This window comes from Tachypleus tridentatus, chromosome 2 (assembly GCF_004210375.1).
Source record: "Tachypleus tridentatus isolate NWPU-2018 chromosome 2, ASM421037v1, whole genome shotgun sequence".
In the NCBI taxonomy this organism is placed as follows: Eukaryota; Metazoa; Arthropoda; class Merostomata; order Xiphosura; family Limulidae; genus Tachypleus; species Tachypleus tridentatus.
In genome coordinates, this window is record NC_134826.1 from 13,246,283 (window position 1) to 13,300,647 (window position 54,365).

Below are 54,365 nucleotides of genomic sequence, written 5' to 3' on the forward strand. Positions count from 1 at the left end.
AATAACACTAGACACACCAAGAATGATTAAAACAGTACGGTTTCTTCCACTATTTCTTAAAAGCTTTCCCCTACAAATATATATATAGATTTAAACTGCAAAACAAGAGTTGCATATTGTGTTCTTTGTAATTTATGTTCTAAAGGCAGACTGAAACACTAAAAAAATCCATAACATAATAAAATTCGTTCAGACAAATGATGTTACAAAGTTAGGTAGCTTATTCTAACACTAATGTTGTTTAGCAGAAGAACGTAATTCAGTTTATTAATAATCTAGGACAAAACAGAAACGTTCTGTAAGATAACAAAGTTCGACTTATTCTCTCTTCTGTACAGCACCACGAGTTATTTATTACCTCAGAATGATATTTAAAACTGTCTCCATTCTTTTTTCCAGTCTTGTCCACAAATGTGGACACAAATATGGATTCTGTTAATTAACACTATTGTCATTCAAGATAAATAGAACCAACCAGTAATCACTTTATCCATAAAATGGATCTCTCTGCTGTCAGTAGTAAGTTACATGTTTTCCACAATATCGTTCATATCAGTGGACTTCATATGGGATCTCTGCTGTCAGTAGTAAGTTACATGTTTTCAACAATATCACTTATATCAGTGGACTCCACATGGAATCTCTCTGCTGTCAGTAGTAAGTTACATGTTTTCAACAATATCGCTTATATCAGTGGACTCCACATGGAATTTCTCTGCTGTCAGTAGTAAGTTAGATGTTTTCAACAATATCGTTTATGTCAGTGGACTTCATATGGAATCTCTGCTATCAGTAGTAAGTTACATGTTTTCAACAATATCGTTTATATCAGTGGACTTCATATGGAATCTCTCTGCTGTCAGTAGTAAGTTACATGTTTTCAACAATATCGTTTATATCAGTGGACTTCATATGGAATATCTCTGCTGTCAGTAGTAAGTTACATGTTTTCAACAATATCGCTTATATCAGTGGACTCCATTAAATCAAAATTTTCGTGTGCGACTCTCTCGCTTGGACAGCGGTAAGTTTTCTGATTTACAGCCCAAAATCAGGTGCTCGATTCCCTTTAGTGGACACTGCAGATAGTGCGATGTGGCTTTGCTGTAAGAAACACAAGTGTGCTGTTTAATTAATTATATCTGTCATGAGCTTCGTGTACAGAACCAGGTTTTTCATGTTTGATATTCGTCTGTTATCACACGTATTAAAATATATTCTCTGCCATCTGCCATCAAGAGCAAATATAATTCATGGTTGCTGTTACACAGATGACCTGATAACCTGCAGGTGAATTAAAACCATTTTCTCGAAACGACGCAGAGGAAAAAAAAAAAAAAAAAATATTTGCAGGAGGCGTCAGAACAGAACATAATCACGTATCTAAAGAAACTGGTTGATTATCTTCGAACTTTTGGGAAGAGAACATATTTTTTGTTCAAGGTTTAGCAGTTTGTTCTATGCATAGAGTGTTCGTTTTGACCTAGAAAATGTCGAACTTTAAGTTCACATATGATTTAGAAATCATTGTGTTTACTGGATTGAACCGTTCCTGTCACATATAAAATGTTGATATTGACCTAGGTATTTCTCATCTATGAGTTTGTGTCAGCAAAATATAGAAAACCAATCTTTGGTCTTTGATCATCAGGTCAGTATCTGTTGATGGCAACTATTTTTTATCTTTTGTTTGTTTTGGTCTTTTTAATTTAGTCCTTCAGTGTTACTGATCAAACGATATACAATCTTCTGTCTCTATTTAACAGATCTAGTTAGCTGGAACATCCCAATGGTACTAACTGGATAGTTAGCTGGAACATCACAATGGTACTAACTAGTTAGTTGGAACATCACAATGGTACTAACTGGTTAGTCAGCTGGAACATCACAATGGTACCAACTGGTTAGTTAGCTGGAACTTCACAATGGTACTAACTAGTTAGTTAGCTGGAACTTCACAATGGTACTAACTAGTTAGTTAGCTGGAACATCACAATGGTACTAACTAGTTAGCTGGAACATCACAATGGTACTAACTGGTTGGTTAGCTGGAACATCACAATGGTACCAACTGGTTAGTTAGCTGGAACATCACAATGGTACCAACTGGTTGGTTAGCTGGAACATCACAATGGTACCATCTGGTTAGTTAGCTGGAACATCCCAATGGTACTAACTGGTTAGTTAGCTGGAACTTCACAATGGTACTAACTAGTTAGTTAGCTGGAACATCACAATGGTACTAACTGGTTAGTTAACTGGAACATCACAATGGTACTAACTGGTTAGTTAGCTGGAACATCACAATGGTACCAACTGGTTGGTTAGCTGGAACATCACAATGGTACTAACTGGTTAGTTAGCTGGAACATCACAATGGTACTAACTGGCTAGTCAGAATACTAGCTGGTATATCCCAGTATCACCAACTAGCAAGCCAGAATACCACATCCGTACCAACTGGCTAGCCAGAATACCACACTCTCACCAACTGGCTAGCCAGAATACCACACTCCTCACCAACTGGCTGGCCAGAATACCACATCCTCACCAACTGGCTAGCCAGAATACCAGATAGTGGTTACACACAATAGTTCTACTACGTCTATACTGTTCATAGTGGTTACACAGAGCAGTTTACTACATCTCTACTGTTGATAATGGTTACACACAATAGTTCTAGTACGTCTATACTGTTGATAGTGGTTACACAGAGTAGTTTTACTACGTCTGTACTGTTGATAGTGGTTACACACAATAGTTTTACTACGTCTGTACTGTTGATAGTGGTTACACACAATGGTTTTACTACATCTCTACTGTTGATAGTGGTTACACACAATAGTTTTACTACGTCTATACTGTTGATAGTGGTTACACACAATAGTTTTACTGCGTCTGTACTGTTGATAGTGGTTACACACAATAGTTTTACTACGTCTGTACTGTTGATAGTGGTTACACACAATAGTTTTACTACGTCTATACTGTTGATAGTGGTTACACACAATAGTTTTAGTACGTCTGTACTGTTGATAGTGGTTACACAATGGTTCTAGTACGTCTATACTGTTGATAGTGGTTACACACAATAGTTTACTACGTCTGTACTGTTGATAGTGGTTACACAGAGCAGTTTACTACATCTCTACTGTTGATAGTGGTTACACACAATAGTTTTACTACGTCTGTACTGTTGATAGTGGTTACACACAATAGTTCTAGTACGTCTATACTGTTGATAGTGGTTACAATAGGTTTAGTACGTCTATACTATTGATAGTGGTTACACACAATAGTTTTACTACGTCTGTACTGTTGATAGTGGTTTTACACAATAGTTCTAGTACGTCTATACTGTTGATAGTGGTTACACAATAGTTCTAGTACGTCTATACTGTTGATAGTGGTTACACACAATGGTTTTACTACATCTCTACTGTTGATAGTGGTTACACACAATAGTTTTACTACATCTCTACTGTTGATAATGGTTACATACAATAGTTCTAGTACGTCTATACTGTTGATAGTGGTTACACACAATAGTTTTACTACGTCTATACTGTTGATAGTGGTTACACACAATAGTTTTACTACGTCTGTACTGTTGATAGTGGTTACACACAATAGTTCGACTACGTCTGTACTGTTGATAGTGGTTACACACAATAGTTCTAGTACGTGTATACTGTTGGTTACAGAGAGTGGCGACACACAAGCATCAGAAAGAATGCATTTATGTCCTGAAGTACAGTAATGTTCTTTAGAACAAAAACAAAACAAAACCTTTGTTTTAAAGATAAGCTAAAACGGCAACGTTTTATTATTACCCACGTTTAAGACATTAGTAACAGTGAACAGGTTTATCAAGGAAGAAGCAGCTAAGTTGTAATGTGACATGATTCACATAGTTTGAACATAATTCGGTAGTTGAAAGAGATTTACGTCATAACTATATCCTCATGCGTTCCAAATAGACTGTTTATTTGCGTTAGATATTTATTCATAGCACAGAGGGAAGGAATATAATCAGTAGCACCTACCGCCAACTTTTGAGGTACTCTAATCGAATAGTAGGATTTTGTAACTCAGCCAAACCCCAAAGTGAACACCAATAAATCACACCTAACAGTGTGACACATTTCTCTGAAACTCAAACTTGTGAACACCAACAAATCACTTCTGACAGTGTGACACATTTCTCTGAAACTCAAACTTGTGAACACCAACAAATCACATCTGACAGTGTGACACACTTCTCTGAAACTCACACTTGTGAACACCAACAAATCACATCTGACAGTGTGACACACTTCTCTGAAACTCAAACTTGTGAGCACCAACAAATCACATCTGACAGTTTGACACACTTCTCTGAAACTCAAACATGTGAACACCAACAAATCACATCTGACAGTGTGACACACTTCTCTGAAACTCAAACATGTGAACACCAACAAATCACATCTGACAGTGTGACACACTTCTCTGAAACTCAAACTTGTGAACACCAACAATTCACATCTGACAATGTGACACACTTCTCTGAAACTCAAACTTGTGAGCACCAACAAATCACATCTGACAGTGTGACACACTTCTCTGAAACTCAAACTTGTGAACACCAACAAATCACCTGACAGTTTGACACACTTCTCTGAAACTCAAACTTGTGAACACCAACAAATCACATCTGACAGTTTGACACACTTCTCTGAAACTCAAACTTGTGAACACCAACAAATCACATCTGACAGTTTGACATACTTCTCTGAAACTCAAACTTGTGAACACCAACAATTCACATCTGACAATGTGACACACTTCTCTGAAACTCAAACTTGTGAACACCAACAAATCACATCTGACAGTTTGACATACTTCTCTGAAACTCAAACTTGTGAACACCAACAAATCACATCTGACAGTTTGACACACTTCTCTGAAACTCAAACTTGTGAACACCAACAAATCACATCTGACAGTTTGATATACTTCTCTGAAACTCAAACTTGTGAACACCAACAAATCACATCTGACAGTTTGACACACTTCTCTGAAACTCAAACTTGTGAACACCAACAAATCACATCTGACAGTTTGATATACTTCTCTGAAACTCAAACTTTTTCCGAATTTAATTTATTTCCGTTTTATTGACAACAGTGAAAAGTAAACAAATGATAACAAATGGTTATCTGTTATCAAATGATGACAAATGGTTATCTGTTATCAAATGATAACAAATGGTTATATATTATCAAATGATAACAACTGGTTATCTGGTATCAAATGATAACAAATGGTTATCTGGTTTGCTCTGCGACCACACAATATTCCACCGACTTTAAGCTGTGTCATGTGGTTTACACCTGATTGGCTGGTGGGAACACTTAACAGGTTTATCATGAATACAAAAGACGAGACTGTGGACTTTTAGATCCAACCTCAACAACTCTAATTATTGTACCCACGACGAAACCAACTAACTATTAATGGAACCAATCTATTTCTAGAAAGCATTAAGACGAACGAGTTTCGTGTAACTCAGACCAAGCTACCAATTAAGACATTCTTTGGAAATTCAAACAAGGTCTCTCAAAGCATTATGGACTGTTGAGAAAAGTGTGTGGTACACTGAACTCGATTTATTCTAGTTTTAGGTGTCATTGCTATAAACTAATGCATTTTATTGTTTAAGGCAGGTGTTTATGTACATTAATGTAGTTTAACAAGTTGTTAGTGAAGTGTTTATGTAAGCATCTGTACTTGTACTGTTTGTTAAGGCAAATGTTTAGGTTTGCTCCTTCTGGCTGTTTATACAAATGTTTGAAAGTAATATCCTGCTGTTTTATTTGTTGCTCAGACAACTGTTTTACTAAACTTATTTCAAATATATCGTGTATAGAGGCCACTGATTTTCATATTCTCCTCGGTTCTGTGCATTTTTTACAAAGTGACTTCTCTTAATGTTTATGGGTTAAGACGTCATTGTTCTGATAAGATATCTTCAATCTTATTGGGTGTCTGAGCCAGTGTTCGTGATAAATTCTTAAAATAGCACGAGACTTTGACGACAGTTAACATCAGACCGTTTTGTTGATAGTGAGTTTGTTTCCACTAAGTTATAGATAAAGATTTAATGTCTGTGAACTCGGTGAAGTTAAACTAACTTACTTCATGTTTTGTTGTTTTAACCTTAAAACTATAAAACTGCATATTTGTCATCGTTCACGATATATATTAGAAAAAACAACTTTTGAGATCAAAACAACATTGTCAAACTCAGAACTGGGTGGGAAGATCATACAGCTAAAACAGAAGGTAGGTGACACAAGCGAGTGGACAGTTTCTTATAAAATCAGCTTCCATTAATTCAGTCCAAACATGTTAAAGGCGTTGGAGCTAACTGACCACAAAGGAAAAAAGACAAAGGAACAGCCTATTAAGATTAATGTTGATTAACTGAGAAGTTAAGAAAGTAAGTAGGAAAAACGGGACAAGTAATTCAAAATGACTCGTTTTGTCTGATTAAATAAAACTTGTATGTTCTGGTTACAGGCACGTTAAGGAACCGTCTCACCATTATTTCTCATACAGCGAAAACATGTTCTATCATAATGATAAACGTATTCGTTTATCGTTAATTAAGAACTGTGTATTACGTCGTTTCATTCTATTAAAACATTGACTGCTCACGAGCACGATGTGAGTAATGTATTTGGCTATCACAATTCTATCCTCTGATTGGCTATAACAGCATTCAGTCTACTTGGATACCACATTGTGATAACTATAGTCAACAGTATTCTGATGTTTCGTAACTATAATCTACTTATGATAAGAGTCATTCCAGAAAAATCAGAACGTAATAATCTAAGATACAAAATACGATGAAATACGTCATTAGCGTACACGTATACATAATGTTGATATATTATCACTAATCACAATTTATTTAAAAAGTTTTTACGCTAAATGTCAAGTCATCCCATAAGTAATTTCCGAAATTTCAATACAGAAAGTACATCATCATTTCTCTCTTTGTAGAAGGCTTTAATGACTAAAATATATAGTAGGACATGTATAAAAATGTTCAGACAAATAAAAGAAACTAACACAACTCCACTTTTCAGGTCATTAATCAAATAAACCCTTATGAAGATGGATGTGTCTGAGGAGCACATTAGTCATATAATGTTTTATGAGTTTAAAAGTCAACAGTGCAGCAGAAACTACACAAAACATTCAAGGTGTTTATGGTGTGGAGTCTCTCAATGAAAGAAAATGTCGAAGGTGGTTTCAGAAGTTCAGATCAGGTGACCACAGCTTAAGTGATGTGTCAAGTTCACGTCGTCCTGTTGAGTTTAATGATGACTTGTTGCTGGCTGCACTTGATGAAGATTGTTCTGTAACAGTTGAAGAACTAGCACAGATGCTTAATTCAACCAACTTAACAGTTCACCGTCATCTGCAACAGCTTGGAAAGGTGTCAAAACTTGGAAAATGGGTCCCCCATGATTTGACAGAAGCCAACCTTAGAGCAAGAGTGGACATTTGCACTTACCTGCACTCTCGTGAACGTAACTAACCTTTTCTAAACAGGTTAATGACTGGAGATGAAAAGTGGATTTTTTATAAAAATGTTAAGCACCGCAAACAACGGCTCAGTGAGGGTAAACTGACTAAAGAACAGCCTAAAATGGACCTTCAGCCTAGAAAAGTCTTGTTAAGCGATTGGTGGGATATTGTTGGTGTGATCCACTTTAAGTTGATGCCACTCAATGCAAAGATTACATCTGACTTCTATTATCAACAGTTAGAGTGCTTGAATGTTGCACTGAAAGAAAAGAGGCCTGCTTTGGTCATTCGTAAAGGTGTTGTGTTACACCAGTATAATACATGGTCCCATACAGCAAGAATCACATCTGTAAAGACTGAGGAGCTAGACTGGGAAAAACTTCCACATTCTCCTTATTTTCCAGACCTTGTCCCATCTAATTATTATGTATTCCAAAGTTTACAGAACTGTCTTGATGGGCAAACGCTTGGAACACATGAAGATGTTAAAACTACTATCTCTACATTCTTTGCTTCCAAACCCCAAGAATTTCATATAAGTGACATTTAGAAGTTTATGAATCTTTGACAGGAAGTAATTAATAATAATGAAACATACATTATTGATTAAATAACATTCAAAGGGTTTGAAATCCTTTATCTTTCCTAAACTTAGAATAGGAAATTACTTAAAGGATGACTTGATATATCTAGTTAGAACACGAAAGCATTTAATAACCTCAAAGAAAGATCTGGTTACTACAAATGTATAGTTACTATACAGAACATATAGTTACTACACATGACAACTAGTTCCTAAGATCACATATAATTACTATACATAACATGTAGTTACTACAGTTGACAACTAGTTACTAAAATCACATATAGTTACTATACAGAACACGTAGTAACTAGTTGTCATGTGTAGTAACTATATATGATCTACATTTTCTGTAGTTACTACAGATGACAACTAGCTACTAAGATCACATATAGTTACTATACAGAACATGTAGTTACTACAGATGACAATTAGTTACTAAGAACACATATAGTTACTATACAGAACATGTAGTTACCACAGTTGACAACTAGTTACTAAGATCACATATAGTTACTATACAGAACACGTAGTAACTAGTTGTCATGTGTAGTAACTATATATGATCTACATTTTCTGTAGTTACTACAGATGACAACTAGTTACTAAGATCACATATAGTTACTATACAGAACATGTAGTTACTACAGATGACAACTAGTTACTAAGAACACATATAGTTACTATACAGAACGTGTAGTTACCACAGTTGACAACTAGTTACTAAGATCACATATACTTACTATAGAGAAACATTTATTTATATTATGGAAATATATAAGCTTTACAGAAATGAACGTCATATAATGTTTTCCCTTTGTTTAGTCGTGACATTTCTAAATTCACTAAGATTTTGAGAGTGTAAGTTACTTCAAACACTAGTTTGTGGTGTTCATATTTTATCTACTATCTGCTATGTTTCTTAATGTTGATATAATGTATATATATATATATGTTGCTCATCTGCCGAATACTTCTTGCGTTCTGTTAAAACTTTGTTTTCTTTCAAAGAACATTATGTGGTCATTTACTCTTTTCTTTTCGGCTATTCGAGAAAGTGCCCGCCTGTTCTGACCACAGTAATCAATCAGTCACCTATACAGATAACCTACCAGTTCAGAAATGACAGGATTCTGAGAGATTCAGTTAGTTTTCCTCCTATGACAGCAGTGAAGAAGCTTTTGACAGCATTTTAAGGACCCACAAATGATTGATAGGCCTTGATTAAAAAATAAAAGTCTTATTAAGATAGTGCTCAATAATAGTAGGTTCGTAGCATGTGTAGGAACTGAACTTAATTCTTCCAGAGTTGTTCTTTAACGGTATTTGACTTCAGAATGTGAAATGAAACATACGATTGCGTTTCTTTTTTAATTTCGCGCAAAGCTACGCGAGAGCTATCTGCGCCAACCAACCATAATTTAGCAGCTTAAGACTATAGGGAAGATATCTTGTCATCACCACCCACTGCCAACTCTTGTACTACTCTTTTACCAACGAATAGTGAGATTGACTGTAATATTATAATGCCCCCACGGCTAAAAGAGCGAACACGTTTGGTGTGACGGGGATTCGAACCCACGACCCTCAGATTGCGAGTCGAGTGCTCTCTAACCATCTGGCCATGTTGTAAATAGTATCTTTCTAATGTTATTACGAAATAGTATATATTTGTTTTTAATGTTTTGATTTTATGTAAACATATAATAGTTTTTAAAGAAGCTATTTAAACTTTGAATCTAAATCATATTGTTAGAATATATCCTACATTACTGTAATATGTGTTAGTTTAGTTGTTAGAGTATATCCTATATTACTGTAATATGTTTTAGTTTAGTTGTTATAGTATATTCTACGTTGCTGTAATATGTTTTAGTTTAGTTGTTAGAGTATATCCTACATTACTGTAATATGTTTTAGTTTAGTTGTTAGAGTATATCCTATATTACTGTAATATGTTTTAGTTTAGTTGTTATAGTATATTCTACGTTGCTGTAATATGTTTTAGTTTAGTTGTTAGAGTATATCCTACATTACTGTAGTATGTTTTAGTTTAGTTGTTAGAGTATATCCCACATTACTGTAATATGTTTTAGTTTAGTTGTTAGAGTATATCCTACATTACTGTAGTATGTTTTAGTTTAGTTGTTAGAGTATATCCTACATTACTGTAATATGTTTTAGTTTAGTTGTTAGAGTATATCCTACATTACTGTAGTATGTTTTAGTTTAGTTGTTAGAGTATATCCTACGTTGCTGTAATATGTTTTCATGTTGGTTACTGCTTATAAAGGCTGACTGTTTCCCCTTGGTTACGTGAGAACTGATGATTTGTGGGTTCACATTTCAAGTCTTATTATATCAATAAAAAAATGCATTTTCAGAGCTGTGATCCAGTTGAAAGTATTTATAATCTGACACAATGTTCTGATCTCTAAAGTATTATCCACATAGTTCTTATCTTATCAGGAGTGTATACAGGTATATCCAAAGTTTGTTCACCAAATTCTGTTCCCATCAGGTGTATTCATAATTGTTCCTTCACAAAATCTGGTCCTATCAGATGTATCCAAAGTTTGTTCACCAAAGTCTGTTTTCCACCAGGTGTATTTAAATTTAGTTACCAAGGTCTGTTCTCCATTTGGTGTATTTAAGTTTAGTCTCCAAGGTCTGTTCTCTATCAGGTGTATCCAAAATTTAGTCACCAAGGTTTGTTCCCCATCAGATGTATCCAAAGTTTCGTCACCAAGGTTTGTTCCCCATCAGATGTATTCAAAGTTTTATCATTAAGTTCTGTGCCCCATCAGGTTTATTTAAAGTTTAGTCACCAAGGTTTGTTCCCCATCAGATGTAACCAAAGTCTAGTAAATAACTAAACTATATTTTACGTAAGAATACAAATATATTGGCAAAGTTAAATTTTTTAGTTAACTTTTATATAATTTATTACTTGAAACATTGAACAAACATGTTATTTATGTTCTCAGTTGATGCAAACCTAACCAAAAACTGACAACTGGATGTTTGAGTTATTTTCTTTTACTCGTGACACATAATACTAGCGTTAGGCTTAACGTGGGAGCAGTATTTAGAATAGTAATACAATGAGGCATTATTCAATAACGTTAAAGGATACGTTTAATTATGCATAAGATCTTACTGAATATGAGTAGACTTTCTTTAAGTTATTTCTGGTTTCACATAGAACTAATTTTATACAAACATTGAACATAATTTATGGTGAAGCATGTGATCCTTCACTTTAAGAGAAGTCATTGTTCCTTCATCTCAACCCAGACAGGAGGTTTTATTTCTTACTTCGAGGTAATTATGTGCTCCTTCATCTTAAAATAACCTCTTCTTCCTTACTTTGAGGGACGCGTGTGTTTTTTCATCTCAAGAGGACCTCTTGTTTCTTACATCGAGGGAAGCAAGTGTTCATTTATTTAGAAAGAACCTCTTGTTACTTACTTTTGAGGGAAGTGCGTGCCCCTTCATCTAGAGAGGACTTCTTGTTCCTCACTTCGAGGAAAGACTGCATTCATTCATTCTGGAGAGGACATCTTGCGACTTCACTTCGAGTTTTGATGTAATCTAAACACATGTCCAACGATAACAAGACCACATTCAGTTGCTGGGACTTTCTCTCTCACACTCCTTATCGAATATCACAATTCACTCAGAAGCTGTGAAAGTTCAGATTTGACACAACAAGTTGATAACATAAATTTGTGTTGTGTTTTGTCTCACTTCCAACTTGAATCTACAGTTGTTTGTAAATTAACGTAAGTTAAAGGTTTATAAAGTTGCAATATTGATATCCAGTTTAGGATCGTGAAAGAGCCTGAAAACAAAGAACGATAATCAAACCAAAGTGAATTTAGAACCATTTATTTCATTCTCCAGATCTTGGTAACTATTGAGCATTAGAGAGGAATGTGTTTTATTCCATTCAATCTGTCGTTTTTTAAACAGCTTGAATGTTACAGCAGAAATTACCATAAGTCCACCAAAAATGATGACGTCACACCTGCGGAACGGAACAATGGTTGAGAGAGAATTATAGCCTATGTAGAATAATTCTTTTGTTTACCAATTTTTTGCTGCAGAAGCTACAAATACAACGATTAAAGATAGTAGATTTAACTTCCTGTTTAGAAGTATGAAAACAAAACAAAAATAAAAAAGGGGAGCATGGAGGGTTTTTAGAGCACTACCCATACATATAGCTGCCATATAGGGCGAAATACACAGCTGGAACAATCATAATATAATGTAAAAACCTAAATAAATCATAATTCTCTTCCGATTCTTGACAAGTTGTCAATTGGGATTGTGCTGTCGTAAAGAGAAGGTGCTTGAAGAATGATTCCACATGTTCCTATGACACAGGCGATCGTAAAGACCCAAAGAAACAAACGGTCCAGAACCATGGCTAAAAAATTCCAGTCCTCCAAAACCTGAAATAAATAAAAACAACGGTCGGTCTTTCTCATATTTTCTATGTATCTCTTGATATATTTCCAAAGTATTTAATCTTCGAAAAGGATGTGACTACACTTAACTAGATTCTCATACATAAACAACAGAAGATCCACAAGGAGTTAATAAATATGATACAAACATATCACATCATAAGAAAAGTTACCATAACTATTCTAAACGTTTTAATTCAGGTGACATCATTACTATAAGTATTCTAAATGTTTTAACTGTGTTGACATAATTACTATGAGTATTCTAAATGTTTCAACTCTGGTGAGATAAATACTATAAGTATTCAAAATGTTTTAACTCTGGTGACATAATTACAAGAAATGTTCTAAATATTTTAACTCTTGTCACATAATTACTATAAGAATTGTAAATGTTTTAACTGTGTTGACATAATTACTATAAATATTCTAAATGTTTTAACACTGGTGAAACAATTACCATAAGTATTCTAAATGTTTCAACTTTGGTGACATAATTAGTATAAGTATTCTAAATGTTTTAATTCTGGTGACACAATTTCTATAAATATTCTAAATGTTTTAACTATGGTGACATTATTACTATAAGTATTCTGAATGTTTCAACTTTGGTGACATAATTAGTATAAGTATTCTAAATGTTTCAACTCTGGTAACATAATTTCTATAAATATTCTAAATGTTTTAAATCTGGTGACATAATTACTATAAGTAAAGACACCACAAATGTAAGCTGTTCAGGTCGCTGTTTCCAGTAGAGGAGACTGTTTTGAATGGTATGGGAAGTCTCTATGTCCGTTAACATGACCATTGAGGAGGACCTCATTCCGTATTCTTGTTATAGACATTGATTATTAAACTCCTACGTGCAGAGGTCTAAAGACAACTTAATAATTAGAGCGTAGACTGTTGACGCTGTAAAAATAGGCGACTAAAATGTATCTTTGTACTCAGAATTACGGACCTATAACTTATAGTTAGCACTTTATATCGTATTGGACACCGTAAGCCTTAACATGTACGGTAGACTTTAGAATGATGTTGTTAAACGATGATTTCAAAGTAGCTTCTTTTCAGTGTTCATGAATTATATAATCACAAATGCGCACATTCAGGTAGTATATATATATATCAAGTTGAGATTCTCTCTTTCCCATAACAGGACAGAGATTATTCGATATCAAAATCTCCCTTGGTGACACGTTATCACGACAGAGATGAAATGTTTTGAATGAGACTGGACACGGTGAGATATTTTATGGTTTATTTAATGGATAAGAAAACCAATGTATTCCTATTCAATAGATAATTGTTGAATGAAAGGTAGTGAGACATGAAGTCTGAAACATTCCATATTATCCGTAGAACGCAATTAATAAAAACGTACCCTCGAATTTCTTAGTTTCGTATTAATGTAACTAAAATAGCACAAAGTTATATCAAATAAAAAAGGAAATCTCAATAAAATAAGTAAGGATGTTTTTTGTCTACAAAATACATTTATTTTTAAAACCACGTAAATCTAGAAGGAAAAACAAACTTTGAATTTTGTTCGTGCAGTCCCACAATTTCAAATAAAACCAGCAAGACTAACATGTTAAACAATTTTAAACAATGTTTCTAAAAAAAGTTTAAACATAAAACTAGAACCTAAAACGTGACTCGCATGCTGTGTGTTGACACATTTCTTTTAGCAACAATTTCTTGTTTAAGCTACTGGAGGGCTATCTGCACTAGCTGTCCCTAATTTCTGAGCAATAGACTATGAGTGAGGCAATTAGTTATCACTGCCGACCGCCAACTCTTGGATACTATTTTTACAAACAAGTGAAAAGATTGTATGTGAGTCAATGGGACGAGAAACATGGACTCTCGGATTCAGATCGTAAGATCTGCATCCCAACCATAAATGTAATATAACATCACTAAGAGGGTTTCATGCCACAAGAGTAGAAACTGGCTTTGATTTAATTGTTTTTTGTTTATATTCATATTTGTTTTGACAAAGACAGGTGACTTGTTTTCTGATATTCGCCCAAAGCTACTTAACTATATGTCCAAGTCGGCCTGATGAAATCCGAATTGAGAGACATGTGCCGTCGGCGATGGATGTAGCGGAACATTGTTACCATTATAATACACTGTTTTAATTATTGAAAATCACTAAGGGACCAGATAAAGAATACGGTGGTAATAAACACAGTAATAGAAACGCTAATGAAAAGTATAATTAAATAATTATTTAAAGGTTACCTACGGCAGTCGTCCCAAATTACAAAATGATAGACTAGAGTAGAGATTTCCAAACTGTGGTTCACAGTCCCTGGGGATCCGCAGTAATACATCACATTAACATTCAGTAATACATCACATTACCATTCAGTAATACATCACATTACCATTCAGTAATACATCACATTAACATTCAGTAATACATCACATTACATTCAGTAATACATCACATCAACATTAAGTAATACATCACATTACCATTCAGTAATACATCACATTACCATTCAGTGATACATCACATTACCATTCAGTGATACATCACATTAACATTCAGTAATACATCACATTACCATTCAGTGATACATAACATTACATTTCAATAATACATCACATTAACATTCAGTGATACATCACATTACCATTCAGTAATACATCACATTAACATTCAGTGACACATCACATTAACATTCAGTAATACATCACATTAACATTCAGTAATACATCACATCAACATTCAGTAATACGTCACATTAACATTCAGTGATACATCACATAAACATTCAGTAATGAATCACATTAACATTCAGTAACGCATCACATTAACATTCAGTTATACATCACATTGCCATTCAGTAATACATCACATTTCCATTCAGTGATACATCACATTAACATTCAGAGATACATCACATTAACATTCAGTGATACATCACATAAACATTGAGTAATACATCACATTAACATTCAGTAATACATCACATTAACATTCAGTAATACATCACATTACCATTCAGCAATACATCACATTAACATTCAGTAATACATCACATTAACATTCAGTTATACATCACATTACCATTCAGTTATACATCACATTACCATTCAGTTATACATCACATTAACATTCAGTAATACATCACATTAACATTCAGTAATACATCACATTACCATAAGTGTTCTAAATTTTCTAACTCTTGTGACATAATTGCTATGACAATTCTAAATGTTTTAAATCTGCTGACATAATTTCTGTATGTATTGTAAATGTTTAATTCTGCTGACATAATTACTCTAAGTATTCTAAATGTTTCAACTCTGCTCAAATAAGTATAATAAGTATTCTAAATGTTTTTATTCTGGTGACACAATTTCTATAAATATTCTAAATGTTTTAACTATGGTGACATTATTACTATAACTATTCTGAATGTTTCAACTTTGGTGACATAATTAGTATAAGTATTCTAAATGTTTCAACTCTGGTAACATAATTTCTATAAATATTCTAAATGTTTCAACTCTGGTGACATAATTACTATAAGTAAAGACACCACAAATGTAAGCTGTTCAGGTCGCTGTTTCCAGTAGAGGAGACTGTTTTAAATGGTATGGGAAGTCTCTATGTCCGTTAACATGACCATTGAGGAGGACCTCATTCCGTATTCTTGTTATAGAAATTGATTGTTAAACTCCTACGTGCAGAGTTCTAAAGACAACTTAATAATTAGAGCGTAGACTGTTGACGCTGTAAAAATAGGTAACTAAAACGTATCTTTGTACTCAGAATTACGGACCTATAACTTACAGTTAGCACTTTATATCGTATTGGACACCGTAAGCCTTAACATGTACGGTAGAGTTTAGAATGATGTAGTTAAACGATGATTTCAAAGTAGCTTCATTTCAGTGTTCATGAATTATATAATCACAAATGCGCACATTCAGGTAGTATATATATATATCAAGTTGAGATTCTCTCTTTCCCATAACAGGACAGAGATTATTCGATATCAAAATCTCTCTTGGTGACACGTTATCACGACAGAGATGAAATGTTTTGAATGAGATTGGACACGGTGAAATATTTTATGGTTTATTTAATGGATAAGAAAACCAATGTATTCCTATGCAATAAATAATTGTTGAATGAAAGGTAGTGAGACATGAAGTTTGAAACATTCCATATTATCCGTAGAACGCAATTAATAAAAACGTACCCTCGAATTTCTTAGTTTCGTATTAATGTAACTAAATTAGCACAAAGTTATATCAAATAAAAAAGAAAATCTCAATAAAATAAGTAAGGATGTTTTTTGTCTACAAAATACATTTATTTCTAAAACTACGTAAATCTAGAAGGAAAAACAAACTTTGAATTTTGTTCGTGCAGTCCCACAATTTCAAATAAAACCAGCAAGACTAACATGTTAAACAATTTTAAACAATGATTCTAAAGAAAGTTTAAACATAAAACTAGAACCTAAAACGTGACTCGCATGCTGTGTGTTGACACATTTCTTTTAGCAACAATTTCTTGTTTAAGCTAATGGAGGGCTATCTGCACTAGCTGTCCCTAATTTCTGAGCAATAGACTATGAGTGAGGCAATTAGTTATCACTGCCGACCGCCAACTCTTGGATACTATTTTTACAAACAAGTGAAAAGATTGTATGTGAGTCAATGGGACGAGAAACATGGACTCTCGGATTCAGATCGTTAGATCTGCATCCCAACCATAAATGTAAGATAACATCACTAAGAGGGTTTCATGCCACAAGAGTAGAAACTGGCTTTGATTTAATTGTTTTTTGTTTATATTCATATTTGTTTTGACAAAGACAGGTGACTTGTTTTCTGATATTCGCCCAAAGCTACTTAACTATATGTCCAAGTCGGCCTGATGAAATCCGAATTGAGAGACATGTGCCGTCGGCGATGGATGTAGCGGAACATTGTTACCATTATAATACACTTTTTTAATTATTGAAAATCACTAAGGGACCAGATAAAGAATACGGTGGTAATAAACACAGTAATAGAAACGCTAATGAGAAGTATAATTAAATAATTATTTAAAGGTTACCTACGGCAGTCGTCCCTAATTACAAAATGATAAACTAGAGTAGAAATGTCCAAACTGTAGTTCACATACCCTGGGGATCCGCAGTAATACATCACATTAACATTCAGTAATACATCACATTAACATTCAGTGATACATCACATTACCATTCAGTAATACATCACATTAACATTCAGTGATACATCACATTACCATTCAGTGATACATCACATTACCATTCACTTATTCTTCACATTACCATTCAGTATTACATCACATTAACATTCAGTGATACATTCAGTGATACATCATATTAACATTCAGTGATACATCACATTAACATTCAGTAATACATTCAGTGATACATCATATTAACATTCAGTGACACATCACACTAACATTCAGTAATACATCACATTACCACTCAGTAATACATCACATTACCATTCAGTAATACATCACATTAACATTGAATAATACATCACATTAACATTCAGTGATACATCACATTAACATTCAGTTATACATTCAGTGATACATCACATTAACATTCAGTGACACATCACATTAACATTCAGTGACATATCACATTAACATTCAGTAAAACATCACATTACCATTCAGTGATACATCACATTACCATTCAGTGATACATCACATTACCATTCAGTAATACATCACATTAACATTCAGTAATACATCACATCAACATTCAGTAATACATCACATTATCATTCAGTAATACATCACACTAACATTCAGTAATACATCACATTACCATTCAGTAATACATCACACTAACATTCAGTAATACATCACATTACCATTCAGTAATACATCACATTAAAATTCCATGATACATCACATTTCCATTTAGTGATACATCAAATTAACATTCAGTAATACATCACATTACCATTCAGTAATACATCACATTAACATTCAGTGATACATCACACTACCATTCAGTAATACATCACATTACCATTCAGTAATACATCACCTTACCATTCAGTAATACATCACATTAACATTGAATAATACATCACATTAACATTCAGAGATACATCACATTAACATTCAGTAATACATCACATTACCATTTAGTAATACATCACATTACCATTCAGTGATACATCACATTACCATTCAGTAATACATCACATTACCATTCAGTGATACATCACATTACCATTCACTTATTCTTCACATTACCATTCAGTAATACATCACATTAACATTCAGTGATACATCACATTAACATTCAGTAATACATTCAGTGATACATCACATTACCACTCAGTAATACATCACATTACCATTCAGTAATACATCACATTAACATTGAATAATACATCACATTAACATTCAGAGATACATCACATTAACATTCAGTAATACATCACATTACCATTCAGTAATACATCACATTACCATTCAGTGATACATCACATTACCATTCAGTAATACATCACATTACCATTCAGTGATACATCACTTTACCATTCACTTATTCTTCACATTACCATTCAGTAATACATCACATTAACATTCAGTGATACATCACATTAACATTCAGTAATACATCACATTAACATTCAGTGATACATCACATTAACATTCAGTAATACGTCACATTACCATTCAGTAATACGTCACATTACCATTCAGTTATACATCACATTAACATTCAGTTATACATCACATTACCATTCATTGATACATCACATTAACATTCAGAAATACATCACATTACCATTCAGTAATACATCACATTAACATTCAGTGATACATCACATTAACATTCAGTAATACATTCAGTGATACATCACATTAACATTCAGTGACACATCACATTAACATTCAGTGACATATCACATTAACATTCAGTAAAACATCACATTACCATTCAGTGATACATCACATTACCATTCAGTGATACATCACATTACCATTCAGTAATACATCACATTACCATTCAGTAATACATCACATTAACATTCAGTAATACATCACATTAACATTCAGTAATACATCACATCAACATTGAGTAATACGTCACATTAACATTCAGTAATACCTCACATTAACATTCAGTAATACATCACATTAACATTCAGTAATACATTCAGTGATACATCACATTACCACTCAGTAATACATCACATTACCATTCAGTAATACATCACATTAACATTGAATAATACATCACATTAACATTCAGAGATACATCACATTAACATTCAGTAATACATCACATTACCATTCAGTAATACATCACATTACCATTCAGTGATACATCACATTAACATTCAGTGATACATCACATTACCATTCAGTAATATATCACATTACCATTCAGTAATACATCACATTATCATTCAGTAATACATCAAACTAACATTCAGTGATACATCACATTATCATTCAGTGATACATCACATTAACATTCAGTGATACATCACATTAACATTCAGTGATACATCACGTTACCATTCAGCAATGAATCACATTAACATTCAGTAACGCATCACATTAATATTCAGTTATACATCACATTACCATTCAGTAATACATCACATTAACATTCAGTGATACATCACATTAACATTCAGTAATACATCACATTACCATTCAGTAATACGTCACATTAACATTCAGTGACACATCACATTACCATTCAGCAATACATCACATTAACATTCAGTAATACATCACATTACCATTCAGTAATACATCACATTACCATTCAGTGATACATCACATTACCATTCAGTAATACATCACATTACCATAAGTGTTCTAAATTTTTTAACTCTTGTGACATAATTGCTATGACAATTCTAAATGTTTTAACACTGGTGACACAATTACCATAAGTATTCTAAATGTTTTAAATCTGCTGACATAATTTCTGTATGTATTGTAAATGTTTAATTCTGCTGACATAATTACTCTAAGTATTCTAAATGTTTCAACTCTGCTCAAATAAGTATAATAAGTATTCTAAATGTTTTAACTCTAGTGACACATTACCATTAATATTTTATATGTTTTCACTCTGCTGACATAATTACAATAAGTGTTTTAAGTTGTTTTAACTCTGGTGACATTATTACTATAAGTATTCTAAATGTTTCAACTTTGGTGACATAATTAGTATAAGTATTCTAAATGTTTCAACTCTGGTGACATAATTACTATAAGTAAAGACACCACTAATGTAAGCTGTTCAGGTCGCTGTTTCCATTAGAGGAAGCTGTTTTGGATGGTATGGGAAGTCTCTATGTCCGTTAACATGGCCATTGAGGAGGACCTCATTCCGTATTCTTGTTATAGAAATTGATTGTTAAACTCCTACGTGCAGAGTTCTGAAGACAACTTAATAATTCGAGCGTAGACAATTGACGCTGTAAAAATAGGTAACTAAAACGTATCTTTGTACTGAGAATTAAGGATCTAGTATTTATAGTCAGCACTTTTTATCGTATTGGACACCGTAAGCCTTAACATGTACAGTAGACTTTAGAATAATGTTGTTAAACGATGATTTCAAAGTAGCTTCTTTTCAGTGTTGATGAATTATATAATCACAAATGCGCACATTCAGGTAGTATATATATATATATCAAGTAGAGATTCTCTCTTTCCCATAACAGGACAGAGATTATTCGATATCAAAATCTCCCTTGGTGACACGTTATCACGACAGAGATGAAATGTTTTGGATGAGATTGGACACGGTGAAATATTTTATGGTTTATTTAATGGATAAGAAAACCAATGTATTCCTATGCAATAGATAATTGTTGAATGAAAGGTAGTGAGACATGAAGTCTGAAACATTCCATATTGTCCGTAGAACGCAATTAATAAAAACGTACCCTCGAATTTCTTAGTTTCGTATTAATGTAACTAAAATAGCACAAAGTTATATCAAATAAAAAAGGAAATCTCAATAAAATAAGTAAGGATGTTTTTTGTCTACAAAATACATTTATTTCTAAAACTACGTAAATCTAGAAGGAAAAACAAACTTTGAATTTTGTTCGTGCAGTCCCAGAATTTCAAATAAAACCAGCAAGACTAACATGTTAAACAATTTTAAACAATGTTTCTAAAGAAAGTTTAAACATAAAACCAGAACCTAAAACGTGACTCGCATGCTGTGTGTTGACACATTTCATTTGGCCACAATTTCTTGTTTAAGCTACTGGAGGGCTATCTCCACTAGCTGTTCCTAATTTCTGAGCAATAGAGTATGAGTGAGGCAATTAGTTATCACTGCCGACCGCCAACTCTTGGATACTCTTTTTACAAACAAGTGAAAAGATTGTATGTGAGTCAATGGGACGAGAAACATGGACTCTCGGATTCAGATCGTTAGATCTGCATCCCAACCTTAAATGTAAGATAACATCACTAAGAGAGTTTCATGCAACAAGAGTAGAAACTGGCTTTGAATTATTTGTTTTTTGTTTATATTCATATTTGTTTTGACAAAGACAGGTGACTTGTTTTCTGATATTCGCCCAAAGCTACTTAACTATATGTCCTAGTCGGCCTGATGAAATCCGAATTGAGAGACATGTGCCGTCGGCGATGGATGTAGCGAAACATTGTTACCATTATAATACACTGTTTTAATTCTTGAAAATCACTAAGGGACCAGATAAAGAATGCGGTGTTGATAAATACAGTAATAGAAACGCTAATGAGAAGTATAATTAAATAATTATTTAAAGGTTACCTACGGCAGTCGTCCCTAATTACAAAATGATAAACTAGAGTAGAAATGTCCAAACTGTAGTTCACATACCCTGGGGATCCGCAGTAATACATCACATTAACATTCAGTAATACATCACATTAACATTCAGTAATACATCACATTAACATTCAGTAATATATCACATTAACATTCAGTAATACATCAGATTAACATCCAGTAATACATCACATTAACATTCAGTGATACATCACATTAACATTCAGTGATACATCACATTAACATTCAGTGATACATCACATTACCATTCAGTAATACATCACATTACCATTCAGTAATACATCACATTACCATTCAGTGAAACATCACATTACCATTCAATTATTCTTCACATTACCATTCAGTAATACATCACATTAACATTCAGTGATACATCACATTAACATTCAGTAATACATAACAGTAACATTCAGTGATACATCACATTAACATTCAGTAACACGTCACATTACCATTCAGTAATACGTCACATTATCATTCAGTGATACATCACATTAACATTCAGTGATGCATCACATTAACATTCAGTAATACATCACATTAACATTCAGTAATACATCACATTACCATTCAGTGATACATCACATTATCATTCAGTAATACATCACATTAACATTCAGTAATACTTCACATCAACATTCAGTAATACATCACATTACCATTCAGTGATACATCACATTAACATTCAGTAATACATCACATCAACATTCAGTAATACATCACATTACCATTCAGTAATACATCACACTAACATTCAGTAATACATCACATTACCATTCAGTAATACATCACACTAACATTCAGTAATACATCACATTACCATTCAGTAATACATCACACTAACATTCAGTAATACATCACATTACCATTCAGTAATACATCACATTAACATTCAGTGATACATCACATTTCCATTTAGTGATACATCAAATTAACATTCAGTAATACATCACATTACCATTCAGTAATACATCACATTAACATTCAGTAATACATCACATTAACATTCAATAATACATCACATTAACATTCAGTAATACATCACATTAACATTCAGTAATACATCACATTAACATTCAGTAATACATCACACTAACATTCAGTACTACATCACATTACCATTCAGTAATACATCACATTAACATTCAGTGATACATGACATTACCATTCAGTAATGAATCACATTAACATTCAGTAACGCATCACATTAACATTCATTTATACATCACATTACCATTCAATAATACATCACATTAACATTCAGTGATACATCACATTAACATTCAGTGATACATCACATTAACATTCAGTAATACATCACATTAACATTCAGTAATACATCACATTACCATTCAGTAATACATCACATTAACATTCAGTGATACATCACATTAACATTCAGTGATACATCACATTAACATTCAGTGATACATTCAGTGATACATCACATTAACATTCTGTGACACATCACATCAACATTCAGTAAAACATCACATTACCATTCAGTGATACATCACATTAACATTCAGTAATACATAACATTAACATTCAGTAATACATCACATTAACATTCAGTAATACATCACATTAACATTCAGTAATACATTCAGTGATACATCACATTAACATTCAGTGACACGTCACATTAACATTCAGTAATACATCACGCCAAACATTCAGTGACACATCACATTAACATTCAGTAATACATCACATAAACATTCAGTGACACATCACATTAACATTCAGTAATACATCACATTAACATTAAATAACACATCACATTAACATTCAGTAATACATCACATTAACATTCAGTAATACGTCACATTACCATTCAGTGATACATCACATTAACATTCAGTGATGCATCGCATTGGCATTCAATAATACATCACATTAACATTCAGTGATACATCACATTAACATTCAGTAATACATCACATTAACATTCAGTAATACATCACGCATACCATTCAGTAATACATCATATTAACATTCGGTTATACATCACATTACCATTCAGTAATACATCACATTACCATTCAGTGATACATCACATTAACATTCAGTAATACATCACATCAACATTCAGTAATACATCACATTATCATTCAGTAATACATCACACTAACGTTCGGTAATACATCACATTACCATTCAGTAATACATCACACTAACATTCAGTAATACATCACATTACCATTCAGTAATACATCACATTAAAATTCAGTAATACATCACATTACCATTCAGTGATACATCACATTTCCATTTAGTGATACATCAAATTAACATTCAGTAATACATCACATTACCGTTCAGTAATACATCACATTAACATTCAGTAATACATCACATTAACATTCAACAATACATCACATTAACGTTCAGTAATACATCCACATTAACATTCAGTAATACATCACATTAACATTCAGTAATACATCACACCAACATTCAGTACTACATCACATTACCATTCAGTAATACATCACATTAACATTCAGTGATACATGACATTACCATTCAGTAATGAATCACATTAACATTCAGTAACGCATCACATTAACATTCAGTTATACATCACATTACCATTCAATAATGCATCACATTAACATCATTCGGTGATACATCACATTAACATTCAGTGATACATCACATTAACATTCAGTAATACATCACATTAACATTCAGTAATACATCACACTAACATTCAGTACTACATCACATTACCATTCAGTAATACATCACATTAACATTCGGTGATGCATCACATTAACATTCAGTGATACATTCAGTGATACATCACATTAACATTCGGTAAAACATCACATTACCATTCAGTGATACATCACATTAACATTCAGTAATACATAACATTAACGTTCAGTAATACATCACATTAACATTCAGTAATACATTCAGTGATACATCACATTAACATTCAGCGACACGTCACATTAACATTCAGTGATACATCACATAAACATTCAGTGACACATCACATTAACATTCAGTAATACATCACATAAACATTCAGTGACACATCACATTAACATTCAGTAATACATCACATTAACATTCAGTAATACATCACATTAACATTCAGTGATGCATCACATTAACATTCAGTGATGCATCACATTAACATTCAATAATACATCACATTAACATTCAGTGATACATCACATTAACATTCAGTAATACATCACATTAACATTCAGTAATACATCACATACCATTCGGTAATACATCACATTAACATTCAGTTATACATCACATTACCATTCAATACATCACATTACCATTCAGTGATACATCACATTAACATTCAGTAATACATCACATCAGCATTCAGTAATACATCACATTATCGTTCAGTAATACATCACACTAACATTCAGTAATACATCACATTACCATTCAGTAATACATCACACTCAACATTCGGTAATACATCACATTACCATTCAGTAATACATCACATTAACATTCAGTGATGCATCACATTAACATTCAGTGATACATTCAGTGATACATCACATTAACATTCTGTGATACATCACATTAACATTCAGTAAAACATCACATTACCATTCAGTGATACATCACATTAACATTCAGTAGTACATAACATTAACATTCAGTAATACATCACATTAACATTCAGTAATACATCACATTAACATTCAGTAATACATTCGGTGATACATCACATTAACATTCAGCGACACGTCACATTAACATTCAGTAATACATCACATAAACATTCAGTGACGCATCACATTAACATTCAGTAATACATCACATAAACATTCAGTGACACATCATTAACGTTCAGTAATACATCACATTAACATTCAGTAATACATCACATTAACATTCAGTGATACATCACATTAACATTCGGTGATGCATCACATTAACATTCAATAATACATCACATTAACATTCAGTGATACATCACATTAACATTCAGTAATACATCACATTAACATTCAGTAATACATCACATACCATCCAGTAATACATCACATTAACATTCAGTTATACATCACATTACCATTCAATAATACATCACATTACCATTCAGTGATACATCACATTAACATTCAGTAATACATCACATCAACATTCAGTAATACATCACATTATCATTCAGTAATACATCACATTATCATTCAGTAATACATCACATTAACATTCAGTAATACTTCACATCAACGTTCAGTAATACATCACATTACCATTCAGTGATGCATCACATTAACATTCAGTAATACATCACATCAGCATTCAGTAATACATCACATTACCATTCAGTAATACATCACACTAACATTCAGTAATACATCACATTACCATTCAGTAATACATCACACTAACATTCAGTAATACATCACATTACCATTCAGTAATACATCACACTAACATTCAGTAATACATCACATTACCATTCAGTAATACATCACATTACCATTCAGTAATACATCACATTAACATTCAGTGATACATCACATTTCCATTTAGTGATACATCAAATTAACATTCAGTAATACATCACATTACCATTCAGTAATACATCACATTAACATTTAGTAATACATCACATTAACATTCAATAATACATCACATTAACATTCAGTAATACATCACATTAACATTCAGTAATACATCACACTAACATTCAGTACTACATCACATTACCATTCAGTAATACATCACATTAACATTCAGTGATACATGACATTACCATTCAGTAATGAATCACATTAACATTCAGTAACGCATCACATTAACATTCATTTATACATCACATTACCATTCAATAATACATCACATTAACATTCAGTGATACATCACATTAACATTCAGTGATACATCACATTAACATTCAGTAATACATCACATTAACATTCAGTAATACATCACATTACCATTCAGTAATACATCACATTAACATTCAGTGATACATCACATTAACATTCAGTGATACATTCAGTGATACATCACATTAACATTCTGTGACACATCACATCAACATTCAGTAAAACATCACATTACCATTCAGTGATACATCACATTAACATTCAGTAATACATAACATTAACATTCAGTAATACATCACATTAACATTCAGTAATACATCACATTAACATTCAGTAATACATTCAGTGATACATCACATTAACATTCAGTGACACGTCACATTAACATTCAGTAATACATCACATAAACATTCAGTGACACATCACATTAACATTCAGTAATACATCACATAAACATTCAGTGACACATCACATTAACATTCAGTAATACATCACATTAACATTAAATAACACATCACATTAACATTCAGTAATACATCACATTAACATTCAGTAATACGTCACATTACCATTCAGTGATTATCATCATTATTAATATTCAGTGATGCATCACATTAACATTCAATAATACATCACATTAACATTCAGTGATACATCACATTAACATTCAGTAATACATCACATTAACATTCAGTAATACATCACATACCATTCAGTAATACATCATATTAACATTCAGTTATACATCACATTACCATTCAATAATACATCACATTACCATTCAGTGATACATCACATTAACATTCAGTAATACATCACATCAACATTCAGTAATACATCACATTATCATTCAGTAATACATCACACTAACATTCAGTAATACATCACATTACCATTCAGTAATACATCACATTAACATTCAGTAATACATCACATTACCATTCAGTAATACATCACATTAAAATTCAGTAATACATCACATTACCATTCAGTGATACATCACATTTCCATTTAGTGATACATCAAATTAACATTCAGTAATACATCACATTACCATTCAGTAATACATCACATTAACATTCAGTAATACATCACATTAACATTCAATAATACATCACATTAACATTCAGTAATACATCACATTAACATTCAGTAATACATCACATTAACATTCAGTAATACATCACACTAACATTCAGTACTACATCACATTACCATTCAGTAATACATCACATTAACATTCAGTGATACATGACATTACCATTCAGTAATGAATCACATTAACATTCAGTAACGCATCACATTAACATTCAGTTATACATCACATTACCATTCAATAATACATCACATTAACATTCAGTGATACATCACATTAACATTCAGTGATACATCACATTAACATTCAGTAATACATCACATTAACATTCAGTAATACATCACACTAACATTCAGTACTACATCACATTACCATTCAGTAATACATCACATTAACATTCAGTGATACATCACATTAACATTCAGTGATACATTCAGTGATACATCACATTAACATTCAGTAAAACATCACATTACCATTCAGTGATACATCACATTAACATTCAGTAATACATAACATTAACATTCAGTAATACATCACATTAACATTCAGTAATACATTCAGTGATACATCACATTAACATTCAGCGACACGTCACATTAACATTCAGTGATACATCACATAAACATTCAGTGACACATCACATTAACATTCAGTAATACATCACATAAACATTCAGTGACACATCACATTAACATTCAGTAATACATCACATTAACATTCAGTAATACATCACATTAACATTCAGTGATGCATCACATTAACATTCAATAATACATCACATTAACATTCAGTGATACATCACATTAACATTCAGTAATACATCACATTAACATTCAGTAATACATCACATACCATTCAGTAATACATCACATTAACATTCAGTTATACATCACATTACCATTCAATAATACATCACATTACCATTCAGTGATACATCACATTAACATTCAGTAATACATCACATCAACATTCAGTAATACATCACATTATCATTCAGTAATACATCACACTAACATTCAGTAATACATCACATTACCATTCAGTAATACATCACACTAACATTCAGTAATACATCACATTACCATTCAGTAATACATCACATTAACATTCAGTGATACATCACATTAACATTCAGTGATACATTCAGTGATACATCACATTAACATTCTGTGACACATCACATTAACATTCAGTAAAACATCACATTACCATTCAGTGATACATCACATTAACATTCAGTAATACATAACATTAACATTCAGTAATACATCACATTAACATTCAGTAATACATCACATTAACATTCAGTAATACATTCAGTGATACATCACATTAACATTCAGTAATACATCACATTAACATTCAGTAATACATTCAGTGATACATCACATTAACATTCAGCGACACGTCACATTAACATTCAGTAATACATCACATAAACATTCAGTGACACATCACATTAACATTCAGTAATACATCACATAAACATTCAGTGACACATCACATTAACATTCAGTAATACATCACATTAACATTCAGTAATACATCACATTAACATTCAGTGATACATCACATTAACATTCAGTGATGCATCACATTAACATTCAATAATACATCACATTAACATTCAGTGATACATCACATTAACATTCAGTGATACATCACATTAACATTCAGTAATACATCACATTAACATTCAGTAATACATCACATACCATCCAGTAATACATCACATTAACATTCAGTTATACATCACATTACCATTCAATAATACATCACATTACCATTCAGTGATACATCACATTAACATTCAGTAATACATCACATCAACATTCAGTAATACATCACATTATCATTCAGTAATACATCACATTATCATTCAGTAATACATCACATTAACATTCAGTAATACTTCACATCAACATTCAGTAATACATCACATTACCATTCAGTGATACATCACATTAACATTCAGTAATACATCACATCAACATTCAGTAATACATCACATTACCATTCAGTAATACATCACACTAACATTCAGTAATACATCACATTACCATTCAGTAATACATCACACTAACATTCAGTAATACATCACATTACCATTCAGTAATACATCACATTACCATTCAGTAATACATCACATTAACATTCAGTGATACATCACATTTCCATTTAGTGATACATCAAATTAACATTCAGTAATACATCACATTACCATTCAGTAATACATCACATTAACATTTAGTAATACATCACATTAACATTCAATAATACATCACATTAACGTTTCAGTAATACATCACATTAACGTTCAGTAATACATCACACTAACATTCAGTTGCTACATCACATTACCATTCAGTAATACATCACATTAACATTCAGTGATACATGACATTACCATTCAGTAATGAATCACATTAACATTCAGTAACGCATCACATTAACATTCATTTATAGCACATCACATTACCATTCACAATACATCACATTAACATTCAGTGATACATCACATTAACATTCAGTGATACATCACATTAACATTCAGTAATACATCACATTAACATTCAGTAATACATCACATTACCATTCAGTAATACATCACATTAACATTCAGTGATACATCACATTAACATTCAGTGATACATTCAGTGATACATCACATTAACATTCTGTGACACATCACATCAACATTCAGTAAAACATCACATTACCATTCAGTGATACATCACATTAACATTCAGTAATACATAACATTAACATTCAGTAATACATCACATTAACATTCAGTAATACATCACATTAACATTCAGTAATACATTCAGTGATACATCACATTAACATTCAGTGACACGTCACATTAACATTCAGTAATACATCACATAAACATTCAGTGACACATCACATTAACATTCAGTAATACATCACATAAACATTCAGTGACACATCACATTAACATTCAGTAATACATCACATTAACATTAAATAACACATCACATTAACATTCAGTAATACATCACATTAACATTCAGTAATACGTCACATTACCATTCAGTGATACATCACATTAACATTCAGTGATGCATCACATTAACATTCAATAATACATCACATTAACATTCAGTGATACATCACATTAACATTCAGTAATACATCACATTAACATTCAGTAATACATCACATACCATTCAGTAATACATCATATTAACATTCAGTTATACATCACATTACCATTCAATAATACATCACATTACCGTTCGGTGATACATCACATTAACATTCAGTAATACATCACATCAACATTCAGTAATACATCACATTATCATTCAGTAATACATCACACTAACATTCAGTAATACATCACATTACCATTCAGTAATACATCACATTAACATTCAGTAATACATCACATTAACATTCAATAATACATCACATTAACATTCAGTAATACATCACATTAACATTCAGTAATACATCACATTAACATTCAGTAATACATCACACTAACATTCAGTACTACATCACATTACCATTCAGTAATACATCACATTAACATTAAGTGATACATGACATTACCATTCAGTAATGAATCACATTAACATTCAGTAACGCATCACATTAACATTCAGTTATACATCACATTACCATTCAATAATACATCACATTAACATTCAGTGATACATCACATTAACATTCAGTGATACATCACATTAACATTCAGTAATACATCACATTAACATTCAGTAATACATCACACTAACATTCAGTACTACTTCACATTACCATTCAGTAATACATCACATTAACATTCAGTGATACATCACATTAACATTCAGTGATACATTCAGTGATACATCACATTAACATTCAGTAAAACATCACATTACCATTCAGTGATACATCACATTAACATTCAGTAATACATAACATTAACATTCAGTAATACATCACATTAACATTCAGTAATACATTCAGTGATACATCACATTAACATTCAGCGACACGTCACGGTAACATTCAGTGATACATCACATAAACATTCAGTGACACATCACATTAACATTCAGTAATACATCACATAAACATTCAGTGACACATCACATTAACATTCAGTAATACATCACATTAACATTCAGTAATACATCACATTAACATTCAGTGATGCATCAGCATTAACATTCAATAATACATCACATTAACATTCGGTGATACATCACATTAACATTCAGTAATACATCACATTAACATTCAGTAATACATCACATACCATTCAGTAATACATCACATTAACGTTCAGTTATACATCACATTACCATTCAATAATACATCACATTACCATTCAGTGATACATCACATTAACATTCAGTAATACATCACATCAACATTCAGTAATACATCACATTATCGTTCAGTAATACATCACACTCAACATTCAGTAATACATCACATTACCATTCAGTAATACATCACACTAACATTCAGTATTACATCACATTACCATTCAGTAATACATCACATTAACATTCAGTGATACATCACATTAACATTCAGTGATACATTCAGTGATACATCACATTAACATTCTGTGACACATCACATTAACATTCAGTAAAACATCACATTACCATTCAGTGATACATCACATTAACATTCAGTAATACATAACATTAACATTCAGTAATACATCACATTAACATTCAGTAATACATCACATTAACATTCAGTAATACATTCAGTGATACATCACATTAACATTCAGCGACACGTCACATTAACATTCAGTAATACATCACATAAAACATTCAGTGACACATCACATTAACATTCAGTAATACATCACATAAACATTCAGTGACACATCACATTAACATTCAGTAATACATCACATTAACATTCAGTAATACATCACATTAACATTCAGTGATACATCACATTAACATTCAGTGATGCATCACATTAACATTCAATAATACATCACATTAACATTCAGTGATACATCACATTAACATTCAGTAATACATCACATTAACATTCAGTAATACATCACATACCATTCAGTAATACATCACATTAACATTCAGTTATACATCACATTACCATTCAATAATACATCACATTACCATTCAGTGATACATCACATTAACATTCAGTAATACATCACATCAACATTCAGTAATACATCACATTATCATTCAGTAATACATCACACTAACATTCAGTAATACATCACATTACCATTCAGTAATACATCACACTAACATTCAGTAATACATCACATTACCATTCAGTAATACATCACATTAAAATTCAGTGATACATCACATTTCCATTTAGTGATACATCAAATTAACATTCAGTAATACATCACATTACCATTCAGTAATACATCACATTAACATTCAGTAATACATGACATTAACATTCAATAATACATCACATTAACATTCAGTACTACATCACATTACCATTAAGTGAAACATCACATTAACATTCAGTAATACATCACATTAACATTCAGTGATACATCACATTAACATTCAGTGATACATCACATTAACATTCAGTAATACATCACATTAACATTCACTTATTCTTGACATTAACATTCAGTGATACATCACACTAATATTCAGTACTACATCAAATTACCATTAAGTAAAACATCACATTAACATTCAGTAATACATTACATTAACATTCAGTAATACATTACATTAACATTCAGTAATACATCACATTAACATTCGGTGATACATCACATTACCATCCAGTGAAAGAAGAACAAATAAAATAAAATGACATTGTAAGCTAATATAGTAATATATCAATAGAAATTCAAAATTAATAATTGTTAACTAACATTATATAAATAATGTAACTTAGTTGTGCGCTTGGCACCGTTGCCTGCTGATCGCATAAAAACAAGTATTGATTTACAGATATGAAACCGGAGTATAGATTGTTTGTTTTTGTGTTTTTGAATTTCGTGCAAAGCTACTCAAGGGTTATCTGTGCTAGCCGTCCCTAATTTAGCAGTGTAAGACTAGAGGGAAGGCAGCTAGTCATCACCACCCACCGCTAACTCTTGGGCTACTCTTTCACCAACGAATAGGGGGATTGACCGTAACATTATAACGTCTCCACGGCGGAGGACAAGTATGTTTGGCACGACCGAAATTCGAACCCGCGACCCTCGGATTACGAGTCGAACGCCTTAACACGCTTGGCCATGCTAGGCCCCGCGGTGTATAGAAATAAGATAAGTGCGGATCTTCGTTTGAAACTGTCAGACATTGACCTAGAAATTCGAAAGTGTTTTCCAGCAAAGCAGTATCATCCTTCACATTAAAGTAAATCGTAAGGTGTTTGAAATTGTCCATATTTAAATCTCTTGTCACTGTTTATTACTTAAAACTAGAATCAGGCTGTGAATGTTGTAAAATACGTATGTGATGCACCAGTTATACATGTCAAAAACTATTTTTAACGGTAGGTGGCTTCATAACACGGAGAAAGAAGTTGAAGGTGGCCACTGGTTGACAAAGTTAGGGAATTCCTGGTGTAGAGTTAAAACAGTCAACTAAACCCGCTGCTAACCCTTGGATTACCCTTGTTTGACTGGTCTTCGAACCAGTCTACAGCTCGGCACATTAGAGTCTGGGCAACGCCCAGCACTTCGTTTTCCGGATTGATGACTCTCATCTTCAACCATATCCATGGTAGAAGGTGCCACCCACCATAAATGAATATGAGCTTATTTTAAGTCCACATCACTGTGCGGTATCCACTAGTGACCCATCAAGGGACCAAACCTGTACTGTCATAAAGATGTTTGTTATAGATATATTATTGTAAGTCCACATCACTGTACGGTGTCCACTAGTGACCCATCAAGGGACCAAATCTGTAATGTCATAAAGATGTTTGCTATAGATATATTATTGTAAGTCTACATCACTGTACGGTGTCCACTAGTAACCCTTCAAGGCACCAAACCTGTACTGTCATAAAAATGTTTGCTATAGATATATTATCGTAAGTCCACATCACTGTACGGTATCCACAAGTTATCTATCAAGGTACCAAACCTGTACTGTCATAAAAATGTTTGCTATAGATATATTATTGTAAGTCCACATCACTGTGTGGTGTCCACTAGTGACCGATGTTTATATATAATTCTTCTACTTACAACTTCCTTTTCGTCTACTTTCCTTATGTGTTCAACAATCTGGAGTATACTATATAGTGCTTGATTGATTTGTTGTCTCTGCGTTTCATATTTTCCTTCCGGTTGGGACTCCTCTTCTGGCACGGGGTTCTCGGGCAGAGTGAGGAACCTCAAGGAAGGACTCTCTCCTCACTTCCACTCCACTACAACTTCCGGAGAGGGGCTGCTCCCCTTCGGACGTAAAATGTGGTCTCTCCATGAGCAAGAGTCGTGGCATGACGTGGATGAACACTCTTCTGATCCAAGGAGACATGGTGTGAGTAGATGGTGACCTGAAGTGGACATTGAGAACCCCAACCGTCACCGTTATCGAGAGAGTTACCAGTATCATGGTGAACAGCAGGTAATTCCCTAGAAGAGGGACGGCTAGGGAAGTTGGAGGGATGATTTCGGCCAACAGCAGGAAGAACACAGTTAAGGACACGAGGATAGACACACACAAAGAAACCTTTTCTCCGCTGTCTGAGAGCAGGTAGAAACCAAGGACGGTCAAGAATGATATCCCCACACAAGGGATAATCAGGTTGACAGTATAAAACAACGTTTTTCTTCGCATAGTGACGTTAAAAGTAATGTGGGGGTTGGGTTCGGGACAGCAGTCGTAAAACTCCATGTTGTACTTAGCTGGAACCAGAAGTAAGTCCCACTCGACACGTTTGTAGAATTCGGTTAAATCGGGACGTCACTGGAATCTGGTGGCTGTTTGAAATGACGAAGATCAACCTATATCAATGGAAACACGTGATAAAAATATCCAAAGTCGTTGAACATTACATAACACTGAAACACATCTGGTATTAAAAGCAGCATTAGAAGGTTATTTTAAAATATTTCTGAATCAAAGATATTCAAAACAATCCTTTATCCTTTAAGACAAAATATATTAAAAAACAGTTTATTTCTTCGGTATAGATTTGTTTGTTTGTAATTTCGCACAAAGCCACTCGAGGGCTATCTGTGCTAGCCGTCCATAATTTAGTACTGTAAGACTAGAGGGAAAGCAGCTAGTCATCACCACCCACCGCCAACTCTTGGGCTACTCTTTTACCAACGAATAGTGGGATTGACCGTCACATTATAACGCCCCCACGGCTGGGAGGGCAAGTATGTTTGGCGCGACCGAAATTCGAACCCGCGACCCTCGGATTACGAGTCGAACGCCTTAACACGCTTGGCCATGCCGGGCCCCTTCGGAATAGAAGAAATTTATAAATAATCATTTAGCCATTTGGGGACAGCAATTTTTATAAATGATACCAACTATATAGAGTTCAAGTTTGTCCGTTTTAGGATATAAGCCGTTACCTCTCATCCGTCGTAGGTCCATGATCCGAACTTCATGAGACAAGACTGCTCATCGAAAGGAAAGTACTCCACGTCTATTTCACACGTGCTTTTATACATGGCTGGTGGCTTCCAAACAATCTCACCAGTGTGATAAACAGTAGCCTTGGTCATTAGGGTCACTTCGTAATTACCGTCATAACTAAAGTGATTTCATTGCAGCGTTTCAGAAACATACTTCCTAAGCCTATTTCTAAACAAAAACTTGCAATTTCTACGTTTTTTACGCCAGATGTCTTCAGCCGGGATATGGATCTTTTCAACTCCTCCATATTCAGCAGGGTTCCACTGGAGATTATAGTCATCCCATGTCTGTAAAACACAAATAAAATATGAAAGGTAAGAAAAATGAATAACTGAGTTACACGGGAATTATGGTCACGTATGGTATGATATGAACAAGAAGAGTTGTAGTCTAATGTGGTTTAGTTTGTTTTGAATTTCATGCAAAGCTACACCAGGACTTTCTGTGTTAGCCGTCCCCGACTTAGCAGCACAAGACTGGAACTGCTCATCACCACCAACTGTCTGCTCGAGCTAGTTTTCACCAACAAATAGTTGGATTTATCATCACATTGTGACACTCTCATGGCTTAAAGCACGAGTATGTTGGTGGAACGAGAATCCGAACCTGTGACCTTCAGATTCCGAGTCGACTGCCCTAACCATCTGATCATGCCCGGTCATTTCATAAGCTAAGACAAGTGGACAGCTGGTTTGTAGTCAGACTAGAACTGACTTGCAAACTATAAACATAAGAATGAAGTTATGGTCAGTCACATTAAAACATAGGAGAAGAATTGAGTAGTTAAGTTTTGGTCAGAACGAGTCTCCTATAAATCTGGGACACAACACAATTATGGGCAGAAAGTGTTGGCAAAATACTGTTCAGATTTGTTAAATTTCTTTACATGAGGTAAAAGTACCTTCATTCATAACAATGAATGTCTTTCACTAATATTTTGAACGGTTAAAAATATTTATTTATGACAATTGTCTCTCAGTAATAATTTGAATGGTAAAAGCATTTTTATTTATAACAACGAATGTCTTTCGGTAACACTTTGAACGGTAAAAGTATCTTTACATATAAGAACGAATGTCTTTCGGTAACACTGTGAAGGGAAAAGTATTTTATAACAATGAATGTCTTTCAGTAATACAATTAACGGTTAAAACCTTTATTTATAACAATGAATGTCTTTCAGTAATACAATTAACGGTTAAAAAACCTATATTTATAACAATGAATGTCTTTCAGTAATACAATTAACGGTTAAAACCTTTATTTATAACAATGAATGTCTTTCAGTAATACAATTAACGGTTAAAAAACCTTTATTTATAACAATGAATGTCTTTCAGTAATACAATTAACGGTTAAAAAACCTATATTTATAACAATGAATGTCTTTCAGTAATACAATTAACGGTTAAAAAACCTTTATTTATAATAATGAATGTCTTTCAGTAATACAATTAACGGTTAAAAAAAACCTTTATTTATAACAATGAATGTCTTTCAGTTATACAATTAACGGTTAAAAAACCTTTATTTATAACAAAATTGTCTCTCAGTAATAATTTGAATGGTAAAAGCATTTTTATTTATAACAATGAATGTCTTTATGTAACACTTTGAACGGTAAAAGTATCTTTATTTATAACAATGAATATCTTTCGCTAACACATTTTGAATGATAAAAATGCCTTCATTTATAACAATGAATGTTTTTCGGTAACACTGTGAACGGTAAAAATATCATTATTCACAAAAATGAGGGCCCGGCATGGCCAAGCGTGTTAAGGAGTGCGACTCGTAATCTGAGAGTCGCGGGTTCGCATGACGGTCGCGCCAAACATGCTCGCCCTCCCAGTTGTGGGGGCATTATAATGTGACGGTCAATCCCACTATTTCGTTGGTAAAAGAGTAGCCCAAGAGTTGGCGGTGGGTGATGATGACTAGCTGCCTCCCCTCTACTCTTACACTGCTAAATTAGGGTCGGCTAGCACAGATAGCCCTCGAGTAGCTTTGTGCGAAATTCAAAAACAAACAAAAATGAATGTCTTTCGGTAATACTTAGAACGGTAAAACTATCTTTATATATAAGAACGAATGTCTTTCGGTAACACTGTAAACGGTAAAATTGCCTTTATTTATAACAACGAATGTCTTTCAGTAACACTTTGAACGGTAAAAGTAGCTTCATTTATAACAATGAATGTCTTTCAGTAATATTTTAAACGTAAAAGTACCTTTATTCATAACAATAAATATTTTAGTAATATTTTAAACAGTAAAAGTATCTTTATTTATAACAATGAATATTTTTAGTAATATATTAAATGGTAAAAGTATCTTTCTTTATAACAATGAATATTTTTAGTAATATTTTAAACGGTAAAAGTATTTTTATTTATAACAATGAATGTTTTTAGTAATATTTTAAACGGTAAAAGTATCTTTATTTATAGCAATGAATGTTTTTAGTAATATTTTAAACGGTAAAAGTATCTTTATTTATAGCAATGAATGTTTTTCAATAATACTTTATTTATATTATTTTTGTCCTTATTAATTGCCGATTGAAATACACAATAGATGTTAAACAAATACTGGTAGGAACTATAATCATTATAATAGTTAGTAATAGCAGGTTATTTCTGTCGGAAGAAATTTACTCGTGCTGCTAAAGAGAATCTCGTACTACACGTAATTACGTTGCAACATTCGATATTACATTTGGATTGTTGTTATAACTCATATAAGTTTGATATCCTGTGATTAATTTACACAATAAAGATGTGTTCCGAACAGTATTTAGCCTTTAAAACGTTAAATACATACAATGTAACTCACTGTATCCTTGTCTTCAAGGTATTGTTTTCCGAACATGGTGGATTAGTTTGCTTGTGTTTTTGAATTTCGCGCAAAGCTACACGAGGGCTATCTGCACTAGTAGTCCCTAATTTAGCAGTGTAAGACTAGAGGGAAGGCACCTAGTCATCACCACCCACCATCAACACTTTGGCTACACTTTTAGAAACGAATAGTGGGATTGATCATTACTTTTATAACGCCCCTACGGCTGAAAGGGCGAGTATGTTTGATGTAAAGGGTATTGGAACCCGCGACACTCGGATTATGAGTTCAGCGCTTTAACCATGTGGTCACGTTCACTTAACCCCTTCTCCCTACAGAATACAATATATATTTCAAGAAATATAGCTTGGAATAGTGTACGTAAGGGAGAGATGACGGATTGTGAACTAGAAAATAAAACTGTCATCAAAGCTGTCTACACATCGTTAACGTGTTACAATTCATTGAGTTGAAAAAATTATACTTGTCGTTTGACCTTAAATGACCTAATGTGTTCTTTTAACCTTTATCTTAGTGTAAATAAAATCGTTGAGATTAGAAATAACATTATATTATTATAACATATTAGTTCACCCATGATAAATCTTTGGACTTGCAATTTTAAAATCAGAGGCTCGAATTTCCTCGGTAGACACAGCAGATAGTCCGATGTGTCAAACCCTAACATATTAACATTAAATAACCAAGTTCGTTGTCTTGACTCTGATGTAAAAACCATTTTTTTTAAAGTGTACGAAAATCATTTTAACACCGAATTCACACCTGTGGACTGTTACTTTCTGTAACCACTAATGTCAGTTTCATAAAAATAATTAACGTGTCACCGCTAATAGTGCCAAGTTCATAAACGTAAATAATGTAATTAATATATAACCGCTAGTAATATCATCTTCAACAACGTAATTAACGTGTTCCCCGCTAATAACGTCAAGTTATATTTGGTATTAAATGCGTCTGATAAATTACACTGCACAACAATTTTCTTGAAAACTTTTTCTTCCTGAAAAGATTTTGCTGATTGTGACAGGTACCTGGTGGGTATACCCAAATATAGTTTTGGTTTTGCTTCATCACGTAGGAACACTGAGAAATAGACAGTTAACTGTTTGCCGGCAATAACGTATTTAATTGCGTTTATGTTTCTAATACGCTATTAAGTTCAACATAATTAAAAGTGTTTTGCTCCTGATTTTCGTTTGTATTCAATGTCCGGTGCATCACGTTGCAGTGTCCAACAGTAGTCAGCAAGCATTGACGGATTCCAGTTGCCCTGATATCGTTTTTCCTTTGTTGCAATGTCCTGGTGAAACTGAAGATTTCAATGAAAAGGTACGTGATGGACAAATATGGATGTGATTTTCGTGATCAGCAGCCAAAAATTTACACGGAACACCCAACAGTATTCAAGAAGCAAAAACTTTGTTGTGCAGTGTTAGTAATTAAAATTTGCTACATTTATACACATATCCGGTGAAAGAAAACAAAGGGGTTAATTAACTAGCCAATAAATAACAAAATGAAACTTAACATAGACTGTCTTCACTTGGTTTATCTCATGGTAATTATATATTGAAATTTCATGGTGAGTGTAGATACCGACATGAACAATAAGGTTAGGTTGTAAATGTCAAACAACAGCCAGCGAAGAGTTCTTGTGACAATTTCATAGATACAATATCTTTCTCACATAATACACGATGGTTGTTAAATGTATTACATCATCACATATATCCCGATTAAACACCTTTACAATTAAGTAATTATCTGTTTTATCCGGGAAACAACATCAGAGGAACAAACTGGGAAATTCTTAGTAAGTAATTTAACAATAAATATCAAACCTTCATGTTACCAGCTTGTTCCTTACTTTTCGCTGTTTGTGGAATTACATACAGTCATGTGAAAAAGTTAGGACACATACAGTCATGTGAGAAAGTTAGGACACCCTATGAAAGCCTGTGTATTTTTGTAACATTTTTGGATATATAGAAATTTAATCTCAATTTTAACAATACTGAGAGATTATACGAATATCACTAAACAATTAAAACAGAAGAAAAGACTTTTCAAGATCTTCTGTAAATGTAATTTAATAAAAATGCATATTCTAACTGAGGAAAAAGTTAGGACACCTTACCCCCTAATAGCTAGTGTTACCCTCTTTGGCTGAAATAACTGCAGTGAGACGCTTCTTGTAGCCATCTATCAGTCTCTGACATCGGTCTGAAGAACGTTTGCCACACTCCTCAATGCAGAATTCTGTCAGGTGTGAGATGTTTGAGGGGTTTCTTGTATTTACAGCTTGTTTCAATGTCATTTCTCTACATTACTCAAAAGTTTAACATCCTAAGAATTTGTGTTTATGTCTTGAAATAAATAAATACAGAATAATTTACGTGGACATAATTTAAAAATTAAATAATTTAGGCATGATAGCTCATTTGATCAGCCATGTTTTGGATTCTTTATTACGAGAAACCCACTTGAAATGAATACGTATCTCAGAACAACTGGTATGGGTATTAACACTTTTACTGATAAAGCTTTATTAGTAAATAATGTAACAGATTTTTCATTATTAATTACGGTTAATAATCACAAATGTGTTTGATTCTGGTCCTGTATTGACATGACCTCCCCAGTTATCGGCGATGGTTACTTTGGACATTTCTTGTAATGCATTCTGTACACGTGACTTACTTATATGTTTGTTTATTTTGTAACGCATTGTGTACTCAGTACATTAACAAGTACACGTAACTTCTTTATATGCCTGTTTATTTTGTAATGCATTGTGTATTCAGTACATTAATGAGTACACGTGACTTACTTATATGTCTGTTTATTTTGTAATACATTAAAAATGTTTGTTCTCGGAAATATTTAGAGTAACTCTGATTATATATCGTAACAATACCACCAACATTAAAATGTACTATGTATGCTTTGCCCACCACAGCTTCGAACGCCGGTTTCTAATGTTATAAGTCCGCAAACATACCACTGTGCCACTGAAAATCGATTTGTTTGTAGTGTGATATAGTTAGCTAATCTAAAGACAAAAATTAAAAGTAAACTTTTATTTCTAATTCTCAACAAATCAGGGAAATTATATACGGTGTTACGACTATCGATATATCATACTAGAAACAGTGTAACTACGATTATTTGAAGAAATATTGAACGTTATATACCAAAATATCACCTCTAAAAGACACAGCAGTACCAGGTGAGACAGCTAATACCAAATACATGTGGTGGTGTATCGTTACTACAGTTTGTATAGGTTGTAATAAATACAGATAGTAGTGTATTGTTAGTACCAGTTGTTATAGGTTGTACCAAATGCATTTAGTGGCGTGTTGTTAGCACCATTTTATACAACTAATACCACCAACATACAATTATAATGTCACGAATAATGCTGGCAGGTTGTCAACATTTATATTTGAGTTTTAATTTTTTTAGGTCATTCTGGACGCTTCAGTGTCCTCAATCTTCAGCCCTCACCGCTTCCATGAATATAAACCGTGACTGGTCTTTGCAGCAGGATACAGGTCTCTCACTTGTACTAACCGTGACTCTCTCTGTTTAAGTGAACCCTATAACCCTTTTCAAAAGCAAGGTCCAGAGGTTTCTCTACATTGAACTAAACTGTGTGTCCGAGCGCACCTGTTTCTTGTCCCGTTATTTTGGATACTGTGAGATCCTCACTAGCAAGATTTTACCGCGAGTGGTGTTGACAGATTTTAACTCAGGATATTAGGGTAAGACGAGGATATCTTAACACATACAGTTGTTATGGAACTGAGAATATAGAGGGTTTATCTTAACACATACAGTTGTTGTGGTACTGAGAACAAACAGGGTGTATCTTAACACATACAGTTGTTATGCTACTAAGAAAATACAAATTGTATCTTAACACATGCAGTTGTGATATAGAGAAAGTACAGAGTGTATAAGCGAACACGTAATCTATAATTTCTATCAAGTTATTTGAGACCGAAAACTAAAAACAATTCTCTTAGTTTGTTATCGTATATAATAATAACATAATATAATAATTCGTTCTGTAAAATCAACACTTCACAAACATTCAAGTCTTCAGGCCGAAGATGATGATTTTTCCGTTTAAGTTTCTTATTTCTCTTCATCTTCTTGTAAAACACAATAAATAATATAATTGGAAAGTAACATACTTTCTTCATATGACCAGCCGGCAGACCGTTTATATTGTAGTTGAGGTTTCGGACAGCTCTCACACTTCGCTTTCACAAACTAAATGTATTAATACTGTGTGCACAAACAAGTCGTGGTTCCAGTTCCATACAAACAGTATAATATCAAAACAAGTTTTCATGTGTATGTTCCCAACGTACCAAAGAAATGTTTTTCACTTTATTTATAACTATTGTTTGTATAATATCGATAAAAATCGACTTTGAAAGAGGTACCAAGTTGTTTTCATTGAGCAATTAACACGTTTCTTTAACTTTAGATATAATGCTTTACCCTAAATTAGGTGTTGTTCTTTTGAATTAAGCACAAAGATATACAATGGGCTATCTGTGCTCTGCCCACCGCGGATATCGGTGTTTTAGCGTTGTAAGTCCGCAGACATACCACTGAGCCACTGGAGGACCACCTAAATTAATATTGAAATAAAATGAATTTGTTTTGAAGTCCATTATTTATAGTTTACCTAAAAATAACACATTTTAGAACCTTAATTTGATATTTGTAAACAATAGTATTATATTTCCAGAACCCTAACTTGGTGTTTGTAAACAATAGTGTTATATTTCCAGAACCCTAACTTGTTGTTTGTAAACAATAGTGTTATATTTCCAGAACCCTAACTTGGTGTTTGTAAAGAATAGAGTTATATTTCCAGAACCCTAACTTGGTGTTTCTAAACAATAGTGTTATATTTCCAGAAACCTAACTTGGTGTTTTAAAAAATAGTGTTATATATCCAGAACCCTAACTTGGTGTTTGTAAAGAATAGAGTTATATTTCCAGAACCCTAACTTGGTGTTTGTAAAGAATAGAGTTATATTTGCAGAGCCTAACTTGGTGTTTGTAAAGAATAGAGTTATATTTCCAAAACCCTAACTTGGTGTTTGTAAAGAATAGTGTTATATTTCCAGAACCCTAACTTGGTGTATGTAAACAATAGAGTTATATTTCCAGAACCCTAACTTGGTTTTTGTAAACAATAGAGTTATATTGTTAGAACCTTAACTGGGTGTATGTAAACAATAGAGATATATTTCCAGATCCCTAACTTGGTGTATGTGAACAATAGAGTTATATTTCCAGAATCCTAACTTGGTGTATGTAAACAATAGAGTTATATTTCTAGAACACTAAATTGGTGTATGTAAACAATAGAGTTATATTTCCAGAACCCAATCTTGGTGTATGTAAACAATAGACTTATATTTTCAGAACCCTAACTTGGTGTATGTAATCAATAGAGTTATATTTTCAGAACCCTAACTTGGTGTATGTAAACAATAGTGTTATATTTCCAGAACCCTGACTTGGTGTATGTGAGCAATAGAGTTATATTTCCATAACCCTAACTTGGTGTATGTAAACAATAGAGTTATATTTTCAGAACCCTATCTTGGTGTATGTAAACAATAGAGTTATATTTCCAGAACCCTAAATGGTGTTTGTAAGCAATAGAGTTATATTTTCAGAACCCTAACTTGGTGTATGTAAACAATAGAGTTATATTGTTAGAAGCTTAACTTGGTGTATTTAAACAATAGAGTTATATTTCCAGAACCTTAACTTGGTGTTTGTAAACAATAGAGTTATATTGCTAGAACGTGATGTATAAATAATTCATTTATATCTTTATATACACTGTTCTAACGCTAAAGAAATACATTAAAATATTGTTTGCTGTATTTTCCCATGAAATACGCTAAAAGTTACCTTAACCCAACTTTTCGTATATTTGAAATGATAGACTGGAAAGAAGGAAGCCAACTAACACCGCCATCCGCAATCTCTTGTCTAACCGAGCGGTAATGTTTGACTCTTACAGTAAAATTCCGACTCAATGTGTCAAGGATGTTTTGGTGAAAACAAATAATGAATCATAAATTCTCTGATACACATTCCAACCATGATAATCACTAAGCTACATCCGAGTCAAATAAACAGTCCTAATGACAAAGGACAAAATAGAACTCTCAGTGTGTCTGTCTGATGTGGTGAAGTATGTTATTCGTTCTCTTCTCGCCTCTTCATCTTTCGATAATAAATTTTATTAAAATCGGTAATATTTATATCACCAAAACAAAAACTCATTAGTATATAATATATTGTATAATCAACAATATCAAAATGTATATAAAACGATATTATTCACACATCATCGTGGACTAACACTATTGTTGTGATATAAAACTGTATTAATCACACACTTCGTTATTTGCCAACACTATTGTTGTGATATATAACTGTATTATTCACACACATCATATACTAACACTATTGTTGTGATTATAAACTGTATTATCCGCACACATCGTGTATAAACTCTATTGTTGTGATATAAAACTGTGTTATTCACAAACATCATTGGACTAACACTATTGTTGTGATATAAAACTGTATTACTCAAACATCGTGTACTAACACTATTGTTGTGATATAAAACTGTATTATTCACACACATCGTGTACTAACACTATTGTTGTGAATATAAAACTGTCAACATTATTCACACTTCGTTATGCTAACACTACTGTTGTGTGATATAAGGCTTTGTATTATTCCACACATCGTATTGCTAACACTATTGTTGTGATATAAAACTTTGTTTCTTCACACACATCGTGTACTAACACTATTGTTGTGATATAAAACTGTATTATTCACACACTTCGATTATGCTAACACTATTGTTGTGATATAAAACTGTATTATTCACACACATCGTGTACTAACACTATTGTTGTGATATAAAAGCTGTATTATTCACACACATCGTGTACTAACACTATTGTTGTGATATAAAACTGTATTATTCACAAACATCATTGTGACTAACACTATTGTTGTGATATAAAACTGTATTATTCACACACATCGTGAACTAACACTATTGTTGTGATATAAATCTGTATTATTCACACACATCGTGTACTAACACTATTGTTGTGATATAAAACTGTATTATTCACACACATCGTGGACTAACACTATTGTTGTGATATAAAACTGTATTATTCACACACATCGTTATTACTAACACTATTGTTGTGGGTATAAAACTATTATTATTAAAACACATCGTGTACTAACACTACTATTGTTGTGATATAAAACTGTATTATTCACACACTTCGTGTGCTAACACTACTGTTTGTGATATAAAAGGCTTCCTTCATTATTCCACACATCATGTACTAACACTATTGTTGTGATATAAAACTGTATTCTTCACACACATCGTTATTACTAACACTATTGTTGTGATATAAAACTGTATTATTCACAAACATCGTGGACTAACACTATTGTTGTGATATAAAACTGTATTATTATTTTTACATCTTGTGACTAACCCAACCCATTGTGATATAAATCTGTATTATTCACACACACATCGTGTACTAACACTATTGTTGTGATATAAAACTGTATTATTCACACACACATCTCGTATACTAACACTATTGTTGTGATATAAAACTGTATTATTCACACACATCGTGTACTAACACTATTGTTGTGATATGTAGAACTATATTATTCATAAACATCGTGGACTAACACTATTGTTGTGATATAAAACTGTATTATTGACACACATCTTGAACTAACCTTATTGTGATGTAAATCTGTATTATTCACACACATCGTGGACTAACACTATTGTTGTGATATAAAACTGTATTATTCACACACACATCGTGTACTAACACTATTGTTGTGATATAATGCTGTATTGATACACATACATCATGTTCTAACACTATTGTTGTGATATAAACTATGTTATTCACATACATCGTGGACTAACACTATTGTTGTGATATAAAACTGTATTATTGACACACATCTTGAACTAACCTTATTGTTGATATAAATCATATTGTATACATTCTCATTGGATATTCTAATACACATTGTTGTGATGCTAAACTGTATCAATCACACACATCGTGTACTAACACTATTGTTGTGATATAAAACTGTATTATTCACACTTTGTCGTGTACCAACACTATTGTTTGTGATATAAGGTGTATTATTCACACATCGTCGTGTACTAACACTATTGTTGTGATATAAAACTGTATTATTCACACACTGTCGTGTACTAACTTGTTGTGATATAAAACTGTATTATTCACACACATCATGTACTAACACTACTGTTGTGATGATATAAAACTGTATTCTTCACACATCGTGTACTAACACTATTGTTGTGATATAAAACTGTATTATTCACGCACATCGTGTACTAACACTATTGTTGTGATATAAAACTGTATTATTCACAAACATCTTGGACTAACTTATTGTGATGAAATCATTGTTCACACACATTATTGTACTAACACTATTGTTGTGATATAAAACTGTATTATTCACACACATCTTGAACTAACACTATTATTGTGATATAAAACTGTATTATTCACACATCAGTATACTAACACTATTGTTTGTGATATAAACTGTATTATTCACGCACACATCGTGTACTAACACTATTGTTGTGATATAAAACTGGCCGGTATTCACACACATCGTTATTACTAACACTATTGTTGTGATATAAAACTGTATTATTATTTTTACATATTCACTAACCTTGTCGTGATATAAATCTGTACTATTCACACATTGTTTGTGAATTATGAACCACTACTGTTGTGATATAAAACTGTATCAATCACACACATCGTGTACTAACACTATTGTTGTGATATAAAACGCTGTATTATTGACACACATCGTGAACTAACACTATTGTTGTGATATAAAACTGTATTATTCACGCACATCGTCGTGGTTCTAACACTTTATTGTTGTGATATAAAACTGTATTATTCACGCACATCGTGTACTAACACTATTGTTGTGATATAAAACTGTATTATTCACACACATCGTTATTGCCTAACTTGCTATTGTTGTGATATAAAACTGTATTATTCACGCACATCGTCGTCAACCACTAACTATTATTGTTGTGATATAAAACTGTATTATTCACAAACATCGTGGACTAACACTATTGTTGTGATATAAAACTGTACAATATGATGACACACATCTTGAACTAACCTTATTGTGATTATAAAGGCTGTATTATTCACACACATCGTGGCCTTAACACTATTGTTGTGATATAAAACTGTATTATTCACACATCGTGTACTAACACTATTGTTGTGATATAAAACTGTATTATTCACACATCGTAATGCTAACACTATTGTTGTGATATAAAACTGTATTATTCACACACATCATTGGACTAACACTATTGTTGTGATATAAAACTGTATTATTCACAAACATCGTGGACTAACACTATTGTTGTGATATAAAACTGTATTATTGACACACATCTTGAACTAACCTTGTTGTGATATAAATCTGTATTATTCACACATCGTTATTGCTAACACTATTGTTGTGATATAAAAACTTCTATGGTATTCACACACATCGTTATACTAACACTATTGTTGTGATATAAAACTGTATTATTCACATACATCGTGTACTAACACTATTGTTTGTGATATAAAACTGTATTATTCATACGCATCGTGGACTAACACTATTGTTGTGGGGATATAGAACTGTATTATTGACACACATCGTAAACACTAACACCACTATTGTTGTGATGTCCGCAAACTGTATTCTTCACACACATCGTGTACTAACACTATTGTTGTGATATAAAACTGTATTATTCACACGCATCGTAACGGACTAACTGCTATTGTTGTGATATAAGGCTGTATTATTGACACGCATCGTGAACTAACACTTGTTACGATTGTTTACATGAATCTGCAGCGGTATTCACGCACGTCGTTATTGCTAACACTATTGTTGTGATATAAAACTGTATTATTGACACACATCGTCGTGTACTAACCTTATTGTGATATAAATCTGTATTATTCACACATCATTGGACTAACACTATTGTTGTGATATAAAACTGTATTATTCACACAGTGTTACTAACACTATTGACTGTGATGCTTAAAACTGTATTATTCACACACATCGTTATTACTAACACTATTGTTGTGATATAAAACTGTATTATTCACACACACATCGTGTACTAACACTATTGTTGTGATATAAAAGGTGTATTATTCACACACATCGTGAACTAACACTATTGTTGTGATATAAAACTGTATTATTCAGACATCATCGTGACTAACACTATTGTTGTGATATAAACTGTATTATTCACACACATCGTTATTGTAAACTCTATTGTTGTGATATAAAAGCTGTATTATTCACAAACATCATTGGACTAACACTATTGTTGTGATAATAAAACTGTATTATTCACACACATCGGTATTGCTAACACTATTGTTGTGATATAAAACTGTATTATTCACACACATCGTGTACTAACACTACTGTTGTGATATAAAACTGTATTATTCACACATCATATACCTAATAACACTATTGTTGTGGCTTATAAAACTGTTTCTTCACACATCGTGTACTAACACTATTGTTGTGATATAAAACTGTATTATTCACAAACATCGTGGACTAACACTATTGTTGTGATATAAAACTGTATTATTGACACACATCTTGTACTAACCTTATTGTTGATATAAATCGTGTACATTATTCACACACATCGTAATACTAACACTATTGTTGTGATATAAAACTGTATTATTCACACACATCGATACTATGCACTATTGTTGTGATATAAAACTGTATTATTCACACACACATCGTGAATACTAACACTATTGTTGTGATGTTATAATGCTGTATTGTTCACATACATGTATTACACAACACTATTGTTGTGATATGAAACTATATTATTCATAAACATCATTGGACTAACACTATTGTTGTGATATAAAGGCTGTATTATTCACACATCTTGAAGACTAACCTTATTGTGATATAAATCTGTATTATCCACACACATCGTGGACTAACACTATTGTTACAGATATAAAACTGTATCATTCACTTTTACATCGTGTACTAACACTATTGTTTGTGATATAAATGACTGTATTATTCACACATCATTCAACGTGCACCACTATTGTTTGTTGTGATAAAAACTGTATTATTCACACACATCGTGTACTAACACTATATGTGTTGTGGATATAAAGGCTTTGTATTATTCACACGCATCGGTATTACTAACACTACTGTTGTGTGATATAAAACTTTGTATTATTCACACACATCGTATTACTAACACTATTGTTGTGATATAATAACTGTATTATTCACACAATCGTGTACTAACACTATTGTTGTGATATAAAAACTGTATTATTCACAAACATCGTGGACTAACACTATTGTTGTGATGTTAATAACTGCTGTATTCACGCACATCGTTGTGCTCAACTTGCTTATTGTTGTGATATAAACTGTATTATTCACACATACATTATTAATACTATTTGCTATTGTTTGTGTAAACTGATTATTCACACACGTTATCATGCTAACACTATTGTTGTGATATAAAACTGTATTATTCACATGCATCGTTACTACTAACTATTGTTGTGATATAAAACTATATTATTCATGAAGCATCATTGGACTAACACTTTATTGTTGTGATATAAAACTGTATTATTGACACACATCTTGAACTAACCTATTGTGATATAAATCTGTATTATTCACACATCATTGGACTAATACTATTGTTGTGATATAAAACTGTATCAATCACACACATCGTGTACTAACACTATTGTTGTGATATAAAACTGTATTATTCACACACATCGTTAACTAACACTATTGTTGTGATATAAAAACTGTATTATTCACACACATCGTGAACTAACACTATTGTTGTGATATAAAACTGTATTATTCACACACATCGTTGAACTAACACTTGTTGTGATATAAACTGGCGGTATTCACACACATCGTGTATAAACACTATTGTTGTGATATAAAACTATTATTCACAAACATCGTGGACTAACACTATTGTTGTGATATAAAAACTGTATTATTCACACATATCGTGATACTAACACTATTGTTTGTGATATAAAAACTGTATTATTCACACACATCGTGTACTAACACTATTGTTGTGATATAAAACTGTATTATTCACACACATCGTGTACTAACACTATTGTTGTGATATAAAACTGTATTATTCACACACATCATGTGCTAACACTATTGTTGTGATATAAAACTGTTTTATTCACACACATCGTGAATACTAACACTATTGTTGTGATATAAAACTGTATTATTCACAAACATCGTGGACTAACACTATTGTTGTGATATAAAACTGTATTATTCACACACATCTTGAACTAACACTTATTGTGATATAAAATCTGTATTATTCACACACATCGTGTACTAACACTATTGTTGTGATATAAAACTGTATTATTCACACACATCGTTGGACTAACACTATTGTTGTGATATAAAACTGTATTATTCACACGGCGTTGTTACTAATACTAATGTTGTGATATAAATCCGTCACATTCACATACTACGTGTACTAACTTTACTATTGTTGTGATATAAAACTATATTATTCATAAACTTTATCGTTGGACTAACACTATTGTTGTGAGTATAAACTTCGTATTGTTGACACACATCTTGAACTAACATTATTATTGATATATAATCTGTATTATTCGCACATCGTCGTGGACTAACACTATTGTTGTGATATATAAAAACTGTATTATTCACGCATCGTGTACTAACACTATTGTTGTGATATAAAGGCTTCAATGATATTCACACATCATTAAATGCACTTGACACTATTGTTGTGATATAAATTCATTAATTATTCACACATCATTAGTGTACTAACTTTACCTGTGTTGTGATGCTAAAACTGTATTATTCACACACTTCGTGTACTAACACTACTGTTGTGATATAAAAACTGTATTATTCACACACACATCGTATACTAACACTATTGTTGTGATATAAAACTGTTTATTCACACATCATGTACTAACACTATTGTTGTGATATAAAACTGTATTATTCACAAACATCGTGGACTAACACTATTGTTGTGATATAAAACTGTATTATTGACACACATCTTGAACTAACATTATTATTGATATAAATCTGTATTATTCACACATCATGGACTATCTTTTACTATTGTTGTGATATAAAACTGTATTATTCAGACACATCGTGACTAACTATATTGTTGTGACGATACCCTGAGCTGTATTCACACACATCGTGTGTAAGGCTCTATTGATTTACGTTATAAAACTGTATTATTCACACAGCATCGTGGACTAACACTCCTTGTTGTGATATAAAACTGTATTATTATGCACACATCATTATTGCTAACACTATTTGTTGTGATATAAAACTGTATTATTCACACACATCGTGTTACTAACACTATTGTTGTGATATAAAACCTGTTATTATTCACACACTTCGTGTACTAACACTATTGTTGTGATATAAAACTGTATTATTCACACACATCATTATACTAACACTATTGTTGTGATATAAAACTGTATTATTCACACACATCATTATTGTACTAACACTATTGTTGTGATATAAAACTGTATTATTCACAAACATCGTGGACTAACACTATTGGTGATATAAAACTGTATTATTCACACACATCGTTGACTAACACTATTGTTGTGATATAAACTGTATTATTCACACACATCATTATTACTAACACTATTGTTGTGATACTAAAACTGTATTGATACATACATCATTGTGCTAACACTATTGTTGTGATATAAAACTATATTATTCATAAACATCGTGGACTAACACTATTGTTGTGATATAAAACTGTATTATTGACACACATCTTGAACTAACCTTGATTGTGATATAAATCTGTATTATTCACACATCGTGGACTAATACTATTGTTGTGATATAAAACTGTATCAATCACACATCGTTATTACTAACACTATTGTTTGTTAATAAAACTGTATTATTCACGCACATCGTCAATGCCAACACTGTTGTTGATATAAAGATTGATTATTCACGCACATCGTTATTGCTAACATATTGTTGTGATATAAAACATGTATTATTCACACACATCGTTGACACTAACACTGATTATTGTGGGATATAAAACTGTATTATTCACACATCGTGGACTAACACTATTGTT

General features: G+C 32.4%; 1 pseudogene across 1 annotated transcript; it reads right to left on the reverse strand.

Annotated features, from left to right (window-relative positions):
• Window positions 1–12,094: 12,094 nt before the first annotated feature.
• Window positions 12,095–42,569, reverse strand: LOC143243649 (acetylcholine receptor subunit alpha-like; annotated as a pseudogene). The gene is made up of 4 exons (XR_013024695.1): window positions 42,488–42,569; window positions 36,979–37,373; window positions 35,635–36,396; window positions 12,095–12,627 (listed from the first exon to the last, which is right to left on the reverse strand). The product of XR_013024695.1 is annotated as an acetylcholine receptor subunit alpha-like (transcript).
• Between the last annotated feature and the right edge of the window lie 11,796 nt (window positions 42,570–54,365).